This window comes from Syngnathus acus, chromosome 13, assembly GCF_901709675.1.
Source record: "Syngnathus acus chromosome 13, fSynAcu1.2, whole genome shotgun sequence".
NCBI lineage: Eukaryota > Metazoa > Chordata > Actinopteri > Syngnathiformes > Syngnathidae > Syngnathus > Syngnathus acus.
In genome coordinates, this window is record NC_051098.1 from 1,932,049 (window position 1) to 2,004,137 (window position 72,089).

The 72,089-nt window shown below is 46.0% G+C and overlaps 1 long non-coding RNA gene across 1 annotated transcript; it reads left to right on the top strand.

The window, feature by feature from the left end:
* Window positions 1–14,309: 14,309 nt before the first annotated feature.
* On the top strand, window positions 14,310–32,196 carry LOC119132885. Its single transcript, XR_005099971.1, has 3 exons — window positions 14,310–14,710; window positions 29,331–29,346; window positions 32,186–32,196. It is a non-coding gene; the product is annotated as an uncharacterized LOC119132885 (long non-coding RNA).
* The last annotated feature ends 39,893 nt before the right edge of the window (window positions 32,197–72,089 follow it).

Consider the following 72,089-nt stretch of genomic DNA (forward strand, 5'->3'; position numbering starts at 1 on the left):
CCAAATGATACCCGAGCGCGGCACCGGCATGGATCAAAATCACATGGGGATGGGTTAAATGCAGAGGACAAATTTCACCACACCCAGATGTGTGTGTGACGATCATTGGGACTTTAACTTTTAACTTTTATTCAGCCGTGCTTTGATTTAAGGTAGGGTGATTTATTTTGAAGGCCGTTTTCAGGCGATACCACTTCCTGTTTTACGTTCGTGTACATGTCGGTTACAGTGGTACAGGAGTCAGTGATGATGTAAGTGGGTCTCCCGACAAGAGAAATGAAAAATCACATGTGTCTAACCTTTAGGACAATGTAGTATTGCTCCAAATGTTCGCTTAAATTCCTTTAGAGGTCCGTTTTCGCGTGTTTCGCTAAGTACTTCTTGTTAACATGTTACACGCACACACGTATAATATTTATAATATTTATATTTTCAATATTTATAAAAAAAATGGGTATGTTATTTATACTATTAATGTATTATTTACATGTTTGAAACAATTATTTAATGTTCTAATAATAAAATATGCACTTAAATGGTTTCATATACATTTATTGACACACACAAAAAAAAATGTACAGATGAGAGGGTGACAGTAATTCGCGGATTTCACTTATCGCGGGTGGTTTTTGGAACCAATTATCCGCGATAAACGAGGGATTACTGTATTACTAAAGCAAGCTCCAAAGTGGCACAAACTATTACTTTCTGAAAGATATTGTAAATGACAAGAGCAAAATTCACTTGTTTTAAGTTTTAATAATAAGAGTCAACTTAGCATTATGTATAACTCCTGTTTAAAATGTTCATGAGGCAAAAATAATTTTAAAGTCATTTAAATTTAGGTTATTTCATACAGTTTGTTCAATGTTTTCTGACTCTTCAGATATGAATGAAAGGCATAATTTGTGTTTTTAGAGTTGTTCACATCTGCCTGAGTGGCTTATATTTGGTTATTTTGTCATTTGAAAAATAAAGACAATTGTGACAATGAACTTTGTTTTATAACAGTGTGTATTTGCATGAAATATTTGTAGTTAAAAAATGTAAAAAAAAACTATTGGCCTCCAGGCCCCTTCACTTTATCAAATCTGACCCTCCTTGCAAAATGTTTGGACACCCCTGCACTAGATGAAGCTGTGCTGAAGGGAATGTCAAACCAGTCAATGAGGTATTCAGTCAAACTTTATATACGGCAAACTTTATATACACTACGACATACAATACAAAACTTGCACAATAACACGTTGTTCAAATGACAATGTCCCCGTCCACAAATCTCTTTATTTAAGGCAAACTTTATATACAATACGATATACAATACAAACATACACAATAACGCAATAATGTGCATATTTACATATCCCCGTCCACCAATCCCTCAAAATTTATATATACGGCAAACTTTATATACAATACGACATACAATACAAACATTGCACAATAACACGACATTGTTCAAACGTTAATGTGCATATTTACATATTCCCGTCCACGAATCCATCAAATTCCTCCTCTTCCATGTCTGAATTGAAGAGTTTTTTTGAATAGTTGAACGATGTACAATTCAAACATTGCACAAAAACACGACATTGTTCACATGGTAATGTACATATTTACATATCCCTGTCCACAAATCCGTCGAATTCTTCTTCTTCCGTGTCCAAATGGAACAGTTGGGCGAGTGCGGCATTCATTATGCCCGGCTCCCTCTCGTCATTATCCGTGTCAGTGTCGCTGCTATTCCCTGGCAGTTCAGTTATTATTTCTGCCTTCGCGAAAGCTCAGACCACAGTTAAGACTGATATATCAGCCCAGGCGTCCACAATCCATTGGCAGATAGTGGCATGCGTGTCATTTTGGCGTCTTTATACACACAAGTGGTGTTGTTGGACTAGGAGTAAGCACTATGAGTGTTTACCGCTATTACTTCGGTGACGCCCCTGACCACGGTTGCCGTAATGCTGAAAGCGATGCGACCTTGTAATTTACTAGTCGTACTGAAACATTTTGGCAGAGCGCTGTGTACAACCAGTATGGATCAACAAATTCACCAATTGATCCATATATAAGGCGCACTGTGGTTTTTTGAATAAATTAAATGCTTTTAAGTCCGCCTTGTAGTTTGTTTACATTAACTTTCCCAACACTGTTAAGAGTGTTTTTTAAACATGTTCAATAAATACTGTTCCAAACATGTACAATAAAATTTCAAAAACATAATCGTAAAAAAATGTTCCTCATAATCAAGCAGCTGTACATATTTGTGTTTCACACGTGCAGGCATGCGATTGAAGTTGTCTCAGTGAAATGGGCACAAGCAGTGCTGCACGGCTTGAGCTTGGGTAGAGTTCCTTGCCCAGGGCATCTCAGCAGTCGCCAGGAAGCAGACTAGCATATCTCTAAACATTTAGTTATCATATTAAAAATTGTGTTCTCAGTGAGACATCAATCAAAACCCTTTGATTTTGAGTCCATGTGTCCAAATGAGCTACTGGAAAGGAAAATAAATCCAGGTAATGTTTAATGAATATTTGATGACAAGCTTTATCCTGCAAATTAATGGTGCACATTAAGGATGCGCCACTCGATTGGTGGCCGATCATTGTTGGCTGGTATTCATGAATAAGTGCGTGATTCGTGAAGGCAATGAAAGTATTCAATGGTCGATCTTATCTAAATCTGTTGAAGGAATGACATGCTGATATATTTACTATTTCTTTCATATTACTATTGTGGTGAATGGTCTTTGTTGCTTCGCTGGTCTTCAAAAAACACTTGGTGGACGATGGCTGGCCCAGAGAAGGAACACTCCAGTGACACACGGCTGATTGGGAAAAGATTTTATTCAACCGATGTCAGAGTGAAGTTTCTCCAAAAATTTGAGTGGCCCAACAGCAAAGATGTTAACAGCCCCTCCTTCTTCCTCCTTCTCCTGTGAGGCCCCACATCTTTTATACCTGACAACAGCTGCGGTTCGAGTCTCAGTCTACTGGTTGCTTTCGATGCTCCTAAAAGGGCATGAACTAGGGTCTTCCCTGGTCACGAATGGCCCTTCCATATTTTAAGTACCTACACATTACTGAAACTAAAGCCTCTCTGCCCAGCAAAAATAGCTTATGGTAGTCTCACTGCTGCTAGTTGACCACCTAAGACAACATACAAAGATGCATAGAATCCAAATTTTACCACACTATGACTAGTATCTGGCACAGTTTCTTGCACAGGCCATCACATTTAAAACACAATTCAGAGTTATGGTTTAACTTGAAAATAAAAATAAAAAAAAGCAAATGTATCTGATTGTAGGCAGCAGACCGCTTAACGTCACATCCCAGTAACAACACACCCCGCTCGCTACAGTTAGTTTCAAAGAACAAAAGAAATAATAGTTACATTGAGAGCTGCTAAATGTGTTTTTAAAGGCCATGAAAATGCTGTAAATAATATTTGTATTTTTCATATGCAAAGCTGTTATTTTTAAAGAAGTCAAATTGTCCATTTTAAACAGTTCCTTGGCAGTTACGGTTTAATCTTTCCCAGCAATGTCTTATCTTTAAACACGCACACACACACACGCGCGCACATACACGAGCACACACGCACACACACTTAGAACTGAGTATTGTTGGGACGAGGCATTTCATTCTTATTTTGTTTTGCTATAAGTACATCATTATTTTTTACAAGGTTCCTTAACAAACACATTTTTTGTCATGTTGCTTTTATGGAATGTATACAATTTTGTAACTTCAGATATTCACTGAAAACAATGAATCAAAAACACATTGATTCTGATCCAGATAAGATGAAGCAATTGTTGCCGCAACTCTTTCCCCATCGCGGCAAGTCTTTGAATATTGTATTGCATCGAATGCAACACATCTTGACTTCAAATACGAATACACTTTCTTTCATTTTGCACGAATGTCATAGCCACATGATTTTCAGATTAAGATGCAAAATATTGTCAACTCTGCACTCTGTGTAGGCCTTCTCTGTTGTTGATCAACATTTGAAAAAAAAAAGTATCATTCAGACTTAAGGTGTTGGATAAAGCTGAACTAGTTCTGTGTGTTCCTAATGCTCTTAAATGATACTTGAAATGAAAATAATGTATAATTATTAATTTCATACTGATACAATTGAATTTCAGTGTCATTTGCCCTGTGATGAGTATTTTCATTCTCTTTGGTGATTGGTTTAATTCTTTCTAGACTATGTAAACTGGACTCGTGATATCTGTATAGGACATTTGCAAACAGCTGCTTTTAGTTGGGGAAAATATTATCCATATTTCCCTTAATTTCTGACATGTTACCTACGATAATACTAACTGAATCATAATCACACTCATGAATCTAAAACCCTGATTGTAACATCCCGAGTAGACATTTATAGGAAGGTGTTACTGTACTTCGATTTAGTGGATTTTATGATATGGTGTGATAAAAACATGACATTTTCAAATGTAGTTTTTAAACTGCATGTATATTTCCTTTTAAACAGAAAACTAAGTTCCAAAAATGCATTGTGAAAAATGAGTCTCAGAATAAAATCTACAGAAATAAATGATGACCAACTGTGTAAAAATGTAATAAAATGTATGAAACGGTCTGTCATTTATGACACTATGACTATTTGTACATTAACCTATGCTGAATGATTTTTTTAAAATCTGTGTACTGCTTCTTTTTTTATGAAAATAAAAGATATAATACATAACACTCTCCCAAACTGTGCAGAGCTCAATATGAATGCAGAGTAAGATTACAAGAGTCTCCAATCTCAACCCTTTTTGTTACCCTGCCTTTGTCATTTACAACACTCCTCTTTCTCACAACCTCCACCATCCACTTCTTCTTAGTGGGTGCATTTTAATTTACGCACAGCCAACCCAACCATTCAATACAACACAGTGTCTGCAGTGCAGTAGATAGCTGTTAACGAGAAAAGAAGCTAACCACCCCCCATTCCTCCTTCTGGCTTATCTTTGTTTCCCCCCGTCACCCCCTCTATTATCTGAGTGCAGTCTATAATCGTGACGTTACTAGGTCTGATAACGTCTCAATAGGCAACCAGCACTGATGAGCTTTCTATACTGTCTGCAGTTGCACAATGTCACTATCACGAGAACAGACCCTGAGGTAGACAGAAAGTACAAGAGAGAAGGGAGGGGGTGAAAAAGACAGAGAAAGAGAGGGAGAATGAGAGAGAGAGAGAGACAGAGAGAGAGAGAGAGAGAGAGAGAGAGAGAGACAGAGAGAGAGACAGAGACAGAGAGAGACAGACATGATGCAGGCAGGCACATACTGTAAGCCGGACTGGCTCACTCCAAATATCTTGCAAATTTACAACGGTCCTTACATGACTTTCAACATGCAATATTTTGTCCTTCTTTCTTGTCTCGCTCTTCCTCAGCTGCAGCTTCTTTTCTCTTCTCTGCCTGAGGGACAACAGTAATTCTTCTCCAAGCTGTTCTCCCCATCTCCCGCGCCAACTTGCCGACACACATACTGGTACGTACCTCAGTCCATTTGTCCCCCCACCAAGATTTTTAACCCACACACATCCAAACAACACACACATTTCTTGGATACCACTGCACATCCTTCCATGAATGCACCTATTGCACAGTCCACTGCTCAAGCTCAGGCTAAACAGAAATTAACTTTTACATGGAGTCAATAATCATTTCAAAACCCAAATATTAGCATGATTCAGGTTTTGAAAGGCCCTGTAATCACACGCAAAAACCTGAAATATTCTCACAATCAGGTTTTCACAAACATGAATAAGACCTGTTTTCAAACTGAATATTTGGTCATACAAACGGAATCCTTCCATTGAAAGAATCTTGGTCTTTGACTCGTTTCGGAAATGATGAGATGATGAGAGCTGTCTCGGTGCTGTGAAAGGGACAGAAGCCAGATTGGAATTTTTCATACAGGCTGTTCGATTTAAGATGGTTATGAAGTTAGATGGATCTAATTCTTTCCAGAATTTTGAAGATGAAGTGAGGTTGGAATAAGGAGCTACGAATTCTGACTGATGGAGGTGGAGTTGATGTTCTTGAAGTTTCTGAAGGACATAAGACGTTGTGGTTTGTGGGGAGAAGGGGAATTCTGAAGGTGACTGAAACCTGGTCTAAAGTGCCAATGTCCTGGATATTGAGGTCTGAGATATGGTTGACGTAATGATGTAATGAATGACGAGGTCCAGTGTGTGGCCCTTAACGTGGGTGGGGCCAACAACAGATTGATGAAGATTAATGCAATCCCCGTGTCACGACTCGTCCCTGGTTGTTTTATATGTAGGTTGTCATTGTTTCTGTCCGCGTCTGTGTACTCGCCCCTCCCTTCCTGTGTCAACTCACAATCAACGTTCTAATCACAGTCACCTGCCTCTTGTTACCTGTCTTGTATTTAAGTCCTGTCTGTGTGTCACTCCCTGTCGGATCATTGGTAATGTCACCCTGTCTTTTTGTCTCATGTCTCTGTTCAGTTTCTGTTGTTGGTTTTGTTAGTCAGTTATGTCAGTTTACCGAGTCTGTTAGTTTGTGTTCGTCAATAAACCCTGGTCCAAGCTGCACTTGGTCGCCCTGCTCCATTTCCACTCTGATTCGTGACACCCCGATTTGTTTAAAACCATCAGCCAGTTGACAGGAGAATGAATCCATGTGAATATTGGAATCGCCCAATACCAGAATGTTTGAGTGGAAAGTGCCAAGTGAGATCAAGTTATGAATTTCAGGGAATAATAGATTTGGGTTGGGGGGATGGTAAATCAGTGCTATGGTTGCAGAGGTGATGTAGTATGATGAGATGTTTTTGCAGTTGAAAAACAGATGTTCAAAGGAGGTAACATTAGGGACAGATAGTAGCGAGGTTTGACTGCTGCAGTGATGGAAAAAAGCGAGCCCGCACCCCACCCCCGCCCAGTAATCCGGGCTTTACTGAGGTATCTATAGCCAGGAGGGCAGACCTCGTTGAGGGTAGTGTGCCTCAGGCTGTTGCCAGGTCTCTGTGAGACAAAAAAACGTCAATATTCTTGTGAATAATATGGTCATTGATGAGTCCAGCTTTATTTGTCAGTGACAGTTTGTTTAATAGGTCCAGTGTGGACAGGCTTGCAGAGCCCAGTTGACTTAGGGAGTGAAGGATACTCAGATCCACTCCTTGTTTTCTTCCAATCCTGCCAGACAAGCTCCTGTTTTTTGTGACAGGAGTAACGGTGTTGTGATGATACCATTGTTGCATGACGGTGTGCGCTTCTGTCCAGGAGAATGTAATGGATTGCTGTTAGCCTGGACACTGCGGCAGACAGATCCTCTGTGAGTAATAATAGTAATAATAATAATTCATTCAATTTATATAGCGCTTTTCAATAACCCAAAGACGCTTTACAGATAACAAAAAAAAAGGGGGGGGTACGTATGGGGGGGGGAGACAATAGGATATAGTTAATAACAGGACATCGGTCAGCAGTGCAAAGGAGATGGATGGAGGAGCAGGAGGGGCGGGAGCGGAGGTTGTTGAAGTTGGCAGTACGGGAGGTGGGGGTGACGGGGGGTTGGTAGTCCAAAAAGAGGAGATGGGTGAGCCATCGGGGAAGTGCCGGTCCAGATGTTGGACCAGATGGACCAGATGGTGATGCCGGTCGACCTCGACTGCACCCGCTCGAACGGCAGGCCCCAACGCACCACGGCGGCACACAGCAGAGCCACGGTTGGCGAGCCCGCAGGGAGTGGAGCCCGTCGCCCGAGAACGCCAGACGGAAGGCCAGAGAGCCAGGCCAGAGCTGCCGTAGAGTCCACAGCAGGCGGCCACAGGCTCAGAGTCGGGAGGCAGGAGGGTCCGGTGGTGGTTTTGGCCAGTTGGCTGTTGGCTAGCTGGCTAACGTAGCTGGTAGTCCGAGGGAGAGGAAACAGATAGGTGAGAGCGTAGCTGCGGGAATGCGAAGTGGACGGAGGACAACACGAGAAAAATAAAAGAAGAGACGGGTGCACTGAAAACAGGAAAACGAAAAACAAGTAACGGACACGGGACAGAAGTTTGACGCCAGCGTGCTCTAACCCGGAAGACAACAGACGGTGGGGGAGGAGTATTGGTGTATCGGGGTCGACAAGGTAGTTGGAGTTGTTCAGAAGAAGCACTGATGTGATGGGAGCTCCGAAACGGTGCTGAGAAGACGGCGGAATCGTGTGGAGCGATGGCGTTAGCCATTAGCCTGGATCCCGGCGAGCGACGATGGATGACAGCCGCACATTCAGGTAGATAGTCCAGAGCTTCCATGGCATTGGCAGTCCACTTGCTGCCAGCTGTCTGAAGGCAGACTGATAGTTTTCCCCACTCTACCTTTTATGCAAGAACCACACGTGAAGGAGTTTGCCCATCTTACGCTTGCAAGCGGAGAAAGCCATCATCACCCTGTATGATACAGAGGGGCTTGAAACCAGTCTGCCTCTTGTGTCACACGCCGGTGTCATCCAGCCACGCCCCCCACTCACCAGGATCACTGTCACCTGTCGCGGGCTCATTGGGAGCACTATATTAGCACGGCCAGCGCGACAATCCTTGTCAGCTTGTCTCGTGATGTCTCCGTGCACACCGGTCCTTGGAAGATTGAGTCCCCGTTTCTGTATGATTCGGTCCTGTTCCTGTCTGTCCAGTGCTACCTTGTCAGTCCGCAGTTGCTCTCCTTGGAGATCACCCGTCCGCCACGTCCAGTCCTCGCCAGCACAAAGTCCAGCCGCCAGCTCCTTCCCTTGGCTTGCCATCCGGCTATCCTCACCCGACGAGCGCAGCCTCGCCCGTGCGCCGCTTCAGCCCTCCACCGTTTCCCTTTCCGTCCACAATAAAGTCTGCTTCACCCTGCATTTAGCTGTCCTGTCCGATCTCTCATCGTACAAGCTGACCAACACTATGCAGCCAGCAAGTGATCAGACGGCATCGTGTCGACTGGAGTGGACCGAGACAGCGGTCAGTAGCCTATCGGCGGACATCCGACTCCTGATCGAAGTGGCTGATCGAAGTGGGCCTGCAGCAGAAGTGCCAGCTTCAGCACCAACTGCAACAGCTGGAACAGCGGCAGCAGGAGATGGCTCAGGTACTCGGCACCCTCCGTACCATGTCCAGAAGCCATCCGCCCAGCCACGTCCCACCGGCTGTTGTCAAAGTCAAAAAAGTCAAAGTCAAAGTCTGCTTTATTGTCAATTTCTTCACATGCCAAGACACACAAAGAAATCGAAATAACATTCCCACTATCCCACGGTGACAAGACATAGTACACAATATACACACAAGTAAACAACGCACAAAAATAAAAACAAGAAGGCACAAACAATGAATAAATAAGAGTGATGAATAAATAATAAATAAACAACACAATAAATAAGAGGAGCAAAAATGGAGCAAGTGTGCATACAGCAGACAGTCAGAATATAGCGCAATATACACGTATGTCGCCCCCTCCCCCACATCCAGCTCGCGTTCCATCGCCGAGACCCAGAGAGCCGTGGATGTTCCAGAGCCTCGTCTTGGTAATATAGAAAGGTTCATTGGAGATCCCAAACATGTCAGGGCGTACCACTTTGGACTACACGGGGCTCCGGACATGTCTCCAACCCCATCAAAACCGGTAAGCTGCACGGAGTGTAAGCGACTGAATCAGAGGATAACCCAGCTTGAAACGCAGCTTGGAATACAGATTGAAACACTACATCAGATATGTGAAAATGACAAATTCACGGACTCGGTAGCAGCTGTGGAGCAGCTCATTGACGCTTATCTTGAATCTTGAATCATGTAGCCAAAGTAGCAGCAAATGCTAACGGACAGACACAGATTGTTATACACGGGGCTATCAACGTGGAGGCTCCCGTTACAGATCTGACCGACACACTTCCCTGGATATGTCCTAACACTACTGAACTAGTGGTGGAAACTCCCAGGATGTTCTCTGATGTCGTCCGCAACCCTGGATTAGCTGGAGAAGCTCCGACGACAACCGCTTACTGGCATCGCAATGGAGCCAGGCCAAAAACATCAACACCAGCTGTCAGCCGGAGAGGCAAACCGGGCAAGAGATTAGATATGAAAGCATCAACACTCACTCCTACACCTGATCTCCCACTACATAACAGGTATGAACTATTGGCAAGGGATGAAATGTTGGATAATAACTGTAATGAAGCCGCAGATACTAATCACACTGCTAGCGCTAAGGCTAATCACAACCCCAGGAACAGCCCCCAAGCCACTGACAGGCCGAGGGCCAGAAGAAACTTTGCTAACTCCAGAACTGAACCACACACTCTCTTGATTGGAGACTCAGTAACTAAATTTGTTAAATTGCCAAAGACTGAAAACATTAGCATGGATAACACGTCTGTATCTGAAATTGCAGAGTTGATTCCAGTTGTCTTAAATACATGCCCAAGAAATATGAGAATCATTATCCACACCGGGTCTTTTGACATTCTACAAAAGAAAACTGGGTCTGAGATTCTGAAAAAAGACTTGACCCTGTTGCTAAACATACTGGATGACTATCAGTCACAGTGTGTGTACATCTCTGGCCCCATTCCAACCTTAAACAAAGGAACGGAATCTTTCAGTAGACTTCTTGGCCTAAATACATGGCTGACATCGGAGTGCTTCAAACATGGAATACAGTTTATTGACAATTTCAATATCTTTTGGAATTGTAAAGACCGCTTCCAGCCGGGTGGGATACATCCAAACATCTACGGATCCAGGCTACTCAGTGCCAACATTTGTCACGCCGTTGGGACACCATATCAAAGACATGGTGTCCTATCAAAGATAAGAGAAGACAGCTGGCGACGCACAAAGGATAGCCCACCGAAGACGTCAGCACGCAATCACCCCCCCTCCCTCCTCCCAGGATCCCTTTCCCCCACTCCCACGTGGACCATCAAGGACAGCACACACTCCCCTTCCTGCACCCCCCCCTCCATCACATCCCACCTCACCAGACCCACTGCTCCAGATCACCCAAGGCACTCGAAGGATGTCTCTGTGCCTATCGAGGACCCAACGATCCCCCTGCCCACCTCCCCCTCAATCACAAATCCCCCCCACCACCACAATCAAAAATTAAGGAACTGGTTAAAGCTGCCAGTCAAACTGATGGACTACTAAACAGCAGCAACAACAGATGCTCAGGTATAAGACAAAGATGAGACAGACCCCATGCCACCTCTTTAAACATACCGGTAATATTAAACAGCCAGTGGTATGGTCAAACACATCGTAGTAACCATAGACCATCTGGTACTCGTCTCAGTAACCTTACATGTCTTAATGTCCAGCCAAAACCAGTCCCTGTTATTGAAACACAACAACTGAAATTAGCTCTTTTGAATGTCTTTGGCTAACAAATCTTTCTTGGTAAATGATCTGATCATTGAAAGGAATCTGCACTGTATATGTTTGGTTGAGACCTGGCTAAACAATAACAATGGTGTAGCAACACTGATGGAAGCTTGTCCTCCAAACTACAAGTTCCATCAGTCTGTCAGACATGAAAAAAGGGGCGGGGGAATAGCAGCTATTTTCTCTACACAGTTTGTGGGTAATAACATTGACCTTGGTGAATTCTCATCATTTGATTATCTCGCTCTTGAACTTAAAACAAAGTTACCAGTACTCATTATCACATTATATCGGCCACCAAAACACTCATCACTATTTCTACAGGAATTCTCAGAGCTGATTTCACTTGGAATCACTAACTATGACAGATTAATCCTGAATGGAGATCTAAATATTCATATTCATAAAAAGAACGACTCCAAAGCTATAGAACTAGTAAACCTACTAAACAGTTTTAATCTTACCCAACACATTAATGAAGCCACTCACCAGCATGGTAACACTTTGGACTTAGTAATAACAACAGGACTAGACATTGATAATGTCTCTGTATGTGAATTGCCTATCTCTGACCATCACTGTGTATCTTATAATGTAACCTAACACAGACTAAAAGGGAAATTCTAGTTCAAAAGAGATTCCTAGATGAGCAGTCTGAACCAGAGTTTTCTGATATTATGAGGTCATTTGAGCCATACAACTATGACTGCTCTTTAAATGACACAGTTGAACATTTCAATGGTATCTTGTTGTCTGCTCTGAATACTGTTGCACCGCTAAAGGTTAAAAGGAAAAGTACTGACAGAATCTCCCCATGGTTAAACAATAGCAATGTTAGGCAAGCCAAGAGAGTCTGTCGGGCAGCTGAAAGAAAATGGAGGAAAACTAGACTCACAGTTCATCTTGATATATACAGAGACGCCATGACTGCTTATAATAAAATAATATGTCTGGCAAGAAAGGATTACTTTTCTAAGATTATTTCAGAGAACACTGTAAACTCTAGAATATTATTTTCCACTATTGATCAACTACTCAACATTGCCCCCACACCCCCACAGTTCTCTGCATCAAAATGTGAAGAACTCGCATTATTCTTCACTCGTAAAATAACTTCAATCAGAGCCAGTATTGTTGCTGATATAAACATAGATGATCTCAGTAAATCCTATAAAAATTGTGTAACCATGGGAAAATTCACCTGTATTACATTGAATGAGCTTTGCAAGACTGTCACTGAGCGTAACTCCTCCACTTCATGTATTGACCCTGTACCGACAGCATTCTTTAAGCGGGTATTCAACAGTGTCTCAAGTCATGTCCTGAACATTATAAACACATCTCTTCAAACAGGCATCTTCCCAGATGCCTTTAAAACAGCTGTGGTAAAACCCTTACTAAAGAAGCCCAACCTAGATGGAAATGTACTGACCAGCTATAGGCCGATATCCAACCTTCCTTTCATTAGTAAGATACTTGAAAAGATAGTTTCAGTGCAAATAAACTCGTTTCTGAAAGAAAACAATATCCTGGAGGAATTTCAGTCAGGCTTTAGAACATACCACAGCTCTGAAACTGCTCTTACTAAAATAATCAGCGACCTCAGACTAAACTCTGATGAAAACAAGGTGTCGATTCTTATCCTCTTAGACCTAAGTGCAGCGTTTGATACCATTGAGCATGATATCCTAATCAATCGTCTTGAAAGGTAAAGGGAAATGTACTTTCGGCAGTTTGCAAACATATTTGATTAGGGCTGCATTAGACATATATAATCATATCAATATAATTTCTAGTGTGCTCGTGTGGTGATTAATAAGTGGAAAGGAATGTGCAGGCTACAATGAATTTGTTCTCTACAAAGTATTGTGGAACAGGATGTCCAGACAGGGAGGATATCTCAAGGCCGGTGAGGAACAACTCGTCTTTGTGGTCCAGACACCTGTGCTGAGCAGGGGAAAAACCCAAACGAGGAGGAGACGACCATCGACCATCGACCAATCACCACACAATATTTTGCATGCTTGAATATTCATATTGTGTTTCTTTAAAACTGGGCAACCCGGAAGAATGTGTTGTCTCTTGATGGTCACAAGAACACACGAATCTTAGTGTGAGGGACCCGGGGGACCCAGGCGCCTGTATTAGTTTGCTTTGTCAGGATTAAACAATTGGTAAATTCGGCCTAATTGATTTATTGGTCTTCTCTTTGACAGAACGAACTCGCAAAATTGTTAGGTGTACCAGTGTGTGGATTAGGACGTAACGATTCATGTGTTAAGTGTTGATCATAATTTGGAGTCAGATCAATAACTAAAATCCGTAGCCTAACAATTTCTTGGTGACCCTGACGTGATGTCAAGAGAAGGGTTATTGACAACTCGTGGTCTGTGTCCAAGTCATCGGACAGTTAGTCTGGGACAGCTGTCTCCTGGTCGGCGTACCGTTTGGAAATAAGGAATAAGCGCACAACGTTGAGCTGGTACGACGTCTCCTAAACCCTGAGCTCATCAATGATAAGGGAAGCAGAATACCTGTTACTATATGTCGAAATTCTGCAAATTGAAAGAGGAAATTTAAGAGGAGACTGTCGTTCAGATCAAATAAGGTGTGCAAGAAGTTAAGTTACATATACGGTGAATAAGTTTGGAACTTACGTGTGTAACGTGTACGGTAAAGTCAGGGACTTACGCGTACTAAGAATAGGTCAGGGACCTAGTGCTTCGTCGTGGCGGACAAGGGTGCGGTGACGATCGTATTCAAATAGCTGGGGTGTTTTTTTGAGATCCCCGAGGAGAAGTGAGGCCTCCTCAAAAAGTATCCGGTGATAACAGTTCCTCCTGTGAGAGATCAGACCGCTAAAATATCCAAAATGTGCAACCAAATTGGGGGAGTGTGTGTGTAATGAGAGGAATGTATGCTGATGTGGAAGCGCAAATCGTGAGTTACATGAGAGATGGATTCGAATCCCTTTGTTTGTGTGTTCTGTGTATGTGCGTAATCTCTGTAAAAGTTTGTGTCAGTCTGTCGTCGTTCGTCTGAGCTCTGTGCGCGCACTTTGTGTATTGGGCTGCGTGCGTGCGGATGCGTGTGTGTGTACGTGCGGTTGTGTGCGCGCTCGGTGTGTGTGCGTTTATGTGCACACCCTGTGTGGGTGCGGGCGTGTGAGGAGGAAGACGGCATGGATCAGAGAATGTTCAAGGAAGGAGGGGGCCCGGTGGGCTCCAAGGCGTGGAATGGCGCTATACCGGCGAGGGTGGGGGCCAGCAGGACGTGCGGGCTTGGCCAGATTGTGACGTCAACATTGATACGTTGAAAGCAAAATTACATTTTAATTTTGACATATGCCAGCTAACATGAGGATGGCAAATAAATAAATGAATAAATACTAGTTCAAATGTGGCATGTGTTTTAAATTGGGCGATAAGACATTCACTTTCAAGCACTATCATTTAGCGCTGCTGACAACAATAACTTATGAGATGGTAAATCAAGGAGGAGTGTCATAGTTGGAACACAGGCGCTGTATGACCTATAGATTGAACAATAACATTCACCGCATATACAACCATGTTGGTAGATTGTTAAATTACATTACAGTTGATTACAAAGGATTTCGGAACTTTATTTGCTGATAAACACTGGAACGAGGATTTTAGCCGTGTTAATGCGTAGGGTGGATGGATTGCTCAGAAGAAAAAAAAAAAAAAGCATTTGATAAGGGCGGCTTGATAGTAAGATGATGAGTGTGCACAACTGATAGGATACAAAATGTTAATAGGAAGATTTGGGGTGTAAGGAACAAATACTACACAGGAAGACTGATAACACGAAGATAGTTTTGTTAAATTTGTGTCCCAGTGTGTTCTTCCCTAGCGCGTGGCACGATTCCTGAACTGAGTCCTCTTACTCCACTGGCTGTCTCAAAATCAACAGAGGACTGTCCCTGGTCATGAGACACCTTTGACCTTTGGGAGAACAACAGGAACTACTATCATGCTTGAAGGGGGCAAGCACAGCTCTTCACAGGACAAGAACCATACAGTTGGTGGAATACACACAGTTGCAGATCAAAAAGAAAATGGACTGAAAGAACAAAGACAAGATGGACGCATTTGAGAGTGGCGGACGATCCAGCCCTGAATCACCATCATGAGAATCTAAGAGGAGAGGCTGCTAAAGACTTGCATGAGTCACATGAAGTCAAACTGGACACATTGTTAAAGACTGCTGAAGCATTACAAAGTTGGTGGAGTGTGGGACACTTCCATAAGTGTGTTTGGGTGCTGGGGCGGTCATATCTGAGGAGTTTTGATAAAAGAGGGAATAATAAGGCTGCTTATTGACACTGAAATGGGGATAAAAAACAAAATACATAGATATGGACAGTGAAGATGCACTAATAATAACAAATCATACAACAGCGTGATCAGAAACTTTGCAAAGTGGAAATTGATCGACAGAAATTAAATTTATCAAAACGACAGAATTTAATTACACATCAATTGCGACTGATTTATAGGATGCATATTTGAGTTTGAAAGGGCGAGGGGCCATAAGAAAGTTGGAATTTTGGATAGTCAGCAAAATAGTAATACAGGGCATTACTTAATTAAAAAAGGATACAGTAGGGTTTTAAATAACAAATACAGTGACATGACCCTTGCGACAATTGATTTAAATGGCAATTTATCATAGGCATTTGGGGTTAGGATTAACAATCCATCCATCCATCCATCCATTACTGGTGCGGCTTGTCCTTACGAGGGTCACGGAGGATTAACAATAATAATTAGAAATTAGAAGGAAAAAAGGAAATATTGCAAAATCTTACCGCAATGTTGAAAGTGAAAATGTGAAATTTTAATCTAGAAAGTGAAAGAAGGTGAATTGGAGGAATTATGTGGAAGAAAATGAGAAATATTGAATGTGCCATGAAGAATGAATGGTGAAATATTGGCTTAAAATTTGTAAATTTCTCGAAAACCGTAAATATTTAGAATATTTGGCATGAATATTTGGAATGTGTTAAAAGTGGAATGAAGTGAATCAGATGAATTCGTAGAAGTAGTTAAGCTAAAAAAAAAAAGAATAAATAAATAAAAAGAGGCAGAAGAATGCAGAAGAAGTTGAATAATAATAAAGTCAAGGCAAGTCAAGTTTATTTATATAGCCCACAAGCAAGTTTCAAAGGGCTTCAAATGTACAAAAATTGGCAATTTAAAGTACAGGAACAATAAGTTTGAGGGCCACAATGATGATCATGACAGCAAAAATATTTTTAATTGGTTTTGATAGGTACAAAGGGGGAACGTGGAAGAAGGTTTTCAAAATTTGTGACGTAGCGTGACTCCATTATCAAGATTAAGCATTTTTTTTTAATTTTAAGAATTGGCATCAACAAAAATGAGAACGATAATCTTCAAGGTGATAGCGTAAGTGGCAGGAGGAAGCTGTGTATATTGTTTTTAAACATTATTTTTTGTATCATCATTTTTTAGGAGGGTCAGTTATGCTTGTGAGGAGATGAATGAAGGAACAAGGTAACAGTAAAAGGGAGTGCTCTATAAATTGTTGGTTCTTTGCCAGAGATAGTTATTTGGAGGGATGAATTTAAACTGAAAGCAAAATGGAACTGTTTAGTGGAAGAAATATGGGAAGGTGGAAATATTGAAGTTACAACTCAACACAAAGTGTCAAATAGTCTAAGTGTGAGATGTGAGCAAACTAAATGAGGAGTTAAATCATGTTCCAGCATTATGCATATGGGCAAACAGTGAGAGGACAGGAGACCAGACAATTAGATATTAACTTTGGATTTAAAATAAAAAAGGGAAATTTTAATTGAGGAGAAAATTTTGTGTAGGGAGGATTCTTTTTACAATTTAATATTGTATGTTTTTATGTGTGTGTTGTGGAATGACAGTTTGTTTGTAATGGTGTATGAATGTCAAGTCTGTGATTGTGGTGTGGTGTTTGTGTATTGTGAATGGTTAACATGATTCAAAGTTGGGGTGATGTGATCACAGCAGAGGATAACATTCCTCTCACCTGAAAAATATAAAGATACTACAGATTTGAAAAAGCACGATTGATCAGGACTAATTTTGGATTAAATATGGGTTTAGGATTACTCAAGGGCACCATCGACAACAAAACAGTGCGATGGAGAAGGCCCATTTCAGTAATATGGTCAGACAAGACAGAACTAGTATCGAACATCAAGACTCTGGACGATTTGACGTGTGACGACTTTGAGCTCACCCGACGGGGTGACGGACTAGGTGGACAGTGACCAAATGTTTGACGTTTGAGCTTGCTTGCGACAAGAGCACGCTCTGCTTTGTTTTTCTGTGTGACTTGATTTTTATTTTTTTGCAGCAACAGCCACCAGCCAAGGAGCGGATTGCGCACTGCTTGCGTAACTTGTTTTCGTTCTTGCAGGTTGTCGATTGCGTTCGTGGAAAATTTGTGTTGAATTTACAAGAATATGTTAACCCTTGCCCTTTTGGTTTTTATGATGAACTTGTTGATGACATGGTTTTCAGGACATGATCCGCAGGCGCCAGGATTCATTTTATCACTGTTTTTATTTTGATATTTGATGTCTGTTTTTGTGTGTACAAATGTCCGCTGCCAGCAGGGCTATAAGCTCACTGACAGGAGTGCGATGATTTTTGTTTGTATTGCCGAGTGTGTGGTGGACAGTCAAGTTTTAAGGACTTGGAATGACGGTCCCGGGGCCCAGATGGGAGCTAGAGGTTCCGCGGGCCTGACTACAATGGGTGTGGTGATGAGAGGGGATGCTTTGCAGGTTCCTTTTGATACGTAATGACACATTGGATGAATGTGTCAAAAGGGGGAGGTGTAAAATAGAAATGGGTGAGTAGGTGTAAAATAGAAATGGGTGAGTAGGTTTCAATTTTCAATTTGTAATTGTGATATATAGTTTTTTTCCAAATTCACTTGTTTTGAAGCTTTAACAGGACATGCCAGAATTCAACTAGCAGTGATGGAAGGAGCAGAGGAAGACCAGTGACATCTGGTTGTGGTGACAACAAATTATATGATCGCTTGCCAAAGGATGCATCAGGTATCTGCGCCCTCGTGTCTTTGATAATGCCTGTAGTGGTTGTCCCCATTGAAACACAGAATCTCAATTGAAACATGGAGTCCCCACTGGCAGGGCTCCTGAAGCGAGCCAAAAGAGACGTTTTGCCCCCATTGTTGAGCGACAACGATCCAACACATATTGACGCTATAGGAGTGCCCCGGGGTGTGCCAGGCCAGATAAGTATAAACTCATTAATCAAGTGTTTTCGGGATTCGAAAGCATTTTCCTATGGATCACCCCCAATAGAAATGTTGACCGTATTAATTACGTTCATTACAATGTCCAACGATTGGGTAATTATACAGCTGAATCATTTGCACCGGTCCATGAACAATTGGCTACGATGTCATTGATGTCGTTCCAAAATAGAATTGCGTTGGACATGCTATTGGCTAAGGAACATGGTGTGTGCGGAATGTTTGGTGATGCATGTTGTACTTTCATCCCCAACAACATGGCACCAGTGGGGCGACTGACCCGGGCGTTGGAAGGACTAAGGACACTGAATAAAAAGATGAAAGATCATTCAGGTGTACGCACCGATATTTGGTCTGATTGGATGAAAACGTTCGGAAGCTGGAAAGGCCTCATCATGTTTGTGCTTGTTGCTGTGGCTATTTTTACTGCAATAATGATTTTATGCGGTTGTTGCTGTATTCCATGTGTTAGATCACTCACTGTTCGGTTGATCGAGAAAACCGTTGGCCCGTTGTCACCGAAGGGCCAATATACCCTGGTGACTCAACATGAGCCGCGGGGGGGAAGAAAGGACCGACAGTGTGCTGGTCGCTGCTTGCTAGAGAAACTGGTGATGACCTCATAAATGAGGTCATGAGAGGGAATAAAGGGAAATGTACTTTCGGCAGTTTGCAAACATATTTGATTAAGGCTGCATTAGACATATATAATCATATCAATATAATTTCTAGTGTGCTCGTGTGGTGATTAATAAGTGGAAAGGAATGTGCAGGCTACAATGAATTTGTTCTCTACAAAGTATTGTGGAACAGGATGTCCAGACAGGGAGGATATCTCAAGGCCGGTGAGGAACAACTCGTCTTTGTGGTCCAGACACCTGTGCTGAGCAGGGGAAAAACCCAAACGAGGAGGAGACGACCATCGACCATCGACCAATCACCACACAATATTTTGCATGCTTGAATATTCATATTGTGTTTCTTTAAAACTGGGCAACCCGGAAGAATGTGTTGTCTCTTGATGGTCACAAGAACACACGAATCTTAGTGTGAGGGACCCGGGGGACCCAGGCGCCTGTATTAGTTTGCTTTGTCAGGATTAAACAATTGGTAAATTCGGCCTAATTGATTTATTGGTCTTCTCTTTGACAGAACGAACTCGCAAAATTGTTAGGTGTACCAGTGTGTGGATTAGGACGTAACGATTCATGTGTTAAGTGTTGATCATAATTTGGAGTCAGATCAATAACTAAAATCCGTAGCCTAACAAAGGTTAGTCGGTCTTTCGGACTGTGTGTTAAACTGGTTCAGAACATATATCAAAGGGAGAAAGTTCTATGTCAGTTTAGGAGAACATGTGTCCAACACACATGACAGCCGCTATGGGGTTGCACAAGGCAGCTGCCTTGGTCCACTATTTTTCTCACTTTACATGCTACCACTTGGTGACATCATCAGAAAGCACAATGTATATTTCCATAGTTATGCGGATGACACACAATTGTACATATCTGCAGAACCCAATGATGCTACACCTATAAGCTCCATCACCAACTGTCTTCTGGCTATAAATAAATGGATGAGCAACAATTTCTTAAAGTTAAACGAGGATAAAACTGAAATCTTGCTAATCGGCCCTAAAACAAAAAGAGAAATGCTGTTTAATAATTTGGGGAAATTAACTCCCTGGATTAAATCCGAGGTTACAAGTCTTGGTGTTATCTTAGATTCAGATCTAAGCTTCAGGTCCCACATTAACAAGGTGACCAAAACATCATTTTTCCACCTTAGAAATATAGGAAAAGTAAGCGTTCATAAATCAAAATGATGCTGAGAAACTGATTCATGCCTTTATTTCAAGCCGGCTTGACTACTGTAATGCACTCTTTACTGGTCTCCTGAAAAAAAACACTGATAGACTTCAGCTCATCCAAAACGCTGCAGCTCGCCTATTAACCAGGACCAAGAAGAGAGAGCACATGAGACCAGTTCTAGCTGCTCTGCACTGGCTTCCTGTAACATTTAGAATTGATTTTAAAGTCCTTCTCCTTATATACAAAGCCCTCAACGGGCAGGGACCAAGCACATTGCTAACTCTCTTGTTAGCTACATACCTCCAAGAACTCTGCGATCATCTGCTGCTGGTTTATTGGAGGCTCCCAGCAAGAGCAGAAAGAAGATCGGTGATGCAGCCTTTGTTAATTACGCCCCCAAACTATGGAACACACTGCCCATAGATATCAGGGAGGCCAGCTCGCTAGATATTTTCAAAACAAAACTTAAAACTCATTTCTTTACCCGAACATTTAACTACCGTAATTTTCGGACTATAAGTCGCGGTTTTTTTCATAGTTTGGGTGGGGGGGCGACTTATACTCAGGAGCGACTTATATGTGTTTTTTTTCAAAAACTTTCAAAAAAAATAAAAAATAAAAAATGAAACCGCGATAAACGAACCGCAATGTAGCAAGGGATTACTGTAATTTGAATTTCAAGTGACGTCAGCAGCGCGACGTCGCGGTCAGCAGCGCGACGTCAGCAGCGCGACGCGGCGTTGTTTACATAAAGGACAAAGATTGACTCGACGGAGCTCTTTCACTTCCGTGGATTGAAGTCGGGGGCCGGCGCTCGGCCGGGTGGCTGTCCAGGGACGGTGGATGGGGCTCGGACAATGCTTTTACGCACGCCCGGTCCTACTCTACCGAGCTGTCTTTCACCTCCGTGGATGGAAGTCGAGGGCCGGCGCTCGGCCGGGTGGCTGTCCGGGGACGGTGGATGGGGCTCGGTCATGGCTTTTACGCACGCCCGGTCCTATTCTATGGAGCTCTCTTCCATTTCCGTGGCTGGAAGTCAACGCCGCCACACGCCTGGAAGTTTGTTTTGTTAAATAAAGAGCCGTTTACCAAACCCGCGTCTTTCCTTGAACTTTGTTAACGCTACAATATAGTTACATAGTAGATCTGTGGAATAACGACGAGGCTGACGTCAGGGCGCACGCACGCGCGGCGTTGTTGACAAAGGACGAGGAATTTGATCGATGGATTTAATGATTTAGAGTGCACAGATGTTTTGATAACATTATTGTATAATTTATCGTTATATGGGCCTGTGGAATATTTTGAAGTGCAAGAGCCGTCAGCGGCGCGCACGCATTGTTGACAAAGGACGATTGATGGATTTAATGAATTGGAGTGACACAGATGGTTTTATTAACGTGTTATTTATGTAATAGTTTTTTTAATAACTCTGAATTTTACGTCAGGGCCGTTCTCAGCTCTTAGTTTGTGTTTATGTCACGTTAGCATACCTATCGTTTAGCCTGTTGTTGCTCGTTCATGACTGTTCTTGGTGTTGGATTTTGTCGAATAAATTGCCCCCCAAAATGCGACTTATACTCCGGAGCGACTTATATATGTTTTCTTTTACTTTTTTGGGCATTTTATGGCTGGTGCGACTTATACTCCGGTGCGACTTATAGTCCGAAAATTACGGTACTATTCTCTCCACAGACACCTTCAAGTTCCTGGGAACCACAATCTCTCGGGACCTGAAATGGACCGCCCACATAGACTCTGTCTGGAAGAAGGCCCAGCAGAGGCTCTACTTCCTGAGACAGCTCAAGAAGTTCAACCTGCCGCGGGAGCTGCTGAAGACCTTCTACACTGCCATCATCCAGTCTGTCCTCTGCACCTCCATCACTGTCTGGTTTGGATTGGCCTCCAAACAAGACAAGCGCAGACTGCAACGGACAATCAGGACTGCAGAAAAGATAATTGGGATCAACCTCCCATCTATCCAAGACTTGTACCTGTCCAGGACCAGGAAACGTCCAAGTAACATCTCTACAGACCCCTCTCACCCAGGTTGCAGTCTGTTTGAACTACTCCCCTCTGGACGGCGTTATAGAGCTCTGTACGCCAAAACCAGCAGACACAGACAGCTTCTTCTCCCAGGCTGTTGCTCTGATGAAATCACACCACTCTTAGAGTCTGATCTAGCACTCGATGGACGATGTCAGTGCGAATGACGAGATGAGATGTGAGTTGCAATTCCAGGCACTACTAGCTGGGTATGTGCATTTGTGTGTTTACTGATTGTTTTAGTCTGCATCGCGGGTGGTCTTGGAACCAATTATCCACGGTAAAAGATGGATTACTGTATACAATTCCCCACTCATTCTGAGCTCCCAAGAATGCCATAAATTGAATCTATCTGCTCTCCACAGAATATGAATAGATGGTTTCCCCACATTGGATTAACCTGCGAAAGTGTATATGGTTCCTTCAGGTACTCTTTTATCCATCTATTCATTTTAAACACAGCTTATCCTGATCAGGGTTGCGGGGGTTGCTGGAGCCTATCCCAGCCGACATTGGACATTCAATCCCATGCTGCCCACACACAATTCAGGCAAGTGTACACCATCCAGAGCCGTGCTTTACCATTAGGCAGACCAGGCAACTGCCTGGGGCCCCCACTGACCAGGCCACTAGGGGGCCCCCGAAGGCCGACAAACTTTACTCCATAGCAATGTCTCAACGTGGGAAAGATGCAAACGCAATGACCGCAGCAACCCGCCCTTTGCAAATTGCAAATTTTTAAAACTCGAAGATGTTTATGTCCTTCATGGTTTTCTGTTCTCAAAAGAAAATACGTCAAAATCTTTTCATAGTGTCACACTTGCAGAGAACTGTAAGAAACAGGAGAAAATACTACATGACATAGATTCAGAGGTTTTAGGTCTGGAGGTCAGGGGTGAAACCATGCCTTTCCTGATGAGGTATCTTCCTCCCCAAGAGAGATGCTTGATCACATTTACAAGGAACAGCATCTTGATCTCTATGGAAACCTCAGCATTGCCCTTCGTCTGCTATTAAGCCTTCCAGTCACTGTTGCCTCTGGAGAGAGAAGCTTCTCTGCTTTAAAACTAATCAAAACCTATCTCAGGACAACCATGTCACAGGAGAGAATTTCAGGACTGGCTCTTATTTCAATAGAGCAGAACATATGGAGGTCTTTGAATCTGGAGGACATTGTGACAGCATTTGCACTTGCTAAAGCCCGTAAGCAGCATTTGTAGAACCAGTGCTTTTTTGTGAAAGCTCTCCTGCACTAGAGTCAATATTTTTTTATGTTTGGGATGTCACTGATATTTGTTTGATATTTGTTTGAATGGTGAAACACCAGCACATTGACTGTGTGACTGTTTGTTTAATAACTATTAGTAAATTGACATTTATAATTAATTCCTTCGTTTTTCAGATTTTTTTTGTATTTCTTTTTTTTAATTAACTACACGATATATGCCTGCCATATAGTCTATTCTACTCTAATTTTGTCAGCTCTCTGTTGACCCCTAAATAAACTATGCCAAGAGCGCTTCTGGTGCCAGCAGGGGCACCCATAAATTTGTTTACCTAGGGCCCCCAAAAGTCTAGGCACAGCCCTGACACCATCACAAGTTGATAGTCCTTTACATGCCACCAAATTCTTATGATGTATAATCGGATTACTGTAATTTCCAGACTATAAATCATAGTTTTATTCATAGTTTGGCCGGGGGTGCGATTTATCAGAAGCGATTTATGTGTGAAATTATTGACACATTACATCATTTCAGATAATATTTTCACATTAATCCACATGAGGGCGCAATAGGCCTGTGGAATAATTAGATCTGCAACTGACAATGAGTCTGACTAAGCCACGTAGAAGAGGAAGCGTTGCATCTTCTACTTCCAGGGTTACCGGAGTTGTTTATAAGTGACACAGAGGATGAAGATTTTGTTGGATTTAATGATTTGGAGCGACGCGGATGGTCCGATAAACTTGTTAGCATGTTGTTTATGCTATAGTATAGCTATTTGAATAACTCTTAATATATTACGTCAGGCACGATCTCAGTTCCTTGTTTATGTGTTTATGTAACGCTAGCATACCGTACCTTCAGCCTGTTGTTGCCTATTCTATTTTTATTTTAAATATCCTTTCAAGATGATGTCTGTTCTTGGTGTTGGATTTTATCAAATACATTTTCCCCAAAAATTCGACTTATACTCCGGTGCGACTTATATGTGTCTTTTTTTATTATGCATTTTATGGCTGGTGCGACTTATACTCCGGAGCGACTTACAGTCCGGAAAATACGGCATTTGTATTCGTAACCTTTTTCTTGACTCTGAGTAAAAGTAATGGACAGGTCATTTGAGGTCATGTGATTCTGAAAGTGAAATTGTAATATAGTCCGCCATCATTAATCAAGCCGCAGTCCACATAGAGCTCAACCAATCAGAAGTAAGATTTAGCTAAACCAATTAGAGGGAAGAGAAACTCACTAGTCACAAGGCCTGCGAGAAGGCGTTCAGGAGGTGATTCTAAAATCTGGCTAAAAGAAGAACCAGCTATTTCAGCAGTGTGCATGTGTGTGAGGCCAAGTGCCTGTTTCTTTTAAATTTATTTTATTTGGCTGTGTCCTCTTGTGCTATACCTGCGTGTGATGTAGTAAGTAAATTCTCGACGATGGACTGGGCTCATATGAGCCGTTCTGAAATAATGATGGTATAATGACTGATGTACTGACATGCTGACAACTGTTTTTTTTTTTTTAGCTACGTATTACATCTGGTCAAAATACAGTCATTATTACAACCAGCATCTTAATTAACACTGCCAGAGTACAAATGTATGTTCACCCCCATCCAGGAATTGCATCTTTCTCTAGCACGAAAATGATGAGCAATCAATTTGAAGGATGGAAGGTGTGATATGGGTGATTGCAGACAATCAGGGAGCTACACTGAAGAAAGACTTTTTCATTTCAGGCTCACCTATCAGTTTCCCTTGGGTTGTAAACCCTGGGTTTTGTGTGCGTGCGTGTGTGTGTGCGTGTGTGTGTGTGTGTGTGTGTGTGCGCGCGCGTGCGTGCGCGTGCTTGCGTGCGCGCGTGTGTCCGTGCATGCGCACATGCGTATGGCGAGGGAGAGGAGCAGAGGAAGTAGTCACAATTAGACTCGCAAACACAAATAAAAGTGTGGTATAATCAGCTTTGCTCTCAACACACTAGTCAATTTTCAAAAATTCTTCTTTTTTGGTGGGGGAAGGTAGCTGTGCCCCCTTCCCTTACTACCTGCCAACATAAGATAAATCAGCAAATAAAAAGTTACATTAACCCTAAAATGACCTTTCCCACATAATACACTGCAGCCTGCTGGGCCAACCCAGGAGCTTCATTGAAAACCTGTCATCCTCTGATATCCCAAGCACTGTCTGGGGAACATTTACCGGATAATTAATATATTAAATGCATGAAAAATAGTTACACAGGGGCCCCTTTGTCAGCTCTTCCACCGCATGTGGAAAGAGGAATACAGCCTGTAAACCATCAATATACAAGCATCCTACTTCAATGGGCCATCATAAAAACTGCTTATAATTTTATGGCTTCATTCACGGCCCACACTGTAAAAGACGGCAATATTTCCTCGTAATTCACTAGAGCTCACCATATCATTTTTTATGATTTGGCGGTTTTAAGCCGCCACCTCAATTATAGTCGTGTTTCTCCCCCCAGCATGAAGGACAAGAAGGGGTCAATGATGAGCAGTGGCATGATAGAGTAATAGTAAGAGCCTCGAACAGGCTATGTACGTGCACACACGCACGCTAACACACAACACACGTACAGTTGCATCATACGAGGAGAGTAAGAGTGGTACATTTCCTCCACTGCTGTCTTATCAATAATAGCAATAATGTATGATATCCCTAAAAATATATTTTGCTTAAGTTATTTGTTTCATTCTGTAGTATGAGCTGATTTGGGCTTATCCTTACATGGGATGCATATGTGCTGCAGCGTTAGAGGCAGGCTACACCTTGACCTGCTCAACCGCCAATCACAGGGCACACATACGTACGTAAATAGACAAACTATTCACATCTACAACATGCGTGATTTTGAAATGTGAGAAAAAAATCGAGTATTTGGAGAAAACCCACAGGCACAAGGACAGGATGCAAATTCCACACAAAAGGGCCTATTGCCCAAGATTGCTGGGATAGCACATCGTGACCCTCGTGAGGATAAGCGGTTCAGAAGATGAATGAATAAATAAATGAATGAATATCATCATGGTCAATATTTACTAATAGTTCCTGTAAGATGTCTACAGTGAAATTCACTCTAAAACTATTATAAGAACATTACTGATAATTAGTAACTAAAACTGTCAAATCTATTAAGTCAGTTACCTTGTCATTGAATTAAAATCAAACCGTCAGCTTCAGTTCAGTTTCAGTTTATTTAAAGGAAAGGTCGACATGTACCATCAAAGTTTCATGGACTGGCCTGACTCAGTTCAAGAACTGTTTTACAGCAGGTTCCTATAACATTAGATACATTTCAATACAATATATACCGTAATTTTCGGACTATAAGTCGCGCCAGAGTACAAGTCGCATCAGCCATAAAATGCCCAAAAAAGTGAAAAAAAACATATATACGTAAGTCGCTCCGGAGTATAAGTCGCATTTTGGGGGGCAATCTATTCGACAAAATCCAACACCAATAACAGTCATGAACGAGCAACAACAGGCTAAACGATAGGTATGCTAACGTGACATAAACACAAACGTAGAGCTGAGAACGGCCCTGACGTAAAATTCAGAGTTATTCAAAAAACTATTACATAACTAACACGTTAATAAAACCATCTGTGTCACTCCAATTCATTAAATCCATCGATCGTCCTTTGTCTAATATTGCACGCCCCACTTTTCAGTTTTTTATTTGTTAAAAAAGTTTAAATTATCCAATAAATTCCGTTCCACTTCACGATTGTGTCCCACTTGTTGATTCTTGACAAAAAATTAAAATTGTATATCTTTATGTTTGAAGCCTGAAATGTGGCGAAATGTTGAAAGGTTCAAGGGGGCCGAATACTTTCGCAAGGCACTGTACATGGATGACTCCTGATATGCTATATTTTGCGGGTTCTTCTTCTTCTTATCGTGGCTACAAGGCAGTTAGTTACAGTCTTGGCTAGATGTGGTTCAGCCACAGCTGAACACATTTCTGTCCCTTCTCATTAAACTCTGCTAAATCCGGTGCTGTGCAGGGATGTTCCAGCAGGGGGCATATGAGGTGTCGCATGGTCTGTGGTTCAGTGCCACAGTCACACTCAGCGTTCCGATCATCCAGATGTCCCCATTTGGCGAGAGTGACTTTTGCACATCCAACACCAGATCTTAGTCTATTTAGGCATTTCCACGTTGCATAGTTGGTGTCTGCTCCTGGGGGCATTGCCTCGCTTGCCTTAAGCTCCATTGTAGTTTCTGGTGGAAGATTGTCAAGTCTTTCTTCCCACCGAGTGACTCTTTCACTGCCTATGCTCGGTGTTCTGAGGGGTGGGACACTGGTAAGATTATTGGTGCTTCACTCCCCTCTTTGAAGGACATTTACACCTCCCATCTCACCCGCAAGGCGACCACAATTGTGAGTGATGTGAGTCACCCCGCTCACTCTTTGTTCAATCTTCTGCCCTCTGGGAAGAGGTACAGGAGCCTGCGCTCCCGCACCACCAGACTCACCAACAGCTTCGTACTCCAGGCTGTTAGGATCCTGAACTCTCTCCCCCCTTCTGCGTAGCGTCCTGTACTTTTGCGCTATATTCTGCTGTCTGCTGTATGCACACTTGCTCCGTTTTGCTCCTCTTATTTATTTATTTATTGTGTTTTTTGTTTATTTATTATTTATTCATCGCTCTTATTATTCATTGTTTGTGCCTTCTTGTTTTTATTTTGTGTTGTTGGCTTGTATGTATGTCGTGTACTATGTCTTGTCACCGTGGGATAGTGGAAATGTAATTTCGATTTCTTTGTGTGTCTTGGCATGTGAAGAGGTTGACAATAAAGCGGACTTTGACTTTGACTTTTCAGAAAACTTTTCCTGGACTTAAGGCAGCTTTTGGCTGGTACATGGCCGAAGAGAGGATGTCTTTGGTCAGTGGACTGTTGTTGCCGCTCTTCCTTGCTTGCTGCTTGTCTACGTATCTCTGGTGGGGCTATTCCTGCCAGGATGTACAGGCGCTCTGTAGGCGTTGGTTTTAGACAGCCAGTGATAAGACGGCAGGTAGCATTTAGGGCGGGGTCCAGCTTCTTGGCATGGGCAGCTCGCTCCCATACTGGGCAAGCATACTCCGCAGCTGAGTAGCAGAGAGCAAGTGCAGTTGTTTTGAGAGTCTGTGGATTAGCACCCCATGTTGTGCCAGTGAGCTTGCGGACAATGTTGTTCCTCATAGCTACTTTGTCTTAAAGAAGAGGCATCTATCCAGGGTTACCCCTAGGTAGACTGGGTGCTCACAGTGTTCAACGGGGGTTCCTGACCAGCTGACCTTCAGTTGGCGCTTAGCTTCACGATTTCGCAGGTGGAAGGCACACACCTGTGTCTTAGATGGGTTTGCACGTAGGTGGTTTTCTTCATAGTAGGGTGTTAGCTCTGTCAGAGCATTGGAGAGTCTGTCTTCCACGATTTTGAAATCAGCGGCTTTTGCACCTATGCCAAGATCGTCTGCATAGATGAAGTGACGTGTGTCTGCACATTTTGGTTGGTCGTTGGTGTAGATGTTGAAGAGAAGTGGTGCAAGCACACTTCCCTGTGGGAGGCCATTCTTGAGTCTTCGCCACCTGCTTTTCTTTCCTCCAAGTTCAACAAAAAAGCGCCTGTTTTCAAGCATGCTTTCAATCAGCTCTGTCAGACGGATGTCTCTTGTGGTCTCCAGGATCTTGCTGAGGAGACGTCTGTGGTTGACTGTATCATAGGCAGCTGAGAGGTCGACAAACACCACACCAGTTACCATCCCTTCCTCATAACCATCTTCGATGTACTGGGTGAGGTTGAGTACTTGGCTAGTTGTCGACTTGCCAGGGCGGAAACCTGCTTGTTCAGGGATGAGGTGTTCGTTAACAAAGGAGCCGATTCTGTTGAGGAATAGACGTTCGAAGAGCTTGTAGGTGTGACTCAGAAGTGAGATTCGTCTAAAGTTCTTGGGAGCAGATGGGTCTTTCCCAGGTTTCAGCAGTGCTATAATGTGGGCCTTCTTCCAGATGTTGGGGAGCTTGTGTGTTGTCAGGCACTCATTGTAGAGCTGTAGGAGCCATGTCTTGGCCTTGTAACCGAAGTGCTTGATCTGTTCGGTTGCGATGTTATCCAGTCCAATGGCTTTTCCTGGTTTGAGGGTAGCGATTCCCCCTTCCAGCTCTTCCATGGTGAGCTGTCTTGCAAATGCAGGGTCCTCGATGTATTTCTTGCGGTTCAGTTTGATCTTTTTCACGCTCTTTCCACTCTTTCCATTTTCAAGCAATTGGTTGGCAACTTGGTTGGCAGTGACTTTTGGGCACTGAGGAGCTGCTTTAGGGTCACCCCGTAGCTTCTGAATAAGTGTCCATGCTTTCTTGCTGTTTTTTGACATGTCTGTGGACTCAATAAGAGCATTCCAGGTCTTGCTTCGCTCTTGGGCAATGCTTTTCATCACCTTCTCACCTTTGGCAGTTGTCTCCTCTGAGAGGGGATCTGATTCAAACATGCTGATATAATTGTCATAGAGTCCTGCACAGTCCTTTGAGAGACCAGGTATATATTCAACTCTACAGCCATGGGGGATATGTTTCCGAGCAGTTTTCAGCACCAGGTTAGCAAAATGGTCATAGTTTGTGCTAACTGGTATTATATTCTTGATCTTCTCTTCCAGCTCGTTGGTGAATCCTTCCCAGTCTGCTTTCTTGTAGTTGAAGCGCCTTTTGAAGGGCACGATGGTTGGGACTACAGCCGCGTTGATTTGGATCCCAATGGGACGGTGTTGGCTTGATGGAATAGGGTCCAGCACAGTCTTTTTACACAGTCCAGCGGTTATTTGTGACCATGGTGAGATCTGGATTATAGCCCCGTTTCCAGCGAGCACTAAGGAACGAGTGTTGTTAGGGTTTGCAGAATATCTTCATCGTATGATTATGTTGGAATGTAACCTGTAATAATTTACCTAGCTTGTCCTGTCTTACCAAAAGTAGTAGACCAAAGTGCTAAGATCTTTTCACCTGATTGACTAGCTGCAGAGGAAGCAATCAAAGTTGCTTTGTTTCCACAAAGTCGTAAAAGGCCCCCTGCAATGCTTTGATCAGCAGGGGAGCGGCTTCACCCCATCCTGTGTTCCCACACCCCCACTTTCAACCCCACTGTGTTTCTTCTCAATAAATATGTACCTGATGAGGCCTGAGTCAGACTTCATTCGACCATCGCTGTAAGCACAGCGACGAGTGAACTCTCCGCCTGCAGGTGTCTGAAACGACTAACTTGTCTCCAGTGTGGTTCTTGCAAAATAAGTTAGAGTGAACACTACCCTAACATTTTGGTGCCGAAACCCGGGACACTCATACCCGCCATCTGGCTGACGGAGGACGACGCGCTGTACACCGTCGACGGGCCAGCGTCCATTAGGAGGACCTGGTAAAGAAAGACCTGGGAAGGAAATCCTTCGCTGGGCCAGCGTCTTAGGTCTGCCTTCGTCTGACAGAGGTGGATTGACGGGACCCGGCAGTGCAACGAACCAGGGGACAAGTAAGTTAACGCCCTAAAGTTGTGTGATTGTGTTGTTGTGAAACGCGTAAAAGGTAGAGGTGCACGGAATATAGCTTAGCCTGGGTTCGAGTCCCAGGGGAAGAAACAGACTAAGAGGAGCAGAGCTTCTTTTTCGTTCATCGAAGAAGTGCGTAGATTCTTCTTTGTCTGTTCTTCCAAGCTGAGGGATCTGGCTTGGGTTAGAGTCCCAGTGGAAGGAACGTGCTAAGAAACACGGAGCTTCTTTTTTGTTAATCAAAGAAGGGTGTAGATATTTCTTTGTACGTTTCTCCGGCCAAAGAACAGCTTGGGTTCAAGTCCCAGTGGAAGGAACGGGCTAAGAAAGAACAGAGTTTCTTTTTCCTAATTGAAGAAGGGCGTAGATTCTTTTTTCTGTCCGTTCCTCCAAGCTGTGTTGGAGGGTTTTACACCCATCCTGGATAGGCCTAAAAAATAAAAAGCGCTGGAGTTTGTGTGGTTGAGAGTGCGACTGGTAGGATAAATTGACTGCAAAGAGAATTTGGTGGAAGGTCAATTTAAACCTGCATTGAGGATCCTCAAAGAAAATAAAAATAAAACAATTGTATAAACCTAAAATACCAAATTAAGATGGGAAACAAAACCGGTAAATCCCTAGCTCTTGAAGGAGATGAGAAGTACATGGCGTGTAAATTTCTTAATTGTATGCAATACATGCCAAAGTGGAAGAAAACGTATGGAGTGGAAGGGAAGTTGAAAGTTGAAGTGTGGAAGATGGTGGTTGATGTTTTGGAGGAGAGTGTAGATAGAACGACAAAGGGACTGAAAAAGAAAAGAAAAGAGAGAGAGTTGAATTGTGCTAGAATGTGGTTGAAAGCTTCACAAGAGAAAAGAGAACAAATTCAGGAGACAAAACCTGGAAAGGTAAAAAGTGATGAGACCGCCATTCAATTAAGATTTGAAAAAGAATTCTGGGTGCACAGTGGCACCCCATTCGATGATGCGGCTGAGAGTGCTTATCAGCAACGTCTTAAAAACGCGCTCATCACTGTTTCCCCCCCCGACTTCGGCAACTGGGTGAGGAAACATTTGGTGAAAGTAGATATTGCAAGTGTGACAACAACTATGCAATGGGCCAAAAGTTCTGATGTATTTCATCTAGGCGATGATGATGATGTTGACCTAGATGAAGATACAACAGTCTTCTTTCATGGGTCCCAGCAGGCCAGAGGAAGAGGTAGAGGCCAACAAGGTCGCCATATAATTCAAAACCCCCATCAGATTCTGACAACTGTTGGAACTGTGGGAGACGAGGACACTTGGCAAGAGCGTGTCGTTTTGCAAAACAATACCAATCAAAGGGTGGAGAAAGGGACAAAGGAAGAGCCAAATTTTCAGCATGACAAGCTTCCCCCTCCCCTTTGACCGCTCAAGCTCATACAGAGGAAGAAATAACAGATGTCCATATGAAAGCAAGACATGTCATTGTCAGATTATTAGAACGGTTTTTAGATTGTTAGAGCTCCTGTCCATGCAAGGAGTATGACAATGCTGTTGTATGCCCAATGACAAATGACCAGAGATCAAATTGTGTATGTACACTAAAGTTAAAATTTGCAAATCAAGTGGTAAATGAATGCAACTGGCTTCTAGAAGATAAATAAAACTTAGAATGTGCTGTCCTCGTGTGCGTGGGAGGGACCAGCTCATGATCGACCACAGGAAATGGCCAGCCTGTGACGAATCATTGGTGCTGGGATCTACCTTACGCGCGTGAGAGCTGTGCATGTGTGTTAAAATTATGAAAATTGGCTGAACTTTTAGTGCACAGAAATTTGCTAGACTGTGGTCTATCCAATTTGCACCGCAGAACAGAAACGCTTTTGAAAGATAAAAATGAGAGGAAAAGAGAGAAATCTGTTTGCGAGCAGAAACTGATCCACACTAGTGCATGTTAAGTAAGAAACGACAGAACATGCTTTCAGGAATTGGAAGAATCAAAATTGTGAATTTAAGACGTTCACATTTAATAGAAATAATTGACTGGTTGTGTTATAGGATTATACAAACTTCTATATGCGAGCTGATTCTGAGAGATTGGGTTCTTCAAATTTAAAAACGAAGGAAAACTCCTGATTGATTTGCCAGCAGTTTTTTTGCGTGTTGAGATTTTTTTTTTTTTTGGATTGGTGGATTGTTCTATCAGGAACCTTGAGATGAAAACGGTATGTGAATGTTGTGTGGTGAGCTTGGATGAATTGGGACCGATGTGATAGAAAGTCTCCTTCTTGGAGACTGCGTGTGAGATGCAAATGAGCATTGATGACTGATTGCCTGAATGAAGGGAAAATACAGGTTGAATGGTTGGCGTTGTTGGACACTTCTATCGAAAATTAGTAGAGCGACTTTGAAGAAAGAGTGATTTTGAGTACGTTAAATGCTAAGGAAGAAATAAATATATAAAGGGAACAATCAAAGTGGGTATGCAATTGTGAAATTGCCAAACCAGATCGTTGAAGCAGAGGAGCTTCCATACAACAGGTCAGCGCAGGCTGCTGAGCTAATTGCACTAACAAGAGCTTGTGAATTGGCGGAAGATAAGGAAGTCACTGTATGCACAGACAGTCAGTATGCGTTTTCTGCTCTGTTCTATTTTGCAAGACAATGGGAGCGCAGGGGGTTGACAACATCAACTGGTAAGCCAGTTACCCATGCCTCCTTGTTGAAGGACTTGTTGCAGGCCATTCACTTACCTGCTAAACTAGCTGTGTGTAAATGTGCTGCTCACACCACAGGCACAGACGAAGCCTCGAATGGAAACAGATTAGCGGACAGAATTGCTAAAGAAGCGGCAGCAGGGAAACATGGCCATGAATTGTTTTTAATAGATACAGAGGACACGCAACTCATAGATAAGACTATACTGACAGATATGCAGGGCAATGCTCCAATGGTGGAAAAACGAATGTGGACGACAAAAGGTGCAATAGCGGACACAGATGATATCCTCCGCGTCAATGACAAACCTGTTTTGCCTAAGTCACTTTTTAAAGCAGCGGCAATTGCGACGCATGGGCCTTGCCATGTGTCGACAGGGGGGATGAGGTCCATCATACATCAACAATTCACTACCTTTGGTATGGATGTTTACTTAAAAATTTTTTGTAAAGCATGTCCCGTTTGTGTGAAACATAATCCACAAGGAAACATGAGACCTAAGAGAGGCTCATTTCCAAAACCGTCTTACCCATTTCAAATCATGCACATGGATTTTATTGAGCTCACACAAAGTGGACCTCACAAATACTGCCTAGTGATGATTGATGCATTTTCCAAATGGGTGGAAATAGGTCCATCTAAACGTGCGGATGCCTTAACAGTGGCAAAAGCCATTTGCAAAGCCATCATACCAACTCATGGCATCCCCCAAACCATGTACAGTGACAATGGTCCACACTTTGTGAACCAAGTTGTACAGAACATGGCTGTACACCTTGGGGTAACGTTAAAAAACCACTGCGGCTACCACCCGTCCAGCGCTGGCCTGGTTGAACGAGCAAACTATACTATCAAAAGCAGGTTGAAAAAATACATGGAAACAACAGGCAGATCTTGGCCGGAGTGCCTGGACTTAGTGAAGCTCTATATGAGAATCACTCCCACTTCAGAAGGGCTAACACCTTTTGAAATCATCCACGGGAGGCCATATAGACTACCTGTGTTCCATGCAGATTTACAAAAGGCAGATGAAGAACAGTCTTTGGCAGATTACATGATTAGAACGCTCAGACTGACAGAGGTGTCAAATGCAAATTTACTGCCGCCTGATCTTTCATCCTCACAGGTCGACAACCCCATCAAGCCAGGAGACTGGGTCTACATCAAAGTCATCAAAAGAAAGAACTGGGCCAGCCCACGGTGGGAGGGACCATTCCAAGTCCTGCTGACTACCCCAACCGCAGTAAAGATAGCTGAACGGCCCAGCTGGATTCACCTCAGCCACTGCAAGTTGCAGAGAGTGCTGGACCCCTAATTCGGAGTGGTGGGGAAGGCGGACTTCAAAGGAGTCCTATCGTTTAGGGTGGGACGTCTCAATGTTGGTGAAGAAAACAACGATCCCCACTCCGCTAGGCGAGGGGATGTCCCGGTGTCTCTGCCATCCTAGGGGCTCCAAATGCCAGATGGACCCTCTGCTGCGTTGTGGTTGGAGCGTGCTATGGTCTATGGACTCAACTGAACAGACCAATTGACAATGTTGACCGTGGAAAACGATGGTCACACGATGAGAACTTTGAGGACTGGTCATGGGACCCGAGAAACCCATAAGAAACCAACACGTGGTACCGTTACGTCAAATTCACTGTGAGATCGCACACACAGGAGGGTTGCTATGTGTGTTCCTAACTCCCTCCGTCCTCCACACAAGTTCACTTGGAGGCCAGAGCAGTGAAGGTCACTGAAGCGAAATGCATGGCATCCATGGGAAGAGTTGGATATCAACACCGTGCTGTCACAGTCAGTGATGCCGACCCGTCCCGCCCTGGACTTGCGGAAGGTACCTGTGATCAGCTTTTCTGGACAAATCTCAATGTGACTGTTAAAGGACGAACATTGCCGCAGGTGGCCTTCACAGACCGGCCACCTGGAGTGAACTATACGTGTTACATCCAAGGAAGTGAGACCCACAAATGCGTTGACAGAGACTGCTCTCCAGGAGGGAACTGGATGGGAGCTTTGGACATCGCCACTGAGTGTCAGGACAAGAGAGCCATTTCAGGTGGTGAGGGCTCTCCGACCAACATGGCTGCACCATCAAACGGAACATACTTCATACAGAATGGCTGGTGGCTTTGTGGTCACAAGGTTTATCCGATGCTGCCCGCCAACTGGACAGGAGTGTGTGCACCAGTGTGGGTGACAGACCACACCTACAGGATACAACATCGTCAGCTGACGACAGCACACAACTCTTCTGGACGTCGACGCAGGGCGATTACAACCTTTGACCCCCATGACCCTGTCTGGGGTGCGAATGTTCCGGACGACTGCTGTTTAGCTCAGCATTATTTTACGGAAACTTGATGATTTGACCATCGAAAATGCCTTGCAAGTGATGGGTACAATGATGTACTGTTTCTGTGTTTTTCTTTTTCTTTTTTTTATTGATAACATTCTGGTCGCCTAAGGCAAAGGGGCCGTGTAACTCTTTTCCTGCATTTAATCTGGCCGCAGGTTTTTCAGTTGCACACAAAATTTGGACTGGAGCATTGAGGGAAATACCTCGTCTTCACTGGAAGTTATTGCTATCATTGTGTTTTCTTTCTTATGTTTGATTGATCGGGTTTGACATACTCATATGATAAAACAGGGGGGATATGTTAGGGTTTGCAGAATATCTTCATCGTATGATTATGTTGGAATGTAACCTGTAATAATTTACCTAGCTTGTCCTGTCTTACCAAAAGTAGTAGACCAAAGTGCTAAGATCTTTTCACCTGATTGACTAGCTGCAGAGGAAGCAATCAAAGTTGCTTTGTTTCCACAAAGTCGTAAAAGGCCCCCTGCTATGCTTTGATCAGCAGGGGAGCGGCTTCACCCCATCCTGTGTTCCCACACCCACTTTCAACCCCACTGTGTTTCTTCTCAATAAATATGTACCTGATGAGGCCTGAGTCAGACTTCATTCGACCATCGCTGTAAGCACAGCGACGAGTGAACTCTCCGCCTGCAGGTGTCTGAAACGACTAACTTGTCTCCAGTGTGGTTCTTGCAAAATAAGTTAGAGTGAACACTACCCTAACAAGTGTGGTAGCTTGGGGTCATGGATAAGACTTAGTTGGTTGGCCTCTATCCATTCCTCAACTGCTTCTCCATCCTTGTTCATTTCAGGGTAGCCCCACAGGATACTGTGGCTGTTGAAGTCACCAATAATGATCTGTGGTTTGTTGTGTACTTTGGGGATTGGCTGGGAGATTATGAAGTCTACAGGTGGTGGTTTATAGACAGATGTTACTACAGCACTGCTTAGCTCGACAGATAGGACTTCGATATCATGGTCATCTGACATGTCTGTGTCTTCTATAGCTAAACCTGTTTTTACAAATATGGCACTGCCGTACTGCCTGTGAGGTCGTTCAATGGGCAGGACCATTCCTGGTATGGTGGGGCGATTATTTTCACTCCCTCTGTGCGTCTCTTGCAAGCAGAGCACGTCACAGTGTTGTCTGCTGCATAGATCGGCTAAGATTGTTCGTTTTACAGAGGAGAACCCTTCGATGTTCACAGATAGGACCGTCAATGCTGGTCGTGAGGAGGTTCCTCGTTTCCAAGATCGACCTTTGTGTCTATCTCCAGGCATGATGTTGTTTTCTGTTCTGTAGCTTTGTGGCTTCTAGCTTGCAGCTTTCGGCGTAGCTTGTAGCGTAGCTTGTAGTTGTATTGTAGCTTGTAACTTTTGCTTGTAGTGGTGAAAGAATTTGCAGTATCTAGTCGATCTAGTTGATCTCGTCAATACTCCCGGGGCCGCGACGTGGACGCTCCTTTCATGACTCCATTTTGCGGGTTGATTGGTGAAGATGAGATCGAGAATAGAGCTGCGAGTGTGACATATTTTAGTTGGTTCTTTTATCAGTTGGTGGAGTCCTAATTTTTCTGCCATCCTTTTTAGAGGTTTGGATGATTTGTCTTTTAGTCTAAGTTCAGGTCACCAATTATGATATATTCCTTTGTTTTTATATTTTTTATAATATTGGATAGATTTTTAATATAATCTGTGGGGTTTGTGTTTGGCAGCCTGTAACTGGCAATGACTGTGATTGCATGTTGGTTGGTAAAGCTGAGGACCAGTTGCATTGTTTCAGTTTCTGTTGTGATTGGGGTTACTGTGTGTGCATATGATTTATTTACAAGTAATAGAATACCACCACCTGGTTTATTTGGCCGGTCTCTTCTGTGTAGTTGATAATTGTCTATGGAGATAAACGAGTCTGGTGTGATAGGAGAAAGCCACGATTCTGTAATGATGAGAAGATGTGGTTTGCCTTGTTCAGTGAGTATTTTTATTTCATCAAGCTTTGATGTGATGCTTCTTGCATTGAGGTGGCATATTTTAAAACCTTTAATATTGCTTAATTGGGATATGGTTTGAATTTGTTTTATGTGATTCTTATTTTTCCGTTTTGTCATTTGTACGTTATTTTGGGTGCTAGATTGGGTGCCGGCATCTGTTTGACTGGAATGGGTTTGCGTGATGCGCTGAGGGCGAGCTCCAGAGGCATGTAGTTTTGGGCTAGGGTTTAGTGGGATATTTATGAGGTTATTATGATTGGTTAATCGTGCCTGAGATCGATAGACAGTGGTGGATACTCTAAAAGAAATGTGGACATGGATTTTTTGCAGTGGGAAGGTAGTGTGTGACAGTGGTGTGGTTTTTCCTTTGGTGATAGTGGAGGGGGGGAGTAAAGGGGCCTGGTGTGAGGACCAGCGTGTGGGGGAGCGGGGGGGATCTTGGTTAGTCCGAGGTCTGAGGGGAGGTGAATTGTTGTGAGGGAGAGAATGGATCGGACTATCCTCGCGTCACGACTCATGGAGCCAGTCCAGGGATTCCAGAGTGAGCTCCATGGAGAGGGAGAGCAGCCGTGCCCCCGCCTGGTTGAGGTGTAAACCGTCCCTTGCAAAAAGATTGCTGTTTCCAGAAGGTTGTGAAGTTATTGGTATAGGGCAGGGGTCACCAACCTTTCTTAAACCGAGAGCTACTTCCTGGGTACTGATTAAGGCAAAGGGCTACCAGTTTGACACACACTGCAGTAGCCCGATGGTAGGTGGGCTGCTGTAGCCAGGTGTCAGGCTGCAGCAGTCTGGTGGCAGTTGGACTGCTGTTTAGGTTGATGGTGGCTAGCACGGCTAACAGGTAGCAAGGTTAGCAAAGCTGGCTAGTGCTAGCAAGCCTGCTAGCATACCAGAGCACATGCTCCATAAAACATAAAAATAGTCCACAGAAAAAACAAAATTGGTTTTCTGACTAACCTGTACAATGGTGGTACACTTGCATTCAATAAATGGTTAGAAAGTTCTAAATAAAACACTAAAATCATTCTAAAATTGCAGGCAAGACTAGGAGCAAACAATACCGGCAGCCACCTTGAAAAGGGGGCGTGTCTCAGTTGATCTTCCCGTCAGATTGATAGATAGATAGATAGATAGATAGATAGATAGATAGATAGATAGATAGATAGATAGATAGATAGATAGATAGATAGATAGATAGATAGATAGATAGATAGATAAGTCGACAAGTCATGTAAAACAGTGATCCCCAACCTTTATTGCGCCACGGACCGGTTACGTGTCAGAAATATTTTCGCGGACCGGCCTTTATATAAATAAATAATACATTTATATAAATAAATAATACATTTATATAAATAAATAATACATTTATAACAAATATATGAATACGATGAAATAAAATGATACGACTGGCATAAAAACAAGTATAAACGACATTAAAATAAAATTCACCATTACATTGAATTAGTGGGAGCACTGAGCTTGTTTCTCAGAAACGAGCCGGTCCCATCTAGGCGTAATCGGAGACAATGACACCCAAAGTGGTTAAGGTTTGTCTTTTAATGCAGGATGCTTGGTCTCCATGTGCCGAAGCAGTTTTGAGGGCTTCATTGCCTCGTTAGCTAGCATGTCGCCACATATTATGCAGAGTGGGCTTGGCGCGTCATAGTCTTTTAAATGCAGCTTTCCTTTTCTTAGAAGTCGAAGCCTCTTCTTCTTCCGTCTCCTCATTGGGCTTTTTTCCCTTTCCGAAGAAGCTTTCCAAACATCTCTGTTTCTTGCTCATTTTTGCTAGCTTTGCGGGCTCGACTGGGGAAACATGTCACGTGACCGGGACGAGCGTCTTGACCTGAATTAATTGATCGTCGATTAAAACAATTTTTTTTTTTTTTTCTGTGTGGCTTGGCGGCCCGGTACAAAGTGACCCACGGACCGGTACCGGTCCGCGGCCCGGTGGTTGGGGACCACTGATGTAAAACACAATCTGAAATGAAGTTGTAATGAATGCTGATTATTATGTACTTGCCGGAATAAACAAATCAAATCAAAACATTAAGGATATTTTTTTTCCTTCATTCCAATATAGAAAGTTTTTTTTCCCCATATCTCCCAAACAAGGCCACTTCGTCAATATTTACTGATAATTCATCCCCACTGATCAACATGTCTTCACACTGAAAGTATTTTCTCAATGGAAGAAACCTCAGTTGTTCTCAATGAACAATGTTCTCAAACTATCCAATCATATACGTAAAAGCAATCCATCCATCCATCTGTTGTACCGCTTACCGCTGAAACAGTATTTCCTCAATGGAAGAAACCTCAGGGGGTTCAACAATGGTCGTTCTCAAAGTATCTAATCATATAAAAGCATTCCATCCATCCATCAGTTGTACCGCTTATCCTTATGGTCGTGGGTGTGCTGGAGCCTAAATGAGCTTTCTTTGAACTTGAGGCATCATTCAACAAGTCTAACCATGTACTTGTGTCTTCGAATCCAAATGCTATAAAAGCATGGCAAATTAATTTAGATCTCCCAATTAGGCTTGGATTGATAGATTGGCCTATGATGCCTCAATCCCTTTGTCTCTGTTCCAAGGAACCACAATGATATGCTACAAATTCAATAGAAGGGGAGTGAGGCGGACGGAGATGTAGCCAAACTGGCAAGCCACCATTGTGAGTGTACAATATATGCAGTACAAATGATCCCAGTAGAGCTCACACTAAGCAAGCTTAATCCTGTTGACTAAGAATGGTTACAGGGAACCATGCCAGCCGGCTTTAGGTGAACAGAAAAGACCACAGAATTATGGCAGGAGTACTGCTCCCTACCACAAAATGAATTTGTCAGTGGCACTCAGTGGCAATATTGCGAGACAGGCAACTTGTTCTCTGCCACAAATCCCATCAGTACAATATGTAAGGATTTATGTTTTTTAATTGGCTATAAACTGCTTACAGAAACAACGATTGACTCATTGAAATATGCACAATCAGAATCAGCTTTATTGACCATGTTTGTGCATGCCAAACAGGGAATTTTACTTTGGTTGATCTCAGCCTCTGTGCAACATTTAAGTGACTGACAACATTCAGGTAACTACCAATATTTAAGTTAGGAGAACAGGATGTTATTGCACAGTGATGACTCTGAGTCTATGAGTGGTGAGAGGTTATCAGAGCAACAGCCTGGGGGAAGAAGCTGTGTCTGTGTCTGCTGGTTTTGCCGTACAGCGCTCTGTAACGCCGTCCGGAGGGGAGTAGTTTGAACAGACTGTGTCCTGGGTGAGAAGGGTCTGCGGAGACGTTACTTGCACGTTTCCTGGTCTTGGACAGGTACAAGTCTTAGATAGATGGGAGGTTGGTCCCGATTATCTTTTCCGTATATACAGTATTCTATCATAAACCTGTATATTTTATATCTACTGTTGTCATGTCCTTACACTGAACTGTAAATTGTCTCCAGATTGGCATTGTAAATGAGAAACTTTTCTCAAATGCCGTACCTCAATAAACAATGAATAAATAGTAAATTTCTCAAGGGGGATTTGAAATCACTGGCATGTTTTTTTTTTATTGAAATACCAAACAATTGTGACTGCCTCGTCCAATAGGATAGTGGCTGTTTTCCCTGGTGAGGTGTTCCGAGGATGTGTTCCAAGGATGTTCCACTGATAGGAACTGGTAGGAGACCCCAGGGACAGTTCAGGACACGCTAGAGCAGTGGTTCTTAACCTTGTTGGAGATACTGAACCCCACCAGTTTCATATGTGCATTCACCGAACCCCTCTTAAGTGAAAAATAAAATGTTTTTATTTCAAATTAAAGACCTAGAAGTTTTTTACTGGTGCAAAAAACGAGCCGTGCATGAACATCACCTTGTTCAAAGAACAAAACCAACACAATGCATGAACTCACAACAAATTACATACCTACAAATCAGTGTGACTTGTGCCAGTTCAGATATGCGTCATCACAAATTTACACGATAAATCAGGTGTGTTTGGACCACCGCAGTGTAGGCTCTGCCGAACCCCTGAGACAGACTCACCGAACCCCTAGGGTTCGATCTAACTCAGGTTAAGAACCACTGTGCTAGAGAGACAGTCTCCCCGCTGGCCTGTGTCAAGCGCATTTGATTGTCTGTTCGGTGTTGCGGCAGTCGTATTTGGCACGCGTTATGTTATTAGCGCACCCAGCATAATATTAACACAAATTTGTTAGCAGTTAGGCACCAGGGTGGCTGAAACCACTGTTTGAAACGGGTCTACTTGAGTCCAGTTGGTAAAGCGCATGCACCCATAGGTGCCTGTTGTGTGGGATTCTTTGACTCCAAGTCATACTGTGGTGTAGTCACAGAATTAAAAGAGCTGGACAAGGTTTGCCTGTTTCTTGTAATCAAGGAAGTGAAATCATGGAGGATGGGCCCGATTGGCTGGCAAATGTATGGAGTGTCATGGGCATATTCTGTCCAGATCCCCCTTTGTCTACCGGGAGCCCTGAACGGCAGGGAAAGGCGGCTCCCAGAGGCATGAAAAAGAAAGCTCATGGTGACAACCGAAAGTGAGACCCGAAAGACCCGCCATGAATAAAGGGTCCACCTCGAGTTGGACCAGAAACATAGGCGGCAACAGTGAGCCACAAAATGACAACTGTCACGAGGCCTTCAAGAGCAGTTCCAGTGTTGTGTGCTAGTGTTTCACTCTAAAGTCGAACACTGTAGTCAAGGTGGACCAGTTGTCCAGTTTAAAAGCACTAAATGAGTATAAATGAGTGTTGGTTAAAGCAAATGCATTGATATTAAATGAGCAGTGTTGGAGGCGGAGCGTCCAGCCACTGCTGTGCAACATGCCTTTAAGTTGGTTGAACAATATGTTGGACATAACTGTGATGTCAGTAGCTGGGTCAATGAGTGTGTTATAGCATGTCTTCAATTTTGGTCTTCAAATAAAATCTATCTGAGCCATTCTTAACTTTCAGGTTGCCCAGGAATTGTTTGAAGGGCAGTAGCCAGTCTGTCACGAATGAGACAGGACAACTGTGCGCAACATGGACACTTTATTGAGTTATTCCAATTTGAAAAGGGAGGCTGGAACGCCAGCGGAGCAGGTGCACGAGGCGACTCATCAGCAAGCTCACGTTGTGCGTCATGTGGGCAGACAGGTCTAAAGCAAGCTCGTGGTCAGGGACAGGCAGAAGGTCCGGCCAAACAGAGTCCAGGCATGATGCTATACAGTGGATCAGGCAAACGGGAATCAGGTGGCAGGCGAGTGTGTGTCAAGGCAGACGAACAAGCCAGGCGTACCGCTACACAGTGAATCAGCAGACTAGAATCAGGTGGCAAGTGTACGTGTGCCAAAGCAGACGAAAGAACAAGGACTGACCGGCGCACGGCGTTTATATACACGTCATAATCAGCGGGACAGGTGGCGGCAATCAGCCCCTGAAGTCTAGCGCGGAGAGTGCGGAGAGCGCGGAGAGCGCGTCAGCCGGCCAGCAGGGAGAGAGCGGAGACGTTACACAGCTGCGCAGGAAAAATGCACCAACATGTTGAAGGAGTTGGGACAGCGGCAATGAGCACTGATAGCGCGTGGCGTGCCTCTGAGCAATGTGCGTCACTGCGAACGTGACTGAGTTCAAGCGCAAGCTCATACATGAACAGAACAGTGTGGGAATGGTTATTAAGGGAATGGGAAATGTTTATGTAGCGTAAACGTATTTGGGAGGGTTTAAAAAACCTTGATATTGTGTATAGGACCACATTGCAACAAGAAATTCATACACTACCGTGACTCACTTTGGTTTAGCAATGCATAATGTCCCCCGGGTTAGTGTAAGTTAAAAGTTAAAGTTAAAGTCCCAATGATCGTCACACACACATCTGGGTGTGGTGAAATTTGTCCTCTGCATTTAACCCATCCCCGTGTGATTTTGATCCATCCCCTGAGGGAGAGGGGAGCAGTGAGCAGCAGCGGTGCCGCGCTCGGGAATCATTTGGCGATCTAACCCCCCAATTCCAACCCTTAATGCTGAGTGCCAAGCAGGGAGGCAATGGGTCCCATTTTTTTATAGTCTTTGGTATGACCCGGCCGGGGTTTGAACCCACAACCTTCCAGTCTCAGGGCGGACACTCTACCACTAGGCCACTGAGCTGGTGTAGTGTGTTAATTCAAGGTAAACCACACTTCTAATTGACTTACAATACACCCATGCCCTCTACCGGGCAACAAGAAACACTACGTGTTGGAAATTTCAAGACAATGGTGTTTTCAAGATGGCGCCGCGGTAGTGGCGACACGTTTGCAGCAGCTCCGTCGACTCGTCTGTATATTGTCTCGTTTTATATGTTTTTTTTGGACTATTTTTCTTTTTTCGCAGTCCTGTGTTTTCTTTTTTTACCGGGCAGAAACATGTTTGCAAAAACAGTGAGGCTGGCCCTTTTATGTTTCCTATTTTTCACCTGGTTCATCACCCCAGCAACCACCGAAGCAGGGAGTAAACGCTCCATTGTTTACACCCGTGGTCAGCTGTTAGCCCTCTGTAGCCAAGGGAAGCTAACCGGCTACAAGCCCGATGTTTCCCCCGAGCTGAAGAGGAGGAAAAGAGGACAACGCTCGGGTGTTATGTGCCGGAAAAAGAAACGCCGCTTCAAGCCCACACTCCCCACCATCATCACCGGGAATGTGAGATCCATCTGTAATAAGATGGATGAGCCAACGGCGCTGGCACGGCACCAACGGGAATACCGGGAATGTAGCATGCTGCTGTTCACGGAGACCTGGCTAACGGAGCAAACACCGGACTCTGCCGTCGCTCTGGACGGGTTTAACCTGATAAGGGCAGACAGGACACGAGAAAGCGGTAAGAGGAAAGGAGGGGGGCTTGCTGTGTTTGTGAACGATAGATGGTGTAACTCTGGGCACATCACTATCAAAGAGCAACTCTGCAGCGCGGACATTGAGCTGCTAGCCGTTAGCATGAGGCCACACTACCTGCCGCGGGAACTCTCGCACGTTATCGCGATAACTGCGTACGTTCCCCCTAATGCTAATGCCGACGCAGCCCGCGATGTCCTGCACAGCAGTGTAAGCAGGCTGCAAACACAGCATCCACATGCCCTCCTCCTTATTACCGGGGACTTCAATCATGCCTCTCCTTCATCCACACTTCCAACTTTCAGCCAATATGTCACCTGCAGCACCAGAGGAAATAAAACATTGGACCTTTTTTATGCCAACCTTAAGGAGGCATATACATCATCCCCCTCCCCCCCCTTGGAAGATCTGATCACGATCTGATCCACCTTCTCCCCCTGTATCAGCCTCTGGTGCACAGGCAACCAGCAGTCACCCACACCAGACGGATCTGGTCTGAAGAATCTCTGGAGACTCTTCAGGACTGTTTTGAGACCACGGTGTGGGACGTGTTCTGTGAGGACTATGGGGACGACATCGACGGTCTCACCAGCTGTGTCACAGACTACATTAACTTTTGTGTAGACTCCACCATAGCCACCAAAACAGTCAGGGTTTTTGCAAACAGCAAACCTTGGATCACCCCTGAGATTAAAGACCTGCTCAGGGAAAAAAGGAGGGTCTTTAAATCAGGAGACAGGGACCTGCTGAAGACGGTGCAGAGGGACCTGAAGAAGAAGATCAGGGAGGGGAAGAGCAACTACAGGAGGAGGATGGAAGACCAACTGCAGCAGGACGACGTCAGCGGGGTCTGGAGGAGCCTGAACACCATCTCAGGACGTAGCAACTCCAGACCTGCGCTGGACAGGGATCAGGAGTGGGTGAATGACCTGAACCGGTTCTTCAACCGGTTTGAACAACCATCCACTCCTCCCCCCACCCACCCAGCCCTGCTGCAACTTCCCCCGACTGGAGCCTCTTCTGCTCCGAGGACTCTCACCTCAACCACGCCCCCTGCTACTTCCCCTCCAAAACCCCCCAGCCCACTATCAACTCCACCGAACCCACCAACCACCCCCCCTGCAACCGACCCCACCCCCCCCCCCCCCCACCCAGCATGGTGCTCTCCACAGCCCAGGTGGAGAGAGGACTGGCCAGGCTCAAGGTGAAGAAGGCGACGGGTCCAGATGGCATCACCTCCAGGCTGCTCAGATCCTGCTCCGGGCAACTGTGCAGGATCGTGGAGCACATATTCAACATGAGCCTGAGGCTGCACAGGGTGCCACAGCTGTGGAAGACGTCCTGCGTGGTACCGGTGCCCAAGTCATCTCGCCCCAGCGACTTCAACCACTACCGGCCGGTGGCCCTGACATCTCACCTGGCGAAGACCCTGGAGAGGCTGGTCCTCCACTACCTGCGCCCCCTGGTGAGCTCCTCAGCCGACTCCCTGCAGTTCGCCTACCGGCCAAGCATCGGGGTTGAGGACGCCGTCATCGTCCTCATGCAGAGGTCCCTGGCCCACCTGGAGTGGGCTGGAAGCACTGTGAGGATCATGTTTTATGATTTCTCCAGTGCCTTCAACACCATCCAGCCAGAACTGCTGGGGAACAAACTGCACCATGCTGGAGCCTGCCAGCAGCTGACATCATGGGTCCTGGACTTCCTCACAAACAGACCGCAGTTTGTGAGGACAGGAGGCCGTGTGTCTGACACGGTGGTCTGCAGCACAGGAGCTCCACAGGGGACCGTCCTGGCCCCCCTCCTCTTCACCATCTACACAGCTGACTTCACCCACCACACATCAACCTGCCACCTCCAGAAGTTCTCGGACGACTCTGCCATCGTCGGTCTCATTAACAACGGAGACGAGACGGAGTACCGAGAACTGAATCACAGATTCGTGGACTGGTGCCGGCGGAACCGCCTCCAGATTAACTCTGGAAAAACAAAGGAGCTGGTGGTGGACTTCCGCCGGCGCAAAGTCCCCCCCTCGCCGGTGAACATCCAGGGAACGGACATAGAGATTGTGGACTCTTACAAGTTCCTGGGTGTTCACCTGAACAATAAACTGGACTGGACTGTTAACACTCAGGCCCTATACAAGAAGGGCCAAAGCAGACTCCACCTGCTGCGCAGACTGAGGTCTTTCGGAGTGAGGGACGGCCTCCTGAGGACCTTCTACGACTCTGTGGTGGCGTCCGCCATTTTTTATGGGGTGGTCTGCTGGAGCAGCTCCATCAGTGACCGGCTTCGTCACCCACGATGCACCACCGAGAGGCATCGCAGGTCCTTCCTCCCTGCTGCCATCAGACTGTACAACCAGGCCGATCACTGTAGCTAACGGACAAAATAACATGCAATAACGTGCAATAACCATATGTGCAATCATACTATGTGAAATATCTGTCTACCTCACACTCTTTTTACCTGCTTTTTTTGCACTGTTTTTTTTTTTCTTCCTTTGCACTATTTTTTTATCTAATATTTTTTTTTTATCTCCACTGTATATTGTGTATTGTGTATTTTGTATATACTGTCCATATTTTTTAATTATATATACCTTCTACTTTTTTAAATCTTTTACCCCCTTCCCCGCATGCGTGTGTGTGTGTATATGTTAAGTGTACTGCTGCTAACATAGGAGTTTCCCCATTGAGGGAATAATAAAGGATTATCTTATCTTATCTTAAGTTCCTAAATGATAAATACACCCTTTCCACTTCGCGGATTTTCCTTTATTGCGGGTGGTTCTGGAACTCATCTCCCGCGATAAATGAGGGATCACTGTATTGCAAAAGCCTTGGCCACAAGCTCACATAGCCTTAGGCAGCATGCATGGGCAAGCTGTCACACCCAGGAGGCGGCTTGTGTTTGTGTTTCGCTTAACCAGTCCACATGTGTTTTGTGTACTTGGAGAAGGCATTCAACAGTGTCCAACAGGGAGTTCAACAGGAGTTGCATTGGGGGTACCAGGTGCGGAACCCATTGATAAGGGTGGTTCAGTCCCTGTATCACCGATGCCAGAGTTTGGTCTGCATTGCCATCCAAAAGTCTGAAGTCTTCACTGCACACACGTGCCTTTTTGTCCTTGCCGGGAAGTTGACCACATTTGGCAAGCCACTGCCTGCGCATGTTCTCTTTTTGTGGGATCAAGTGTCAGTGTTGCTGAACCCTGGTTGCTGGGAGAAGATGCTGGCGTTGACTGTTTGTCAATTCTCCCTACCCGCAGACTCGTAATTAATCATAAATAATTGGTCAGCACCTCCAAATCCGAGGCCATGGTCCTCGGTCGGAAAAGGGTGGAATGCCCTCTCCGGATTGGGGATGAGATCCTGCCCCAAGTGGAGGAGTTCAAGTACCTTGGGGTCTTGTTCACAAGTGAGGGCAGGATGGAGCGCGAGATCGACAGGCGGATCGGTGCAGAGTCAGCAGTAATGCGGATTCTGTACCGGTCCGTTGTGGTGAAGAGACAGCTGAGCCAAAAGACAAAGGTCTCAATTTACCGGTCGATCTACGCTCCTACCCTCACCTATGGTCACGAGCTATGGGTCATGACCGAAAGAACAAGATCCCAGATACAAGCGGCCGAAATGAGGTTCCTCCGCAGGGTTTCCGGGCTCTCCCTTAGAGATAAGGTGAGAAGCTCGGTCATCCGGGAGGGACTCGGAGTAGAGCCGCTGCTCCTCCACGTTGAGAGGAGCCAGATGAGGTGGCTCGGGCATCTCATCAGGATGCCTCCTGGACGACTCCCTGGGGAGGTGTTCCGGGCATGTCCCACCGGTAGGAGACCTCAATACTCCGTTGATGCATCATAATCGGCAGCCGACGTCGAAGCAGTAGATGCAGGCTCAGGAGGCGGCAAGGCCGGGGCGCCGTGCAGCGGCGGACCCTCCCCACAGGCCATCTCACTCCGGCACGGACCCCCGGGTGGTCCGGATGCAGGCGGTGGAACTCCGCGACGAGTGAGGGGTTGAGGATGCAGCGGCTCAGCACCCAAGAGCGGTGCGAATTATCGTACCCTTCCCAATCCACGAGGTACTGGAGCCCGCAGCCACGACGCCACAACCAGAGCAAGGAGCGGACGGTGTAAGCCGGCTCTCCATCAACGAGCCGGGGCGGCGGCGGAGCAGACGTCGCAGCCAAGGGACTCTCAAACACGGGTCTCGCCCGAGAGACGTGGAATGTGGGATGGACCTTCATGGAGCTAGGAAGGTGCAGACGAACAGCAGACGGGTTGATTACCTTGCATATGGCGACGGGACCGACGAAGCGGGGCGCCAGCTTGCGGGATTCCGTGCACAGCGGTAGATTCCGCGATGGGAGCCATACTTGCTGTCCCATGCTGTACGACGGAGCTGGCGTTCGATGCTTATTGGCCTGGCGTTCAGTCTCTTGGCTGATCTCAAGTATTCCAGGTTCTGGTGGTCCGTCCAGACGATGAACGGCGTGGTGGCACCCTCCAACTAGTGCCTCCACTCCTCCAGACCCAGCTTGACCACCAGAAGTTCCCGATTGTCGATGTCATAATTTCGTTCAGCGGATGATAGGCGGCGAGAAAAGAAAGCACATGGGTGGAGGGGATCATCCTCGTGGCTACGCTGGAGGCGTCCACCTCGACCATGAACTGCCTCTCGGGATCGGGCACTCGGAGGATGGGAGCGGACGTAAACCTCCTCTTTAATTTCGCAATGGCGCGTCCTGCCTGGTCTGTCCATTTGTATGGGGAGGCGGGGCTGGTAAGAGCGGTGAGGGGTGCCGCCACGGTGGTGTAGTTGCAGATGAAACGGCGGTAGAAGTTCGCAAATCCCAAGAATTGTTGAAGCCGCATGCGTGACGTGACTGCCCTCAACTTTTCGGGGTCCAATCTCAACGGATCCCTCTCGCACCATGTAGCCGAGAAACGTGACGGAAGACGTGTGGAATTCGCACTTCTCCGCCTTAACATACAGGGAATTCTCAAGGAGACGTCGCAGCACCGCCCGGACATGTTTGATGTGTTCAGAGAGGGAGGAGGAGAAGATGAGAATGTCATCCAGGTAAACGAACACGAACTTATTTAACATGTCTCGCAGAACATCGTTGATCGGGGCTTGGAAGACTGCTGGGGCATTGGTGAGCCCAAACGGAACCACCAGGTATTCATGGTGCCCGCTAGGAGTGTTGAAGGCCGTCTTCCATTCATCTCCCTCCTGGATGCGTACCAGGTGATAAGCGTTGCGAAAGTCCAGCTTCGTGAATATGGTGGCGTCTTGCAGGCTTTCGAAAGCGGAGGAGAGGAAGGGGATAGCGGTTCTTCACGGTGATCTCGTTGATTCCCCGCTAATCAATGCACGGGTGGAGCGTCCCATCCTTCTTCCCAACGCGTCCTTCATGTACTCGGCGAGCCCGTGGAGGAAGGTGCTCACCAGGGCCGCTGTGTTCCACTGGCTGGTGCCAGACAATATCTAGAACTTGAGAGCATACTCTGCCGCAATGTAGCCAACTCCTCGGCAGCGTCCTCTGTGGCCTAGCCCAGGTCGAATAGTCGTTGGAGTTCGCTTGCGAAGGCGTCGAATGAGTCAAAAGCAGGGGCCCTTCGCTCATACTCAGCCATTCCCCACAGCCGTGCTTCGCCTGTGAGGTGGGACAGGACAAACCCTACTTATATCCAAGATGGCGGCGCCCCAGTCGGCCGCGGCTGCTACGCGTCTCAGCAATCGACGAGGATATTCACAAAATATGTCGCCTAGGACACTACAAACGGACACAAAGTTTAGTTCATCCATCCAGTAGAGTAGTGTACGATCGCCAGCGCCTGCTGGAGGTACGGTCATCGAGTGTTTTCGGACTCGTAGCCACAACTACCCTGGTCTGTTTGCGTAGCCTCGGAGTGCTTAGGGCGCTAGCCCCAGGAGCTCACGACGCAGCGGGCTCGCCGGGCAGCACACGCCGGAGGAGGAGTAAGCGTAGGCGGTGTGACCGGCGGCGAAAGCGCGGCTGTCGAGGTGGGCTAACGGCTAAGCTGAGAGCTAACCCCTACAAACCGCCGCTTCCATCCATCTTCCTCTCCAACGTCCGCTCACTGGATAATAAAATGGACCATCTAAAACTGGAACTCTCTTCAAAGAGGGAAGTTAGAAACTGCTGCGCTCTCATCCTGACGGAGACATGGCTGAACTCATCAATGCCGGACAACGCCGTTAGCCTGGAGGGGCTCGCTACATTCCGCGCCGACAGAAACAGCGAGCTAAGCGGTAAATCCCGAGGAGGTGGGCTGTGTGTCTACATCAACAACAACTGGTGCAAAAATGCTAGATCTGTCGCCAGCTTCTGCTCTTCGGACATCGAGCTTTTGACTGTTAACTGCAGACCCTTCTACCTGCCCAGAGAGTTTACTGTTGTTAGCATCACGGCTGTGTACGTGCCTCCTAGCGCTAACACTAAAGAGGCCATGAGGGTTCTCTATCGGACAATTAGTGAGCTGCAATCCACGCACACAGAGGGGGTTTTCATCATTGCTGGGGACTTCAACCAGGCTAGCATGAAGACTATTCTCCCTCATTTTTACCAACACGTGGATTTTCCAACTCGGGGAGAGAACACTCTGGACCTGGTTTACACAAATATAAAGGATGCATTCAGAGCAGCACCCCGCCCCCACCTCGGCTCTTCAGACCACCTATCTGTTATGCTAACCCCTGCATACAGGCCCCTGCTGATCAGAGCAAAACCCACAGTGAAGCAGGTGAGGGTGTGGTCTGAGGGGGCCATGGAGGCACTCCAGGACTGCTTTGAGTGCTCTGACTGGGACATGTTCAAATCAGCAGCAACATATGACAATCAGATCAACATTGATGAGTACGCCATGACTGTGTCAGCCTACATCAACAAATGCTCCGAGGACGTCAGCACCACTAAGAACATCATCACCCGAGCCAACCAACGACCCTGGATGACTGAGGATGTACGTCATATGCTACGAGCACGGAACTCAGCCTTCAAGTCTGGCGACAAGGAGGCACTGAGGACAGCGAGAGCCAACTTGAACCGTGCCATCAGGCTAGCGAAGCGAAGCCACAGTCGGAAAATTCAGGATTTTTTCCACGACGCCAATAACACCAGGAGTATGTGGCAAGGCATACGGGCGATCACGGACTACAACTCACCCTCCCCCCCGGTGGGTGAGGTTGATGCTGACTTCCTAAATGGTCTAAATAACTTCTTTGGGCGTTTTGAGGCACTAAACAGCACTCCGGCAGTTAAAACTGTTCCCCACCAGGAAGAGGAGGTCCTCTGCCTTGACTCAGCCGACGTGTGGAAGACTCTGAGAAGAGTCAACCCACGTAAGGCCCCAGGCCCCGACAACATACCTGGGCGGGTGTTCAAGGAATGTGCAGGCCAGCTGGCTGGTGTCATCACAGACATTTTTAACATCTCGCTGGACCAAGCCAAAGTGCCAGTGTGCTTCAAGGCTGCCTCCATCATTCCGGTGCCGAAGAAACCTCAAATCACCTCATGGAATGACTACAGACCTGTGGCACTGACTCCCATCATGATGAAGTGCTTCGAGAGGCTGCTCAAAGATCACATCGTCTCCAGACTCCCCCCAACATTCGATCCGTTCCAGTTTGCCTACCGGCAGAACCGCTCCACTGAGGATGCCATCTCCTCCGTTCTTCACCTGAGCCTGGCTCACCTGGAGGAGAGGAACACCCACGTGCGGTTGCTGTTCCTGGACTTCAGCTCAGCGTTTAACACCATCATTCCACAACATCTGGTGGAAAAACTGGAACACCTGGGCTTCAGCACCCCCCTTCGGAACTGGCTGCTAGACTTCCTCACCAACAGACCTCAGTCAGTCCGGGTCGGACAGAACACCTCAGATGTCATCACCCTCAGCACAGGCTCCCCTCAGGGCTGCGTCCTGAGCCCCCTGCTGTTCACCCTGATGACACACGACTGCGCCCCCAGGTTCACCACCAATCACATCGTGAAGTTTGCAGACGACACAACGGTGGTGGGCCTCATCAGGGACAACAACGACCTGGACTACAGAGAGGAGGTGGAGCAGTTGGTGGGCTGGTGCAGAGAAAACAGCCTGATCCTGAATGTGGAGAAGACGAAGGAGATCATCGTCGACTTCAGGAAGAACCAGCCTCACCACGCTCCACTGATCATCAACAGCTCAGCTGTGGAGGTGGTCAGCAGCACTAAATTCCTGGGAGTCCACATCACAGACGACCTCACCTGGACTGTGAACACCACAACACTGGTCAAGAGGGCACAGAAGCGCTTGTACTTCCTGCGGAGGATGAGGAGAGCCCACCTGCCCCCACCCATCATGAGGACGTTCTACCGAAGCACCATAGAGAGCATTCTGACAAGCTGTCTCTCGGTGTGGTGTGGAGGTTGCAGCGCCTCCGATTGGAAGAACCTGAGGAGAGTGGTGAGGACAGCAGAGAGGATCATCGGTGCTCCTCTTCCCTCCATTCAGGACTTGTCATCCCAGCGCTGCGTGTCCCGAGCCCGAAATATTATCAGTGACCCATCACACCCCCACCATGGACTGTTCTCCCTGCTGCCCTCTGGGAAGAGGTTCCGCAGCATCCGCTGCAGGTCCACCAGGTTCTGCAATAGTTTTTTCCCTGCTGTCGTCAGACTGTTGAACATTCAAACGTAGCATTCCTCTGCACACTTGTAAATACTGCTTTTGTCTCCTGCACTGTTCACATACTTTATCACTGCTGCACTTTGTACTTTATAATTATCTTATTTCATATTTTTATATAGAATGTCACTTTTTTTTTTTAACCAGCCGAAATACCTCTACATTGCTGAAAGCCGTATGCAACGAAATTTCGTTTTGTACACACCCAGTGTTGACAAAATGACAATAAAGTTCTGTCTAAGTCTAAGTCTAAGTCTTTGGCTGGCTCGGTCGCAAACGTGACGGGTTGGAGACTGAACATGATGCGGCAGTTGGTCACAAATAATAATAATAATAATAAACTTTATTTGTATAGCACCTTTCATACAAGAAATGCAGCTCAAAGCGCTTTACAACAATGAAAGAAAAACATGAACACATAAAAACAAAACATTAATGTATGCATACACAATTAATAAAGTGAGTTTAAAATAGGAGCAAGCTTTAATAAAATAAAGAACAAAGCTTTAAGAAAAGGTAAAAAATAAAAAATAGAGATTAAATTACGCTTAAAATGAAATTTACAAAACGTAATTAGGTATTACTGCGGATAGTGAGGGGTGAAAGTGGTGAAGGGTCTCGACTGAAGTCCACTGTCATCTCCACGGTCTTGAGCGGGTTCAGCTCCAGGTGGTTTTGTCTGCACCAGTGGATCAGCCGCTCTACCTCCTGTCTGTACGCAGTCTCATTCAAGATTCAAGAGTTTTTATTCGCCATGTTTGAGCGTGCCAAACAAGGAATTTGACTTCGGTATATCACACCCTCTGTTCAACATTTAGGTGACTAACAACACTCAGGACATGTGAAAAATGGCAAATATTCTCAAACATCCCCTGATCTTAAACTCCCAAAAGTGCAAGGAAAAACTCAAAACTCCAGCTAGGGGAAATGAGAAACCTTGAGAAGAGACCACAGATGGGAAGGTCCCTCTTCCAGGATGACCAGGCTGCAATGGATGCAGAGAGGACACATAGTACAAACAGTGTAGACAAATTCAAAAAGGTGTGGAGAGCAGGATGTTATTGCACACCGTCCCGGATCAGTCCGATGAGAGTGGTGTCGTCTGCATACTTCAGGAGCTTCACAGGAGAGTCACCTGAGGAGAGATCGTTGGTGTAAAGAGAGAAGAGCAGTGGGGAGAAGACTTACCCCTGAGGGGCACCAGTATTGGTGGTCCGGGTGTCAGATGTGATGCTCCCCAGCCTCACACGCTGTCTCCTTTTGGTCAGGAAGCTGGTGATCCACTGACAGGTGGAGGAAGGCACCGCGAGCTGGATGAGCTTCTGTTGGAGGATGTCAGGAGCGATGGTGTTGAACGCCGAGCTGAAGTCCACAAACAGGCGTACGTTCCTGGGGTGTTCAGGTGGTGCAGAATGTAGTGCAGTCCCATGTTGACCGCATCCACTGCAGTAGGTGGCAGTGGCGGCATCACTGCAAGAGTGTGCGCAAGGAGTATTCGCTCTACAGTGTAGAGCGCATGGAACATACAGCACAGAGCAGGCGATAAAAAGTGCAGTGGGACACCATGTAAAAATATTACAGGGTTGAAAAGAACGCCGGGAAGAGACGGAGAAAAGAGAATTGAGAGTCACACGAAAGCTAAGACAAGGAAATATGACGAAGCGTACGTAGCTTCAGTGTGACTACGATGGGAGACGAGGAAAGACCGGTGTGTTTACTGTGCCTTACAATTTTGGCAGCGGACAGTATGAAGCCAAATAAATTAAGGTGGTAAAGTCATTGCACCCCAATCACGCTGATAAGATGCTTGAGGTTTTTCAGCGAAAACGCGCTGAATATTGCCAACAATCATCCCACTTTGTGAATGCTACTTCTGTCAATCTGTAAGTAATGTTCCCTCTAATTTTTCAAGTGTCGGTGCAAACACACACGCTCCCTGTGCACACTGTGGACCATTGTGTGCAACACCAGATTAAATAAATAAATGAATGACTGAACGAATAAATAAATAAATCAATAAAATATTGCCAACGAGAACTTTAACACACTCAGGGTCGGAATTTGTTTTGTGTGACAGCTAGGGGTGTAAATCGCGGGTTTTGTCACGATACGATATCATATCGATACAAAGAACCACGATACGATATTTGCCGATATCTTAAAGCCTGCTGTGATTCATTCACGATACATCACGATATAGTGCTCCACGATCGATATTTTTATTTTTATTTATTTTTTTTAAATAAAAAATATAGAACAATATCCTGATTTATAACAATTCATGCGCAAAATCAACAAGGTACTGCAAACTCTTTATTTAGGAAATTACAAGAGTATTGTAGTATACAAAGTGCTTATTTTAACACTGAACTTTATCAAATTCCTATATTTTTTCTCATATAAGTAAAGAAAAATGAATATTCTTTCTTTTTTTGTATTACCATTAACTTTAAAGTGCATTACTGAACTATTTATTTACAATAATTTTAATTGTCCGTTGAGCCATCTTTTCTTTGGAATCCAAAGTGCTTCCAAACGAATGACTTGAAGCCCAAAGGGGAGCGAATTTCCTCGTCTTCTTGGACACTAGCCATAGCACCAGCCCAGGAGCCGCGTAGTTGTCGGCTCCCCTTTCACGTGCCTGCTCTGCTCACAACACGCCGCGTACTGCTCCCGGAAAGAGGAAGCAAGCAACAATGAACTGGATTTCAAATGTCATTTCTGCTAAATGTGACGCTTGAGGTAGCCAAACTTCCATTCAGTCCCATATTTTCCCAACCGTCAACTCGCCCGCCACTTTGGCTGCTTCACTGCATGTTTTGCATAGTAGACCATTCTCACTCCAAAAAGAGAAAATCCCACCCAGCTTCACTGTTTGTTCTTTTATTTGCACACACTCCGACAACCATTCCATCTTAAAAGAACCGCGGCATCTCTTATTTACAGTACTTTGGCTTGACGAGTGGATGCGTCGCTGCTCGTTCGTTTTGCCATGATAAGGGGTTAGCTAACTTAGCATTTGCATCTCTTGACTCCGCCGCAGTGTTGTTAGCTAGTAAACCTGCACGGGACGGATGGGTAGGACACATTTTCAGGCACTGTCAATGCTATGATTGGCTATGTAGCGTAAGTGAACCATATAACATTGGCTGGTCAATCACTGATTTGCACTATAGAAAGGCACAGAAAGAAAGTCATTGGTCCACCTAATTAGATTATGTGGTGAATTCTCTTCGATGGTCAGCTGGTCTTCCAAACAAAAGTGGTGAAAAAGTGGCTGGCTTGGGGAAGGAAAACTTCAGTCACACACGGCTGATTGGGGAAAGATTTTATTCAACCGATGTCAGAGAGAAGTGTCTCGCGCCCTAGCCAAGATGTCGAGTCCCTTTGTCTACTTTCGCCGTAAAACTTATATCCCTGCGCTTCCCTTCACTGGGGTGCGCGCACGCGGGGCTGTTGGGTGATCTATGACCCCCTAGTTAGCCTCCCTAACTCTACACGGTGCATATCTTAGCAGTTGTTAATGGAAACCAGATGTGTCTGGTGCCAATGAGCCTATATTCCTGGACCAAGCCCCAAACAATCCCACACGAACCTGACCCGAACATGATCCGGTCACACTTAGGCTTACTAGTGAGATATACATTGCATGATAGGAGAATAAAAATTCACAACATTTAGATTATGTCTAACATTAGATACTGAGCAATTAGTGTATGCTGAATTTTATTTTGTGTGCAGCATGGAGTTTCTTGTGCGCAGAGACTTCGCGAGCAGTGCGCAATTGCGCAGCTGCGCAGCTTGGAGGGAACACTGCCTGTAAGCATCATATAAAGCAGCGTACCAAATTGTTCAGTGCAAACAAAAACCACACCATTGCAGAAGAGCTGATACTACCTGCAGCCGTGGATATGGTCTCCGTCATGCTGCCTCATTTTGACTGAAAAAACAGCACAAATTGTTTTATTCATTTTTGTTTTCTAGGTTAAAATGTTTTATATATTGTGCTCCTGAGTTAATGATGCTGATTACTTTGAATTTAATATTATTTATTGCTGTTATTTAATTTAATATCATGTATGTTTATTATTAAATTATTGTATTTTTTTCAGCATAAAATGGCAGTTGGTCAAGAATGTTTATAGTTTAGATAATTATAATTTATTTTTTAATTTCAGGGAAAGTGATGCACATTGAATCTGTTCTGTTAGAAACTAAAAACCAATATTAATAAAGTTATTTATTGTAAGTTTATCTTTCTTTTTATTTATTTTTTCTTTTCTTTAATGTTAATAACATGGGAAATGTTTTCTTCTCCCTAGGGGGGCATCACAGAAAATTATTGAGAAGCACAATGTTACAGACAGATGACAAAAAACACTAGATATTATATACATCAGCTTAACTACGGAAATTAGTTAAATAGCCACAGTGTTTGAACAATTAAACAGCAACATAGAGACAGACAGCCTGTCAGCATAGGCAGCCGTGTGATTACACAATCCTCAGAGGAGGCAAGGCAGGAAGTTGCCTCCTCCGAGCGACTCGTCCGGTTTTAACATAACTATAAAATTTCAGCAATTTTGGTTCAAAATGATACAAAACTACTCAAATTAAAAGGAAAATGACTTGAAAACGAATATGAAAACAATTTACCGTAATTTTCCATGTATAATGCGCCCATATGTGTAATACGCACCCTAAAAATGGCATGTCGATGCTGGAAAAAAGCATGTACCCGTGTATAATACGCACCCAAATTTTGACTCCTACTTAAGTCCGTAAACGTAAAATTATTTCAGAAAAAAGATAATCTTTGGGAACAACCGGATGTTATTCTGCCGGTCAGTATCACTGCGCATGCGCTAGCAAACTCGATAGCGAAGAAATATTTCGGATTTGTGTAGGGTACATTGTGACAGCAAACGAGCAGGTGATCGAGCAAGCGTCTGATACGAGAGCATTGTGTTCGTATGGAGCGTGTTTGAAGTGAACAGCAGAGACGAAAGGAACAAGGCAAAGTGTTGTGAAATAGAATATTACCTGTAATGCGCATTTAGGTTTAGAACTGAACTCTCGCTCTTTAGTATATAGCTGACGTGTCTTGCGCATCCGTTCTGCGCATCTGTAATGGCGGCCTCCGTATGATATCCGGTTTGCGATGGAGATTAAAAAACAAACAATATTTGACAATAACACACCATCAAAGATTGCACCATCGCATCAAACGATGTGTCGTCAATTATGAATTTTACTAAGTGTGTTGGGCAGGATGGCTGAATGCGATGCGCGATTGACAACAAACAAGAAGAAAGGTGATTTCAAGTTTTATTTCGAGGGAGATTTTCTTCAAAAAAAAAATGTACCCATGTATAATGCGCACCCCAGATTTTAGGGCAATAAATTAGTTAAATTTTGCGCATTATACATGGAAAAAGACGGTAATTTGTTTTTTTCCCCTTTTCATGATGGCAGGGGAGGCACGGCCTCCCTTGCCTCCTCCTCTATAAGTTAAGTTATGATTGTCACACACACATCTGGGTGTGGTGAAATTTGTCCTCTGCATTTAACCCATCCCCGTGTGATTTTGATCCATCCCCTGGGGGAGAGGGGAGCAGTGAGCAGCAGCGGTGCCGTGCTCGGGAATCATTTGGTGATCTAACCCCCCAATTCAAACCCTTAATGCTGAGTGCCAAGCAGGGAGACAAAGGGTCCCATTTTTATAGTGTTTGGTATGACCCGGCCAGGGTTTGAACCCACAACATTCCAGTCTCAGGGCGGACACTCTACCACTAGGCTACTGAGCTGGTATATATATAGTATATATATATATATATATATACACACATCAAATTTTCTTGCAACATCACGCAGGGATGTGCCATCCTGGAGGAGTTGGACAATCTGCGCAACTTCAGGAGGGTTAAGAAATCGCCTCATGCTCCCAGTCGTGATAATGACTCTAGCTAAAGCCAACACTTGTGGAAAAACAGTTAAAAAAGATCAAGAGGGAGGAACTTGAAATGGCCTCCACCTGCAAAATCAGTCCTGTTTTGGGGACCATCTCGTTGTTGCCCCTCTAGTGCACCTGTTGTTAATTCCATCAACACCAATGCAGCTGAAACTGATTAACAATTATGTATATATACATATATATGTATATATATACACACTGCTCAAAAAAATGAAAAGAACAGTTTTTTATCAGGGTATGGCATGAATTCAATTAGACTTTTCTGATAAGGTTTTGGTCAGGTACGTGGCAGAGGGGGTTGTTAATCAGTTTCAGCTGCATTGGTGTTGATGGAATTAACAACAGGTGCACTAGAGGGGCAACAACGAGATGGTCCCCAAAACAGGACTGATTTTGCAGGTGGAGGCCATTTCAAGTTCCTCCCTCTTGATCTTTTTTAACTGTTTTTCCACAAGTGTTGGCTTTAGCGAGAGTCATTATCACGACTGGGAGCATGAGGCGATTTCTTAACCCTCCTGAAGTTGCGCAGATTGTCCAACTCCTCCAGGATGGCACATCCCTGCGTGATGTTGCAAGAAAATTTGATGTGTCTCCCAGTACAATCTCCAGAGCATGGAGGAGATTCCAGGAAACAGGCAGTTACTCTAGGAGAGCTGGACAGGGCCGTAGACGGTCCTCATTCCATCAGCAGGACCGATATCTGCTGCTTTGTGCAAGGAGGAACAGGTTGAGCACTGCCCGGGCCCTACAAAATGACCTCCAGCGGGCTACTGGTGTGATTGTCTCTGCCCAAACAGTCAGAAACAGACTTCACGAGGGTGGCCTTAGGGCACGACGTCCTGTAGTGTTTCCTGTGCTCATTGCTCAGCACTGTGGAGTTCGATTGGCATTTGCCATAGAACACCAGAATTGGCAAGTCCGCCACTGGCGCCCTGTGCTTTTCACAGATGAGAGCAGGTTTACCTTGAGCACCTGTGATAGACGTGAAAGGGTCTGGAGAAGCCAAGGAGAGCGCTATGCTGCCTGCAACATCATTCAGCGTGACCGGTTTGGTGGTGGGTCAGTGATGGTCTGGGGAGGCATTTCCATGGAGGGACGAACAGACCTCTACAGGCTAGAGAACGGCAGTCTGACTGCCATTAAGTATCGGGATGAAATCCTTGCGGCCATGGTCAGACCCTACGCTGGTGCAGTAGGTCCTGGGTTCCTCCTGATCCACAACAATGCCCGGCCTATTGTGGCAAGACTATGCAGACATTATCTGGAGGAGGAAGGAATTGACACAATTGAATGGCCCTCACGATCACCTGATCTAAACCCGATAGAAAACCTCTGGGACATAATGTTTCGGTCCATCATACGCCGCCAGGTTGCTCCTCAGACTTTACAGGAGCTCACTGATGCCCTTAGACAGATCTGGGAGGACATCTCACAAGACACCATCCGTCGTCTCATTAGGAGCATGCCGCGACGTTGTCAAGCATGCACACAAGCTCGTAGGGGCCACACAAGATATTGAAAATAATTTTGAGTTGCAGAAATTGAATTTAGGCAAAAAGGACGAGCCTGCCATATCATTTTTTCACTTTGATTTTTGGGGTGTCTGTATACTGAGCCCTCTGTAGATGTGGCATCCTTTTGTTCCTGAGACATTAAGCTGTCCAAAAAAAGTTCACCATTGAAATCTGAAGTGTTTTCAAAGTGTTCCTTTAATTTTTTGAGCAGTGTATATATATATATATATATATACTATATACAGGACTGTCTCAGAAAATTTGAAGATTGTGATAAAGTTCTTTATTTTCTGTAATCCAATTAAAAAAACTAAAATGTCATACATTCTGGATTCATTACAAATCAACTGAAATATTGCAAGCCTTTTATTATTCTAAAATTGCTGAGTATGCCTTACAGTTTAAGAAAACTCAAAAATCCTATCTCAAAAAAATTTAATATTTCCTCAGACCAAGTAACAAAAAAGGTTTAAAACAGCAAAACAAAATCAAACATTTGAAAATGTCCATTAATGCACTTAGTACTTGGGTGGGAATCCTCTTGCACGGATTACTCCATCAATGCGGCGTGGCATGGAGGCAATCAGCCTGTGGCATTGCTGAGGTGTTATGGATGCCCAGGATGCTTCAATAGCAGCCTTTAGCTTATTTGCATAGTTGGGTCTGGAGCCGCGGATTTCCGTGTTTTTTTCCGTCGAGAGTATCATTTTCGTGAATCGTGTAGATCCGTTGAGAAAAAAAAAATTATATGTGGGGGGCGTTTGGCAGCAGTATTGCGACAACAGCCGCCTTATTTTCGGCAGCATTTTGGCGCTACTTTCGTCACATCATTTGCCTACTCATTTGCCTAATTAGCAAAGGTTTTAGCCAACATGGCGAAGGTTTTAGAGAAAAAAGACGAGGATCGTGTCAGGGAAATAGACAAGTCGAACGGAATCAGGAACTGCTTCAGATGGGCATGGCTCGAGAGCAGCGTCATCTTACAACTCGGAACACAAAGACGCTCTTAAGTAACATAGCGGACCTCTATTATCCCTGTGCACCTGCCATTGGGCCAGTTGGATTTGAAACTGGTGAAGGACGTTGCTCATAGGCTCGCCCCGCGCTATGAACGTCCCATGTCCACTGTCCCAAATCTTTCTGCACAGCGGTGCATTTTTCCTTCGTGCGCGGCTGTGTCACATCCTCCACTCTCGCCCTGCTGGTAGACGTAGACATTTCAAAATAAGTAACGACGCGCTTGACGACTTTGAACCAGGTGAACCATTACACTGTGCGCACAATTATTGTCATATATGTAATAATTAGTGTGTGTGTGTGTGTGTACGTGTGTGTGTGTGCGTGCGTATGTGTGTGTGTGTGCTTGTATATATATATATATATATACATATACAGTGGAGCCTCGGTTTTCGAACGTCCCGGTTCTCGAACAAATCGGTATTCGAACAAAAAAGTCGAATTTTTTTGCTTCGGATGTCGGACGAAATTCGGTTGTCGAACCTCGCGAGATGAGCCAAGAGGACCCACATGCCAACTGACTCCGTTCGTTATTACATTCTCGTTACTCTGAGGAAATCTCGTGGAGGTGGAATATGCGTCTACATCCGTGACGAGTGGTGCCGGGACTCTGTGGTGGTATGCAGGCACTGCTCGCCACTGGCGGAGTTTGTGATCATTAAGTGCCGTCCTTTTTACCTGCCGAGGGAATTTACCGCGATTCTGCTGGTCGCGGTTTACATCCCGCCTTCCAACATCGGAGGCGACAGGGTCGCGGCTCTTAGTGAACTGTACCAGGCTGTCAGTGACCAACAGACAGCGCACCCTGACGGTTTCACCATCTTCGCTGGGGATTTTAATCATGCTAATCTGAAGTCTGTTTTTCCGAGGCTTCACCAGCATGTTGATTTTCCTACGCGTGGCGACAGCTTCCTGGACCTGGTCTACTCTTCGCATAAAGGAGCTTTCAAAGCCGCCCCCCTCCCCCATCTTGGACTTTCTGACCATATCACTGTTATGCTTTTGCCCGCATACAGACAAAAGGTGAGAACATCCAGACCAGTTCGCAAGCGAGTGCGGGTGTGGCCTGAGGGTGCCTCTGATGCGCTTCGTGACTGCTTTGGCTCTACCGACTGGGACGTGTTTAGGAGGGCTGCCACTTGCGACGGTCGGGCGGACATTGAGGAGTATACTGACTCTGTTTCCTCCTACATCGGGAAGTGCATTGATGATGTGACACACTCAATATCCGTCGTCACTCGGGCTAACAGGAAGCCATGGCTGACAGGGGCTGTCTTCAGGCTGCTGAGGGCCAGGGACAAAGCCTTCAGGGCGGGGGATGAGGCTGGCTTGAGGACTGCGAGGGCCGACCTGTCCCGGGGCATCAAAGAAGCGAAGAGGGCGTTCTCGGGCAAAATTACCGCCCACTTCAAGGACAGCAGGGACGCACGGCGCCTTTGGCAGGGCATTCAGACCATCACGGACTACAAGCCCGCGCCCCAGAGCTGTGAAGGCGACGTCCGTCTGCTCAATGACCTCAACCGCTTCTTTGCTCGCTTCGACGCTCAGAACAGCACTTGCCCGCTGAAGGCCACTCCCCCTTCCCACGAGCTGCCCCTGTGCCTCTCCGCCGACAGCGTGAGGAGGACTCTTGCCGCTATCGACATCCGTAAGGCGGCGGGCCCGGACAACATCCCGGGTCGAGCGCTGAAGGACTGCGCTGGTGAGCTGACGGGTGTCTTCACGGACATCTTTAACACTTCCCTGCAGCAGGCCATCGTCCCGTCGTGTTTCAAAGCTGCCACCATCGCACCTGTGCCGAAGAAGCCTGCTCCGTCCTGCTTCAATGACTACCGCCCCGTGGCACTTACGCCCATCATCATGAAGTGCTTTGAGCGGCTTGTCTTGGAGCACATCCGGTCAGTTCTCCCCCCCACCATTGACCCCTTCCAGTTTGCGTACCGAGCCAAACGGTCCTCTGAGGATGCCATCTGCTCTGCCCTCCACTCGGCCCTCACCCACCTGGAGGGGAGGGACTCGTATGTGAGGTTGCTGTTTGTGGACTTCAGTTCTGCCTTCAACACCATTGTGCCGCAGCGTCTCATCAGCAAACTTGACAAGCTGGGCCTCAGTACCTGCCTCTGCAACTGGCTACTGGACTTCCTCTGTCAGAGGCCACAGGTGGTACGTGTTGGCGACAAGATCTCCGCCAGCATCACGCTGAGCACAGGGGCCCCCCAAGGCTGCGTGCTCAGTCCGCTGCTCTTCACCCTCCTGACGCATGACTGCGCTGCCACCTGCAGCGGCAACCGCATAGTGAAGTTTGCTGACGACACGACTCTGGTGGGTCTCATCACCAAGGGAGACGAGACTCAATACAGGCTGGAGGTTGACCTTCTGACCGCGTGGTGCAGGGACAACAACCTCCTGCTGAACGTCGACAAGACCAAGGAGATTGTTGTTGACTTCCGGAAGGTTCACGCCCAACACCTGCCGCTGACCATCGACGGTGCTGTGGTGGAGAGAGTGAGCAGCGCCAGGTTCCTGGGGGTGCACATCAGTGAGGATCTCTCCTGGTCCACCAACACCGCATCGCTGGCGAAGAAGGCCCAGCGCCGCCTGTACTTCCTTCGGAAACTCAGGCGAGCGGGGGCTCCTCCGGCCGTCATGACTACTTTTTACCGCGGCACCATTGAGAGCGTCCTCTCCAGCTGTATTGCTGTCTGGGGTGGCAGCTGCACTGACCACGACTTGAAGGCCCTGCAGCGCATAGTGAAAACGGCTAGTAAGACTATTGGTGCTTCTCTCCCCTCCTTGAAGGACATTTACACCTCCCATCTCCCCCGCAAGGCGGCCAAGATTGTGAGTGATGTGAGTCACCCCGCTCACTCTTTGTTTGAACTTCTGCCCTCTGGGAGGCGGTACAGGAGCCTGCGCTCCCGCACCACCAGACTTTCCAACAGCTTCGTACTCCAGGCTGTTAGGATCCTGAACTCGCTCCCCCTTTCAGCGTAGCGTCCTGTTCTTGCTGTCTGCTGTATGCACACTGGCTCGGTTTTGCCCCTCTTATTTAATGGGTTATTGGTCTGTTATTTATTCATCGCTCATTTTATTTTATTTATTATTTATTATTTATTATTTATGGTTTGTGCCTTCTTGTTTTTGTTTTGTGTCGCCTACTTGTATGTCTCGTCACCGTGGGATGGAGGAAACGGAATTTCGGTTTCTTTGTGTGTCTTGACATATGAAGGGATTGACAATAAAGCTGACTTTGACTTTGACTTTGACTTTTGAACTCTAATCATGCCTCCAAAGAAAGCAAGTGGGAGCAGTAAAGCCACCCTAAAACACAAAGACGCTCCTAAAGCAATGCGACACTGAGCGCCCGGCGCGCTGCGGTTGCGCGATCGGACCAAATTAAGCTCCCTGCGCACTGAAGTCCACTTAAATTTTGGAAAGAACATTAGGACTTTAAAAATATTTTCTAAATTTTAGCGACCGCTCTGTCACAATAATGCGCCCAGCGCGGTGCAGTTGCGTGGTCGGCGGCGCGCAACGGTGGAGCGTTCGGCGGTGCGCTGCGGTTGCGCGATCGGACCAAATTAAGCTCCCTGCGCACTGAGGTCCACTTAAATTTTGGAAAGTACATTAGGACTTTAAAAATCTTTTCGAAATTTTAGCGACGGCTCTGTCACAATAATGTGACCAGTGCGGTGCAGTTGCGCGGTCGGCGACGCGCTACGGTTGCCCGTTCGGCGGTGCGCTGCAGTTGCGCGATTGGACAAAAATGCGCAAATGAAAAAATGCTTAAAAAAGGTGTGTTTTTTTAGGGGGGCTTGGAACGGATAATTTTTTTTCCCATTATTTGTAATGGGAAAATATGATTCGGAATTTGAACGATTCACTTCTCGAACAGCCTTCTGGATCGGATTGTGTTCGAAAACCGAGGCTCCACTGTAGATAGATAGATAGATAGATAGATAGATAGATAGATAGATAGATAGATAGATAGATAGATAGATAGATAGATAGATAGATAGATAGATAGATAATATGCATGTGTATGCGTCTGTGCGTTTGTATGCATGTTTTTTACCTTAGACTTAGAGACTTAGACAGAACTTTATTGTCATTTTGTCAACACTAGGTGTGTACAAAACGAAATTTCGTTGCATACGGCTTTCAGCAATGTAGAGGTATTTCGGCTGGTTAAAAAGAAAAGTGACCTTCTATATAAAAATATGAAATAAGATAATTATAAAGTACAAAGTGCAGCAGTGATAAAGTATGTGAACAGTGCAGGAGACAAAAGCAGTATTTACAAGTGTGCAGAGGAATGCTACGTTTGAATGTTCAACAGTCTGACGACAGCAGGGAAAAAACTATTGCAGAACCTGGTGGACCTGCAGCGGATGCTGCGAAACCTCTTCCCAGAGGGCAGCAGGGAGAACAGTCCATGGTGGGGGTGTGATGGGTCACTGATAATATTTCGGGCTCGGGACACGCAGCGCTGGGATGACAAGTCCTGAATGGAGGGAAGAGGAGCACCGATGATCCTCTCTGCTGTCCTCACCACTCTCCTCAGGTTCTTCCAATCGGAGGCGCTGCAACCTCCACACCACACCGAGAGACAGCTTGTCAGAATGCTCTCTATGGTGCTTCGGTAGAACGTCCTCATGATGGGTGGGGGCAGGTGGGCTCTCCTCATCCTCCGCAGGAAGTACAAGCGCTTCTGTGCCCTCTTGACCAGTGTTGTGGTGTTCACAGTCCAGGTGAGGTCGTCTGTGATGTGGACTCCCAGGAATTTAGTGCTGCTGACCACCTCCACAGCTGAGCTGTTGATGATCAGTGGAGCGTGGTGAGGCTGGTTCTTCCTGAAGTCGACGATGATCTCCTTCGTCTTCTCCACATTCAGGATCAGGCTGTTTTCTCTGCACCAGCCCACCAACTGCTCCACCTCCTCTCTGTAGTCCAGGTCGTTGTTGTCCCTGATGAGGCCCACCACCGTTGTGTCGTCTGCAAACTTCACGATGTGATTGGTGGTGAACCTGGGGGCGCAGTCGTGTGTCATCAGGGTGAACAGCAGGGGGCTCAGGACGCAGCCCTGAGGGGAGCCTGTGCTGAGGGTGATGACATCTGAGGTGTTCTGTCCGACCCGGACTGACTGAGGTCTGTTGGTGAGGAAGTCTAGCAGCCAGTTCCGAAGGGGGGTGCTGAAGCCCAGGTGTTCCAGTTTTTCCACCAGATGTTGTGGAATGATGGTGTTAAACGCTGAGCTGAAGTCCAGGAACAGCAACCGCACGTGGGTGTTCCTCTCCTCCAGGTGAGCCAGGCTCAGGTGAAGAACGGAGGAGATGGCATCCTCAGTGGAGCGGTTCTGCCGGTAGGCAAACTGGAACGGATCGAATGTTGGGGGGAGTCTGGAGACGATGTGATCTTTGAGCAGCCTTTCGAAGCACTTCATCATGATGGGAGTCAGTGCCACCGGTCTGTAGTCATTCCATGAGGTGATTTGAGGTTTCTTCGGCACCGGAATGATGGAGGCAGCCTTGAAGCACACTGGCACTTTGGCTTGGTCCAGCGAGATGTTAAAAATGTCTGTGATGACACCAGCCAGCTGGCCTGCACATTCCTTGAACACCCGCCCAGGTATGTTGTCGGGGCCTGGGGCCTTACGTGGGTTGACTCTTCTCAGAGTCTTCCACACGTCGGCTGAGTCAAGGCAGAGGACCTCCTCTTCCTGGTGGGGAACAGTTTTAACTGCCGGAGTGCTGTTTAGTGCCTCAAAACGCCCAAAGAAGTTATTTAGACCATTTAGGAAGTCAGCATCAACCTCACCCACCGGGGGGGAGGGTGAGTTGTAGTCCGTGATCGCCCGTATGCCTTGCCACATACTCCTGGTGTTATTGGCGTCGTGGAAAAAATCCTGAATTTTCCGACTGTGGCTTCGCTTCGCTAGCCTGATGGCACGGTTCAAGTTGGCTCTCGCTGTCCTCAGTGCCTCCTTGTCGCCAGACTTGAAGGCTGAGTTCCGTGCTCGTAGCATATGACGTACATCCTCAGTCATCCAGGGTCGTTGGTTGGCTCGGGTGATGATGTTCTTAGTGGTGCTGACGTCCTCGGAGCATTTGTTGATGTAGGCTGACACAGTCATGGCGTACTCATCAATGTTGATCTGATTGTCATATGTTGCTGCTGATTTGAACATGTCCCAGTCAGAGCACTCAAAGCAGTCCTGGAGTGCCTCCATGGCCCCCTCAGACCACACCCTCACCTGCTTCACTGTGGGTTTTGCTCTGATCAGCAGGGGCCTGTATGCAGGGGTTAGCATAACAGATAGGTGGTCTGAAGAGCCGAGGTGGGGGCGGGGGGCTGCTCTGAATGCATCCTTTATATTTGTGTAAACCAAGTCCAGAGTGTTCTCTCCCCGAGTTGGAAAATCCACGTGTTGGTAAAAATGAGGGAGAATAGTCTTCATGCTAGCCTGGTTGAAGTCCCCAGCAATGATGAAAACCCCCTCTGTGTGCGTGGATTGCAGCTCACTGATTGTCCGATAGAGAACCCTCATGGCCTCTTTAGTGTTAGCGCTAGGAGGCACGTACACAGCCGTGATGCTAAGAACAGTAAACTCTCTGGGCAGGTAGAAGGGTCTGCAGTTAACAGTCAAAAGCTCGATGTCCGAAGAGCAGAAGCTGGCGACAGATCTAGCATTTTTGCACCAGTTGTTGTTGATGTAGACACACAGCCCACCTCCTCGGGATTTACCGCTTAGCTCGCTGTTTCTGTCGGCGCGGAATGTAGCGAGCCCCTCCAGGCTAACGGCGTTGTCCGGCATTGATGAGTTCAGCCATGTCTCCGTCAGGATGAGAGCGCAGCAGTTTCTAACTTCCCTCTTTGAAGAGAGTTTTAGATGGTCCATTTTATTATCCAGTGAGCGGACGTTGGAGAGGAAGATGGATGGAAGCGGCGGTTTGTAGGGGTTAGCTCTCAGCTTAGCCGTTAGCCCACCTCGACAGCCGCGCTTTCGCCGCCGGTCACACCGCCTACGCTTACTCCTCCTCCGGCGTGTGCTGCCCGGCGAGCCCGCTGCGTCGTGAGCTCCTGGGGCTAGCGCCCTAAGCACTCCGAGGCTACGCAAACAGACCAGGGTAGTTGTGGCTACGAGTCCGAAAACACTCGATGACCGTACCTCCAGCAGGCGCTGGCGATCGTACACTACTCTACTGGATGGATGAACTAAACTTTGTGTTGTTTGTAGTGTCCTAGGCGACATATTTTGTGAATATCCTCGTCGATTGCTGAGACGCGTAGCGGCCGCGGCCGACTGGGGCGCCGCCATCTTGGATCAGTTCAGGTGCGAATTGGACCTGCCGAGGGAATTTACTGCGATTCTGCTAGTCGCGGTATACATCCCGCCTTCCAACATCGAAGGCGACAGGATCGCGGCTCTTAGTGAACTGTACCAGTCTGTCAGTGAACAACAGACGGCGCACCCTGACGGTTTCACCATCTTCGCTGGGGATTTTAATCACGCTAACCTGAAGTCTGTTTTTCCGAGGCTTCACCAGCATGTTAATTTTCCAACACGTCGTGACAGCTTCCTGGACCTGGTCTACTCTTCACATAAAGGAGCTTTCAAAGCCGCCCCCCTCCCCGGTCTTGGACTTTCTGACCATATCACTGTTATGCTTTTGCCCGCATACAGACAAATGGTGAAAGCATCCAGGCCGGTTCGCAAGCGGGTTAGAGTGTGGCCTGAGGGTGCCTCTGATGTGCTTCGAGACTGTCACTCGGGCTAACTGGAAGCCGTGGCTGATTGGACCTGTCCTCAGGCTGCTGAGGGCCAGGGACAAAGCCTTCAGAGCGGGGGATGAGGCTGGCTTGAGGACAGCGAGGGCCGACCTGTCCCGGGGCATCAAGGAGGCGAAAAGGGCGTTCTCTTGCAGGATTACCGCCCACTTCAAGGACAGCAAGGACGCACGGAGCCTTTGGCAGGGCATTCAGACCATCACGGACTACAAGCCCGCGCCGCAGAGCTGTGAGGGCGGCATCCGTCTGCTCAACGATCTCAATCGCTTCTTTGCTCGCTTCGACGCTCAGAACAGCACTTGCCCGCTGAAGGCCCCTCCTCCTCCACAAGAGCAGCCCCTGTGCCTCTCTGCTGACATCCCGGGTCGAGCGCTGAAGGACTGCGCTGGGGAGCTGACGGGTGTCTTCACGGACATCTTCAACATTTCCGTGCAGCAAGCCGTCGTCCCTTCGTGTTTCAAGGCTGCCACCATCGTACCTGTGCCGAAGAAACCTGCCCCGTCCTGCTTCAATGACTACCGCCCCGTGGCACTGACGCCCATCATCATGAAGTGCTTTGAGCGGCTTGTCATGGAGCACATCAGATCCATTCTCTCCCCCACCATTGACCCCTTCCAGTTTGCGTACCGAGCCAAACGGTCCTCTGAGGATGCCATCTGCTCGGCCCTCCACTCGGCCCTCACCCACCTGGAGAGTAGGGACTCGTGTATGAGATTGCTGTTTGTGGACTTCAGTTCTGCCTTCAACACCATTGTGCCATAACGACTCATCTGCAAACTCGCCAAGCTGGGCCTCAGTACCTACCTCTGCAACTGGCTACTAGACTTCCTCAGTCAGAGACCTCAGGTGGTACGTGTTGGCGACAAGATCTCCGCCAGCATCACGCTGAGCACGGGGGCCCCCCAAGGCTGCGTGCTCAGTCCGCTGCTCTTCACCCTGCCGACGCATGACTGCGCTTCAACCTACAGCGCCAACCGCATGGTGAAATTTGCTGACGACACGACTCTGGTGGGTCTCATCACCAAGGGCGACGAGACTCAATACAGGTTGGAGGTTGACCTTCTGACCACGTGGTGCAAGGACAACAACCTCCTGCTGAACGTCAACAAGACCAAGGAGATTGTTGTTGACTTCCGGAAGGGTCACACCCGACACCTGCCGCTGACCATCGATTGTGCTGTGGTGGAGAGAGTGAGCAGCACCAGGTTCCTGGGGGTGCACATCAGTGAGGATCTCTCCTGGTCCACCAACACCGCATCACTGGCGAAGAAGGTCCAGCGCCGCCTGTACTTCCTGCGGAAACTCAGGCGAGCGTGTGCTCCTGCGGCCGTCATAACTACATTTTACCGTGGCACCATTGAGAGCGTCCTCTCCAGATTATTGGTGCTTCACTCCCCTCCTTGAATGACATTTACACCTCCCATCTCACCCGCAAGGCGACCACGATTGTGAGTGATGTGAGTCACCCCGCTCACTCTTTGTTCGATCTTCTGCCCTCTGGGAAGAGGTACAGGAGCCTGCGCTCCCGCACCACCAGACTCACCAACAGCTTCGTACTCCAGGCTGTTAGGATCCTGAACTCTCTCCCCCCTTCTGCGTAGCGTCCTGTACTTTTGCGCTATATTCTGACTGTCTGCTGTATGCACACTTGCTCCGTTTTGCTCCTCTTATTTATTTATTTATTTATTGTGTTATTTGTTTATTTATTTTTTATTCATCACTCTTATTGTTCATTGTTTGTGCCTTCTTGTTTTTATTTTGTGTTGTTTGCTTGTATGTATGTCGTGTACTATGTCTTGTCACCGTGGGATAGTGGAAACGTAATTTCGATTTCTTTGTGTGTCTTGGCATGTGAAGAGGTTGAC